The sequence below is a fragment of the Mus caroli genome, chromosome 19 (genome assembly GCF_900094665.2).
Source record: "Mus caroli chromosome 19, CAROLI_EIJ_v1.1, whole genome shotgun sequence".
NCBI lineage: Eukaryota > Metazoa > Chordata > Mammalia > Rodentia > Muridae > Mus > Mus caroli.
The window spans coordinates 57,180,256-57,251,752 of record NC_034588.1 but is presented as its reverse complement, the minus strand read 5'-3'; the positions used below and the strand labels follow the sequence as shown (position 1 = coordinate 57,251,752).

The 71,497-nt window shown below is 41.2% G+C and overlaps 3 protein-coding genes and 1 non-coding gene across 6 annotated transcripts in view; 2 read left to right on the top strand and 2 right to left on the bottom strand.

The window, feature by feature from the left end:
- Fam45a (family with sequence similarity 45 member A) overlaps positions 1-4,363 on the bottom strand; it is a 21,686-nt gene extending 17,323 nt beyond the window's left edge. For 2 of the 3 annotated variants that reach the window (XM_021151665.2, XM_029472598.1), the window contains exons 1-2: positions 4,248-4,363; positions 1,347-1,543 (exon numbers count right to left, since the gene is read on the bottom strand). In XM_021151665.2, the coding sequence (XP_021007324.1) occupies positions 1,347-1,543; positions 4,248-4,302 (252 nt within the window). In that variant the 5' untranslated portion in view covers positions 4,303-4,363. Of the gene's footprint in view, positions 1-1,346; positions 1,564-4,247 lie in introns of all 3 variants that reach the window. The other variant, XM_029472599.1, reaches the window with a different exon arrangement.
- A 20,219-nt stretch (positions 4,364-24,582) lies between these two features.
- Eif3a (eukaryotic translation initiation factor 3 subunit A) lies at positions 24,583-53,738 on the top strand. The gene is made up of 22 exons (XM_021151410.2): positions 24,583-24,802; positions 32,423-32,613; positions 32,754-32,890; positions 33,261-33,424; positions 35,220-35,419; positions 36,670-36,878; positions 38,123-38,294; positions 39,086-39,190; positions 39,544-39,642; positions 40,952-41,068; positions 41,275-41,460; positions 41,927-42,274; positions 42,750-42,854; positions 43,195-43,308; positions 43,819-43,941; positions 44,909-45,062; positions 46,037-46,221; positions 47,281-47,369; positions 47,959-48,650; positions 50,565-50,766; positions 51,570-51,769; positions 52,548-53,738. The coding sequence occupies exons 1-22, from the start codon at positions 24,754-24,756 to the stop codon at positions 52,769-52,771; spliced, it is 4,065 nt and encodes a 1,354-aa protein (XP_021007069.1). The 5' UTR covers positions 24,583-24,753; the 3' UTR covers positions 52,772-53,738.
- LOC115030052 lies at positions 40,508-40,639 on the top strand. The gene has a single exon (XR_003835643.1). It is a non-coding gene; the product is annotated as a small nucleolar RNA SNORA19 (small nucleolar RNA).
- Positions 53,739-54,925: 1,187 nt separating the features above from the next.
- Positions 54,926-58,850, bottom strand: Nanos1 (nanos C2HC-type zinc finger 1). The gene has a single exon (XM_021152541.1). The coding sequence runs from the start codon at positions 58,575-58,577 to the stop codon at positions 57,768-57,770; it is 810 nt and encodes a 269-aa protein (XP_021008200.1). The 5' UTR covers positions 58,578-58,850; the 3' UTR covers positions 54,926-57,767.
- Positions 58,851-71,497: the final 12,647 nt, after the last annotated feature.

The following is a 71,497-nucleotide window of genomic DNA, read 5'->3' as shown; positions in this document are numbered from 1 at the left end:
ATATAGACATACATTCATATAAAACACCTCTACATATAAAAATAAATTTTAAAAAATTAAAAAGTTTTTGACTAGCTCCTTCCTTTTGCAGTCATCGCTGTATCACAATCGCTAAAACAGGAACCACAAGCAGTATTTCAATGCACCTTCTCACATTCAGAGCAATGTCTTCACCTCTTTCTAAAGAACTAAGGCAGAAGTATATTGGGTCTGTGCCCATTCAAAAGGATAATGAAGTTTAGGTTGTTCAAGGACACACAAAGGGCAGCAGATGGCAAAGTGGTCCAAGTATACAGGAAGAAATACGTCATCTACATTGGAGGCTAACGGCACAACTGTGCATATGGGCATCCACCCCAGCAAGGTGGTTATCACCAGGCTGAAGCTGGACAAGGAGATCCTGGAGAGGAAAGCCAAGTCCTGACAGGTAGGAAAGGAGAAGGACAAATACAGGGAAGAAACGACCTAGGAGATGCAGTAGAGCATTTCATACATGACTTTCATTAAAGACAGTTTAACTTTTTTAAAAAAAGGTTTTGACAGGTCTGGAATGCATTATGTAGTTCAGGCTGGTCTTGAACTTTGCAATCCTACTGCATGAACCTCCTTAGAGTTGGGATTACAGGTATATGCTATCATTCCCAGCTTCTAAAATAGTTTTGTGTTTTTCAAACAGGTCTTACTATATAACTCAGGCTGTCCTGGAACTCCCTATGGAAACCAGGCTGGCCTCAAACTCACAGAGATCCACCTGCCTCCCAAGAGCTGGGATTACAGGTGCAATACACCATACCCAGACCTAAACTAGTTTTCAATTACAGAAAACAGTTCTCACTTTTATTCAGTATGTCTCTAAAACTGCCCTATATCTCTAGTTCATCAGACTGTAACTATGAAAGACTATTCAACCTGCAACTAACCACAGTGGATACCAGTCTTCATACAGCGAATGGAATATTAAAGGGAATAGTTTCAGTAAAAGTAAGATTTAATGTTTTCAAGTGTGTATCAGACAGAATCTAAAGCTTATATTCTTTTTTTTTTTTTAAGATTTATTTATTTATTATAGGTTAAGTACACTCTAGCTGTCTTCAGACAGCCCAGAAGAGGGCATCAGATCTCATTATGGATGGTTGTGTGCCACCATGTGGTTGCTGGGATTTGAACTCAGGACCTTCGGAAGAGCAGTCAGTGCTCTTACCCACTAAGCCATCTCTCCAGCCCTAAAGCTTATATTCTTAAGTCCCTTTAGATATTTTGATTTGTTCGTTTGGTTGGTTGGTTGGTTGGTTTGTTTTTTGTTTTGTTTTTTGTTTTTTTTAGTTTTTACCTTGAAGCAGTCATACCTTTTTCAAAACTGAAGAATCTGGAACTTCAACTGTCGTGACATAAAACCATGTTCTTCTGTACTGACCAAAGACGAAAGGGTGGAGAAGTTTGTTTTCATCAGTTAGGCAGCATTTTCGGAGCAGCAGATTCCTTAGTGAGGCTGTCGTGGAAGGATAACACCACACCCACAGAGCTTCTCCATTAGAGTCCTTTTCTACGGTGGAAAGATGGTCACTGTGAGAATGTCAAACAGCAGCAAGGAAGTGAATTGATTGGTTACTCAGAAACATTTTGTGGAATCAGTTTTAACACCCCACTTTACAAAGCAACCCAGATCACGAGAGCCAAAAATTCCTATCAACTCATGATTTCCATTTGCTTGGATGTTTTTGTTATCACCCAAGCCAGTCACATGATATGGTCAAAGGCGATCTTGAACTCCTGATTCTAACTCTTAACTCCTAAAACTTGAGATTCCAAGGTATCATGTAATCTCATGGTCATGTAAACACGGCATCACTATCATTTTGTTTTTAGGGTTACCTAAGCAAAGCAGATAAAAGTGCTTGCTACTAAGCCTGATGACCTGTGTTTCATCCCCAGGTTACACATGGTCAAAGGAGAGAACTGGCTCTTAAAAACTGTCCTCAGACCCACATGTTTACATACACAAATAAATAATTAAACCTGTAATGAAAAACTAGTCTTAGATAGTTGGTATGATTCTCTATCATCTCTCACAAAATGCTTATTGACTTATTTTTTTTACACAGCTGGAAGAGTTGTTAAGGGGAAAAATGGAGGGCTGGAGAGATGGCACAGTGCTTAAGCACACTGAGTTCTGGGAATTGAACTCAGAACCTCTAGAAGTCCTGAGTTCAAATCCCAGCAACCACATGGTGGCTTACAACCATCTGTAATGGAATCTGATGCCCTCTTCTGGTGTGTCTGAAGGGAGCAACTGTGTACTTAATACATAAAATAAATTTTTTTTAAAAGGGAGGGGGGGAATGAAGAGGCTTAGGTATATAGCCAGAGCTACTTGAAGCCCTGAGTTAGATCCTTAATCTCCCCCTTCCCCAGCAATGAAGGAGATAGTGAAACCTTAAATTTCACATTTTTCTCATTGCTGGGGACTAAACCCAATGTATCTTAAATGCTAAGCAAGAGCTCTATCACTATGCAAAACTTTTATAATAACAATAATAAAAGCCATCTAATCATATGCTTTTCTCACCAAAATAAATACCTCAATTAAAAAAAAAAGGAAATAAAGAACTTGAGGGGCTGGCTCAGTTCCCAAAGTAGTTGATAACTATAGATTTGTGTCACTATACCTCTGATAACCCCATTACTTAGAAACAAATAATTTTTATTTTTTTGAGACAGGATTTCCCTGTGTAGCCCTGGCTTTCCTGGCACTTTCCTGCATAGACCAGGCTGGCCTTAAAACTCAGAGATCCAGTTGTTACCTCCCAAGTACTGAAGCTAAATGCAGGCCACCACCACATACCTTAGAAATAAATATCCTTTAAAGTGCATGTAAGAATAAAATCTAAGGAAAAAAAGGAAAATAAAAACTAAAGAGCTGTAAATATATTGCAGTTTTTTGGTTTTTGTTTGTTTGTTTTGTTGGGAACGAGTTTTTCTGTGTAGCCCTGGCTGTCCTGGAACTCTGTAGCCCTGGCTTTGAACTCAGAGACCTGCCTGCCTCTGGCTCCTGAGTGCTAAAATTAAAGGTGTGCACCAACCCCTGGCCGTTTGTAAGTCATTTTTATCTTCATAGTTTAATTCAGTCTTAATTCTGAAGTGCTGACAGGTGCAAGATGCCTGAGGTACATAGGTTTTGTTTTCAAGCAATTTAAAAATCACATTAGACGCTGGGCGGTGGTGGTGCACGCCTTTAATCCCAGCACTTGGGAGGCAGAAGCAGGCGGATTTCTGAGTTCGAGGCCAGCCTGGTCTACAAAGTGAGTTCCAAGACAGCCAGGGCTATACAGAGAAACCCTGTCTCGAAAAAAAAAAGAAAAGAAAAGAAATGAATACAAGAGGGCTAGAGATAGCTCTGCAGTTAAGAGCACTAGCTGTTCTTTAAGAGGACTGGGTTCTATTTCCAGCACCTATATGAGCTCCAGGTCCAGAGGATCTGATGATCTCTTCTGACCTCCACTGGGAAACAAGGTGCACAAACATACAGTCAGGCAAACATTCACACCAAAAAATTTAAATTTTACACAAAAAGAAAAAGCGAATACAAGATAAAGACACTCCTTTGAGCTCCTGAAAAATAGTAACAGCAGATCTTTGGTAAACCTATGCAAGACGATTGCACTCTGCCAGGAACAGTAGTGTCCTACGTGTATTAATTAGAACCTCAGAAGAGAGACTATTCAAAGGAATTCATAAAGGTTCATTCATTCGTGCCACGCGTTGCTGTCACCTACCACCTGCTTGGGCTGCCAAGGGTCACGCACAGTTGGGACTATACAAAGATACCTATGAATTTCCTCCACATGAATTCCTATTAAGTAGCTAGGGTCCCACATGTGACCAGTTCTCTACCGTGGGAGTAGGGGCTCGGGGTGACCCTGCACGGGTTTCAACATCGGTTCTGCCAGTTCCTGGCATGTCCTGCCAGTGGCACCCGGGGATCCCTGGGTGTCACCCATACTCCCGGGGAGCCGCAAACAAACGCAGCCGGGCCCTAGCTTTCCAACCCATAGTCCCAAAGCAGGCGGTCAACGGGAGTATCGAGCCCCGCCCGCCTGCCCGCCCGCAGGCCCCACGTCAGCCCCGGCGCGAGGAGGCCGAAGTCCTCGGCCCAAGTCTAGCCTCTCCCTGGAAGAGCAGCCCGGGGGATCCCAGAACTCAGGCGGAGCTGCGGCATGGCCTGGCAGACAGAGAGCCTGCGTCCTCACCGATCAGCCCGACTCCGAGCATCAGCTGGGTGTCCATTGCCACAACCGCAGCCATCTTCCGCCGCTACCCGGGCGCCGCACTGCAGGTCCCACCCCTCTTCTTGGCCACGCCCATACACAAGTCCCGTCCCTTCCGGCAGGGTGCAGCAGGCACTACAGGTGCCGCCCCAGGCTTCCCTCTCCTGGCCCAACTTCCTTCTTGCAGCCCTTCTACGCTTAGGTCCTAATTCGTTTGTCTAGTACCTTAAAGATCTCCAGTGAAGTGTCCGTTCACTGATTACAAAGACAAATAATAATTGGAGACCTAATATGTGTTGCTGCTCTGGAGGGAAAGGGTCCCCTATAGAAGTGTTAGTTTTCCCAATCCAAGTGTAACAGCTCTGCTCTGGCAGGCGATGATGTCCCCAGCTTGATCTGCTCTGAGAGGTATCCTGGCAATCCTTTGGAGCCTCCAATCCTGGGAGCCAAAAAGCGCAAAGTCACATCACACAACAAACCTCATGCAAGGGATTTAATTAGGGGGAAGAGGTGAATCCAGGAGGGGCAGCAGCCTCTATACAGCAGAAAACTGAGCAAAAGACAGGGTTTATATAGGGTTTTTTGGGAGACTGGGCTTTCCAGGGTGGATATTGGTAGGATTTAAAATCTTGAGTTTAGGACTAGCTCGGGGATTGGTGGGAATCTATTTCTTGGCCCTGTTCTTAGGCTAGGGGTCAAATCAGGGTCAGAGTGTTCTTTCCCAGATTCAATTTCCTAAAGTTATGACCTTAAAAGTCAGGATTTCAATACATTAACTTAGAGGGTGTGGAGGCCAAGCATGTAACAGTTAAAATACAGAATTCATTTATAATAAGGATGCTCTAGGATGTTGCAGGACATTTGATCACACTGTGAGCTCCAAGACTGTATTATTTACTAGGAAAAAAAAAAAAAAAAAAACACCTGTTTCTATTTGTGGTGTATCCAGCCCTTAACACACACATTTAATCTCTCTGGCTGGGATTCAGAAATACCCTTAGTAAACACCTTTAATCCCAAACAAGGAAGGTTAGTTTGTAGGAGGAAGCTCCCATGTTTGAAAGTGATGTCTAATTGAGTGGTAGACAAAGTGAAATCAAAGATTTGACAGAACAGGATATTCCCAACTCTCACAAGAAGAGAGAGGAAAAGGAAGCTACTTTAGGGGCAGTGGAGAGAGAAAGGAAGGGGGAAATTTTACTGGGACAGAGAGAGAGAGAGAGAGAGAGAGAGAGAGAGAGAGAGAGAGAGAGAGAGAGAGAGAGAGAGAGAGAGAGAGAGAGAGAGAGAGAGAAATGAATATCTTGTAATATACAATGCTATGAAGTTGTGATGAAAAGCAAGGTAGATATTGCAAATGACCACTCTTTTGAGGGTGTCCTTAGTGGTCACTTCTGCTCTCACTCACTTTTGCTCTTCTGCAAGGCTGCTTGCTTGACTTTCCTAAATTTTCGCACAGATTAGATCTCATTCTCTTTTGCCAAACATTGTGGTTTGCATCCTTTAAAATTTTTATGTGTTGCAGAGAGAGAACAAGCTAGACACAGGTGAAAACAGAATGAGCCAAAGAATGAGAAGGAGCCAGAAGATTAGAACATACTGCCAAAGTTAGTATTAGGCCAAGCAAAGCAATTCAGGAGAAGCCAGATTGAATCTGTCAGCTTGTAGAGGAGTTTGAACTAGCTAGCCAGAGTTCAGAAAGAACTAGAAAAGGTAAGCTTATTCAGCAGTAAGTCTCAGAGGCTGAAAACATTCTAGGCAGAGATAAGATTGTACAGAGGCTAGAAGCTTCCAGGACTAGGCCCCTAGATTAACAGAGAGAGGCGGCAAACTACCAAGACGATAGTTACTACAAGCGAATAAAAGATACATTTACACTAGGATTTAATGTGAAAGATAACATCAGCATCAGTGCAATTGCATTCTGATTTTGTGGCAGTTCATAATGATTTTCTGGAAACTGAGTTTACTTGTTGTGTAAAGAAAATATTATAATGAATGAAGCCTTTTGGAAAGAAGATTGACAGTGTCTACAGAAATATAAAAGTGCAAATCATTAGTTTATATTTTTGTTGTTGCTAAGATAGCTCTGTCTAATTGGCCCTAGCTAGCCCTGAACTCAAAATCCTTCCATCTGAAACTCCTAAATAGCAGGGATTTCAGACCTGTGCCACAGCACTACGCTTCCAGCATGCTACTTTTAGGGAATATACCAAGCTGTCTTTGAGCAACAGGTCAGAGATGAATTTCAAGGTCCATCATTCCACACACAGGATTTTAGGGATTGAAGAAAGCACCAAATGAATTAAGTCCTGAGGGAATGTGTATTTTGAAGTGAGAAAGTTCTGGCAAAGACTCCAGGACCAGGTGGTACATGTGAACTTGGCAAAGTTGTTATCCATATGAGATAGGCTAAACAGGGAGGGAAAGCCTTTCCTTAGGAGTCCAGGTATGAATGTTTATGAACCATTAATCTCTAGCAACTGCATCTTCCTTCTCCCTGGTCTTTGTAGCATGAGACTGATGGCCTAGAGATATCTCCTACAGAGAATAGATATCCCCTTCATCAATGTTGTACCTAACAGATATACTGAAGTTCAAGGGTATGGAGATTAGAGACTGCCACCTGATTCTGGATTCACTGTATGTGTATCTCTGTATCTGTCCTTTCCTCATTCTCTCAGCACCCCTTGCTAGGATTCTGGGACCTAAGTTTCCATGACTGAGCCACAGATCCTTTGTAACCTCTGCTTGGATGTAGTAAAATCCCTGAAGAAATCTTTCCCCCTTAATATGCAGATACAAAGATATTTATTCAGTGCTACTGGTAATAGTGAAAATGTGTGAACACACTTTTAAAAATCTTTTTAAAAATGATGGAGGGGATGAAGAGATGGCTCAGCAGTTAAGAACACTTCTTGCAGAGGACCAAGGTTCAATTCCCAGCACCAACATGAAAGCTCATGACTCCCATTCCAGCATTCCAGTCTGACTTATATGTATACCAGGCATGCACATGGTGAACATCCATCCATCCAGCCCACACACCCAAACACCTGGGAGGGAGGGAGGGAGAGAGAGAGAGAGAGAGAGAGAGAGAGAGAGAGAGAGAGAGAGAGAGAGAGAGAGAGAGAGAGAGAGAGAGAGAGAGAGAGAGAGAGAAATGAATATCTTGTAATATACAATGCTATGAAGTTGTGATGAAAAGCAAGGTAGATATCGCAAATGACCACTCTTTTGAGGGTGTCCTTAGTGGTCACTTCTGCTCTCACTCACTTTTGCTCTTCTGCAAGGCTGTTTGCTTGACTTTCCTAAATTTTCGCACAGATTAGATCTCATTCTCTTTTGCCAAACATTATGGTTTGCATCCTTTAAATTTTTATGTGTTTAGGTGTTTTGTTTGAATGATATCTATCATGTGCATGCAGTGCCTGAGGAGGTCAGAAAAGGGCATTCAGATACTCCTATTACTGGTGTTAGTAATGGCTGTAAACTGTCATGTGGTACTGAGAATAAGACCCAGGTACTTCTAGAAGAGCAGCAATAACCACTGAACCATCTCTTCCAGCCCCTTAAAAGATTTTTAATTGTGTGTGTGTGTGTGTGTGTGTGTGTGTGTGTACTGTGTGTGAATGCAGAAGAACACAAAGCCAGAGCTGGAGTTACAGACTGTTGTAAGATACTGGGTGTGGGTACTAGGACCTGAACTTGAGTCCTCTGCATGAGTGGTACAAACTCTATCCCTGAACCATCCATCTCTCCAGCCCTCAAGATTCACATCTTAAATGTGCCCTTGTGGTGGTTTGAATAAAAATGTTCCCCATAGGTCCATAGGGAGTAGCACTACTAGGAGGTTTGGCCTTGTTGGAGTGGATGTGGCTTTGTTGGAGGAAGTGTGTCAGTAGGGATGAACTTTGAGGTCTCAGAAGCTCAAGCTAGGACTAGTGGTCCAGTTTTTCTTTTTGCTTGCTGCCTGTGATCCAGATGTAGAAATCTCAACTCCTTCTCCAGCACCATGTCTGCCTGCATGCTGCCGTGCGTTCTGCGGTGGAGATAATGAACTGAACCTCTTAACTGTAAATCAGTCCCAATAAGATGTTTTCCTTTATAAGAGTTGTCATAGTCATGGTGTCTCTTCACAGGAATAGAAAACTCTAAAACAGGCCCCAAAGCTCATGTGTTGAAAGCTTGTCCCCAGTTGATGGTGTCACTAAGACAGGTGGCAGAAACTGAGGTGGAACTAGTGGAGGGAAGACATCATTGGGGGTATGCTCTTTTTAATTTTTTTAACCACATTTATTTACTTATTAGTAATTGCTTTTTAAAGACAGTGTTTAACTATGTAGCCCTGGCTGGCCTGGAATTTGCTATATAGACCAGGTGGGCTTTAAATTTATAGAGATCTGCCTGCCTCTGTACTGCCTGAATACTGTAATTAACAGCCCACTATTTATATGTTTTTTGAGGCAAGTCCTCACTCTAGCTCAGGCTAACCTACAAGTCATTTTGTTGCCCAGGATTGCCTCAAACTCATGAAGCTCCTCTTACCTCAACCTCCTTAGTGCTAGGATCACATCACATCCAGCCTTTTTTCTCTTCTCAACCACATGCTCCCCATCACAATGTCCTGCCTCACCACAGGCCCAGAGCAAAGGAGCCCAGCTGACCAGAGACTGAAACTTCAGAAACCATGAGCTAGAATAAACCTTTACTCCTTTTATTTCATATATTTGGCCACAATGACAGAAAGGTAACATACAGCATTCTAAGTTCTAAAGACACACCTCACCTTAGATGTTTACTGATAAAATAATTTTTTTCCAGACAGTCTGGCCATGTAGCCCAGGATAGCCTTGAGCTTGAATTTTGTACCTCGACTAATACAAAGCATGCAATTTGCTGTGAGTGATTTGCAAAAAAAATAATGTCTGTCTAAAAAGAACTAAAGGAACCAGTCTCAAAAAGTTGAAGTCTGTTGTGATGTTCTGGCCAGAGGAGGAGAAAGGATGCATCCTGGACTATGAAGACCACCTCATCACCTTCCCAGCTCACTCCCCATTACCACCTTTATTAAAAAAGGCAGGTTCCCTAAGATGAAGCTCTGAACATGACAGACCTTCCAACTTCTTGATATTGTCCCTTATAAGAGGCACAGGAGGGGTCTTGTGTATGCATGTAAGCACCAAGGACATCAGGAATGTTAAAGACAAAGTGTTATCTCTTCAAGAGAAAAGACTGGGAGCAGAGGTGGTTAACAGCCTGCCAATGTTTGTGCTATCTGTAATACTGAGCCCATACCGTTTCCTCCCCAGACTTTTATTTTGTTGTTTGTTTGTTTGTTTGTTTATTTGAGACAGGGCTTCTCCGTATAGCCCTGGCTGTCCTGGAGCTCACTCTGTAGACCAGGCTGGCCTCAAACTCAGAAATCTGCCTGCCTCTGCCTCCTGAGTGCTGGGATTAAAGGCGTGTGTCACCACTGCCTGGCTCCCCAGACTCTTAAGATATCATATGTAGTCAATCTATAGAAGCTATCTTTATGGAAGATGTACTTTAAAAGAGTCCTAATGTAGTCATGTCTTAAGCTTTATGGTAATATGGAATTGTGATATTATCTCCAGGAACCTTTTCCCCAAATTGTATTGTGTTTAAATATGCTTAAAATAAACTACTCATGGTCAGACTCTAGATCCTTGACCCAACACCAGCTACTGAGTCATATTGATTGCAGAGACCCCCCCCCAACACACACACAGACCCTTGAATAAATATCATTCTTTCCACTTTCAGTTACCAGATATTTGTTTTTGAGCTTCTGTTAAAACCTTTTTGGTTTTTTTGTTTGTTTGTTTGGTTGGTTGGTTGGTTTTTATTTTGTTTTGTTTTTACCTTTTTGTAAAACCCCTTGCAGCAGGAACACACAGGTTTCAGCAGATTGGGAAAACTGGAGACATATTAAGTAAAATTCTTTTTTTTTTTCTCTTTTGATTCAGGATCTTCTGAATTTCAAATTGGTCTCCAACTTTCTATGTAGCTGGGGATGACTTTGAATTTCTAATTTTCCTGCCTATAGCTCCTAAGTGCTGGATTTAAGGAAGATGGTGGTGGGTACAGAGAGGGGAAAGATATTGAAGGCTGTGTCTAGTCTATGTTGTGGGACTCTAGGTTAGAGGTGAACATATGATTTATGGGAAGAAAGGTTTGGTGATTTGAAAAAAATGTCACTGATAGGCTCATACATAATCACCAGGGAGTGGTATTATTTGAAAGAATTAGGATTAGAGAAGTGTGATCTTGTTGGAAGAAGATTGTCATTGGGAGTGAGCTTTGAGGTTTCAAAAGTCAATGCTGGCTTCCCCTTCTCTGTTCTCAAATCACGATGCAGCTCTCAGCTACTTCTCCAGCACCATGCTTGCCTGCTTCCATGCTCTCTACCACGATGATAATGGACTAAGACTCTGAAGTTATTAAATTTCTCTTTTATAAGAATTGTTTTGGTCATGGTGTCTCCTCACAGCAATAGAACAGTGACTAAGAGAGTAGATGACTGGTAAATCTGCTTCCTTCCCTCCCTATTTCATTATTTAATGCAGTCAGACCTGCCAGACAAGTTCACCAGCCGACCTTTGACTGTAAGACTGATCTCTTCTAGCATAGATAAAGCTGGGTGTAGAAATAGACTTTCTACGTTCAAAGCACAGCTCTGCACTGCATCTTAGCTGTAGTACAGCCTGACTTACATCATTGTTCTCCTCTTGTTTCCTTGGAAATAGGGGGAAGTTAACAACACATAACCGTGTGCCTCTCCCAGTAAAGTTTGAATTACTTTAGGAAAGTGTAGCTTTGTATCAGGAGTTTCAAGACCACCCCTAAATCCAATGATTTGCTTGAAGGACTCATCAGTTGTCACTGACCTTCCTTAGAGCTGGGGATGATTTTTACAACTTTCAACTCTGTCATCTTGCCTCCCAACTACTGGGACTACAGGTGTGTGCTGCCACACCTAACTAATTATTTACTTATGTATTGCAGGTGCTAGGGATTTTGACTCAGGGTCTGATGTATGCTAGGCAAGTAGTCTTACCACTGCCTCCTCTCTCAAGCCCTTTATATCAACTCTTTTTTGCACACCTTGCTCACTTTCTAGTCCCAGAAAAGAGTCAAGAGCCATTGACATTAGTGTAGATTTAGAAAATGCCCCAAATCTCTAGGTGGTGGTGGTTGTGGTTCATGTGTTTAATCCCAGCACTCAGGAGGCAGAGGCTGGTGGATCTCTGAAATAGTTCGAGGCGAGCTAGGTCTATAGATTGAATTCCAGGACAGCCAGGACTACACAGAGAAACCCTGTCTCAAAACAAACAAAACAAAACAAGAAAATGGCCCAAACCTGACTGGTCATGTGTACAAAGAACTCCAATCTCTCACAAGTGGAATTTGGGAACCACTTGTTGTTGGTATTAATCAGACACTGGACCTTTCAGTCAACAGAGCCATCAGAGTAGCAACTCAGCTCCTCAAAGGATACTGAAAAGGGAGCTGAGTTCATAAGAGGGTACCCAGAAGGTGGATCAGTTAACAGCTTTGACACTTTGTCCTACTAGCTAGCTGAATTCCATCATATCTAAATATATTATTTACTTTTGCATGGATGTGATCAAAACATCTAAAATATTACAGGGAAGGGTCATTTATTTCATGTCATAGTTTCAGAGGTATCAGTGTACCATGGAGGCATGATCGAGCAGAACATCTCATATCATGGATACTAGAAAACAGGAAAGGAAGCCATGATGGCAAGCAGTTCCCAAGGACATGCCCCTAATGCGATGCTTCCTCCTCAATCCATGCATTGTTTCCTGCCTTTCACTACCTCACAGTAATGCCATTATATTCTTGATCCTTAAGTCGATAATCCAGGTATTGGTCAGAATTCACAGGAACTAATATTCCTGGAAATGCTATCATAACACCTATACCCCTAGAGATGTGCTTTATAATCTCCTAGGCATTTCTCAATCCAGCCAAGTTGACAGTTGAGATTAACTATCACAGTGACGTTTTCTATGAGGAAGACCTTGCTACAGTCTCCAGAAGTCCAGCTTTGGAGCTCTGTTGTGTTAAAAGAAAAGGTTCATTAAGACAAATGTAACTAAAGCCAGTTTGAATTTTGTTTTAGTTACTGTCCTATTCCAGAGGTAAAACACCACAACCAATAGTTTCAGAAGATTTAGAGTCCATAATGGTGAAGTAGGAGACAGAGAGATTGGAGAAGAGATGGAAGAGAGAGAAAGAGAGACAGACACAGAGAGAGACAAACAGGCACATCAAACAGAATGGCATCAGTTTGAGTCTTTTGAAAACTTAATATCCATCCAGTGACATGCCTCCTCCATCAAGACCACATCCCCTAATCTTTCCCAAATGATTCACACAAGCTGGAGAATCAAATGTTCAAATATTATATGTGCCTAATGAGGGTCATTTTCATTCAAATCATCCCAGATCCTTATTTACTTCTTTCAAAGAATGCTTAGAAAATTATCATTTACAGCAATATGTCTAAAATTTCCTTCCTGTTTTAAAGGAAAGCCACAAGGGTAGTACTGAGAGTTATCATATAACTTGCACTCAGTTTCCTCTGTCAATCTTGTATCAATTAAGACATTTGTTATAAGTAATGAACCAAGAGTACTGGAAAGCTACTGTTATTTAAATGCTCTTGGTGAGCCTCTTGTGGTGGTATACTCCCTGTAATCCCAAATACTCAGGAGGCTGCGGCAGGTGAGCTGCCAACCTGAGCTACAGAATGAGACTTATTCCACCCCCACCCGCAAAATCCACTTGGTTTTATGATGTGCAGATCATACTCAAATTAGTCATTCAAAAAACAAGTTCTAGACTGAAGGACTGGCTCAGTCGTTAAGAGCACTCATTACCCTCTCAGAGGACCTGGTTTTTCCCGCAACTACATGGTGGTTCACATCTGTAACTTCAGGTCTAGGAGATCTGACATCCTCTACAGCATCAGGTATGTATGAGGTGTGTGGGACAAAAAACATGCCGGAAGTTTGGTGAGGTAGAGCAAGCTGAGACCTGGTGACTCAGTGGGCACACACCTGAGGTTTAGACAACTTTTAGCTCCATGCCAGACTCCTGACATGGAACACATGCCATGCTTCTCATATAAAAGAAATGTGTCCTATGGTCAAATAGGCTCAAAACAGAGTTCTCCATGATTAACCAATAAGCTTCCCTTCTCAGACATTCCTTCCTGCAAAAGGTATTTAATCTCAGGCCCACCCTGAAAAGTGGGGTACGGTTTTATGCATCCATTTTTCACCATGACAATAAACTGTTTAGAACCATGAACTTTCTCTTTTCATCAAGATTTCCCCGTGGGGAGCCATGAAGAAAGCCTTCAGCTAAAGAGACATAGCCTAATCTCTTGTAGAAGGCTTCTCTGTGCTCTCAGCCACAACCACCACCAAGCCTGCCTCCACCAAGCCAAGGACAATCACCCCTGTGAGACAAGCAGAAGCTCCCCTTTTCTCAGGCAAAACACTCATATACATAAAATAAAATAATCTAAACAATTAAAAAAAAAACAGATGCAACCTGCATCCAAAAAGCTCTTTGGGATTCTTCTTCTGTGTACTTACATGGCCTTCACCTTCATCTTGTATAAGCGAAACATCTTGTTGGAAACGTCAGGGCCAGCTTCATTTCTGGCAGGTTTAGCTGCATCAGTTCCCAGTAAACCTGACTTGTTAGATGTGATAGATTAGTTCAAGTATTTATTAGTGCTACTTCCTATTGAGCATTCTGTTTGAGAATCCTTTTTTTTTTTTTTTTTTTAATTTTGTTTTTCAAGACAGGGTTTCTCTGTGTTGTGTTTCAAGACAGAGTTCTTGTATGTCCTGGAACTCACTCTGTAGTCCAGGCTGGCCTCAAACTCAGATCTGCTGCCTTTCTCTGACTCTTGAATGCTGGGATTAAAGGCCTGCGCCACTGCCACCTGGCATGAGAATCCTTAGTTAATAGTGTAACTGTGATATATATATATATATTAGTGTGACTTCTGACTTTGAGTCTTGGCATTGAACATCGCCTGACCATGGCACCAACAACTTTGTTTGTTTGTGTGTCTTTGAGACAGGGTTTCTCAATGTACCCCTGACTATCCTGGAACTCTGTAGACCAGGCTGGCGTGGAACTCAGAGATCCACTTGCTTCTGCCTCCCAAGTGCTGGGATTAAAGGCATGCTCCACCACTGCCTGGCTTGTGCCATCACTGCCCAGCTAGGCACTAACAACTTAATCTCAATGGTTCTCACCGTTAGAACCTCCTGTTAAAGGATTCCTTGCATCAGGTGCACACAAGGCTTTACAGGGTTTGGGGAGAATTGGTTGCACATTAACCAAAATCTATCTATCTCCTCCTCCTCCTTCTCTTCCTCCTCCTCCTCCTCCTCCTCCTCCTCCTCCTCCTCCTCCTTCTTCTTCTTCTTCTTCTTCTTCTTCTTCTTCTTCTTCTTCTTCTTCTCCTTCTCTCTTTCTCTCTCTCTCTCTCTCTCTCTCTCTCTCTCTCTCTCTCTCTCTCATAACTAAGAAAACAAAACTTTCAGCTAAAGGTGAGCATTCTGTAGAAAATCCAAACTAGGGGTGTAGAAAGAAAAAGGGAAAGGGGAGTACTATTATTTTAAAGCACATGATATGCTCTTATGCAAATGTCATAATGAAGTTGGGTGATGGATGTGCACACCTTTCCTAGCACTCAGGAGACTGAAACAGGTAGATCTCTGAGTTCAAGGCCAGCCCGGTCTACACAGAAAACAAACAAACAAACAAACAAACAAAACCTAACCAAACAAACAAGCAAACAAAAGAAAAAGAAAAAGAAAAAGGGAAATGTCATAATGAAACCCCTTACTTTGTACAACTGATATACACTATTAAAAAGTCTAAATTACAGCTATGCAGTGGTGGTGCATGCCTTTAACCCCAGCACTCAGGAGACAGAAGCGGGCAGATCCTTGTCTGTTTGAGGCCAGGTCTACAGAGTAAGGTCCAGGACATTGAGAACTACACAGAGAAACTCTTATTTCAAAAAATTGAGGGCCGGGTGTGGTGGCACAGGCCTTTAATCCCAGCACTCGGGAGGCAGAGGCAGGGGGATTTCTTAGTTTGAGGCCAGCCTGGTCTACAAAGTGAGTTCCAGGACAGCCAGGGCTATACAGAGAAACCCTGTCTCAAAAAACCAAAAAGAAGAAGAAGAAGAAGAAGAAGAAGAAGAAGAAGAAGAAGAAGAAGAAGAAGAAGAAGAAGAAGAAGCATAATTCAAACCTAAGTCCACAGAAAAGCATACCAAAAAAAAAAAAGTCTAAATAAAAGGAAAAACAGAATGATCTTCAGATTTAATACATTTAGGTATTAGAATAGGGCTGTCTGAACAGGTGCCTTTTAAATTGCTCTGTAGCACAATTTGAAATCTCCATAAAGATTATCTCTACCTCACCAGAATGAAAGCCCACACCCTGCGGCTCCGTGTTGCCTCGTAATCATGTCTGACATATTTAACAGAGATATTTGTTTTCAAGGCACACCCTAAACCACTCTTCAATGTCTTACTCATTTTGTTTTGACCCAATTCATTTGGGCAGCTTTGGGACTAACTTCCTAAAACACCAAGCAGAAGTCGAGTTCCATAGACACTTAACTGCTTGATAGAGGCACAATATATCCTTAGTGTATCCCTGTTTAAAAGTTCAACCTTAATTGGACTTGGTGAGGTTTTTTTTTTTTTTTTTCTTGTAGGTGGAATAATGAAAGTGCTCTGAAAATACAGAGAATCAATGTTTCCTGAGTTTTGACCATGTGCCTGGCACTAGCTGCATACAATGATGAGCTGTTCCAGTCACTGCCTTTCTTGAGACTACAAAGATCACATAGGAGATCAACAAGCAATTGGGCAGTCATAACTGAGGATTTCTCTCTGTCTCCCTGGATAGTCTGTTTCATTGACCAAGCTACATGCTACACTCCCAGCATAGCGTCCAGTGGATTCAACGACAGGTGTGTGCCACTCTGTCTGGCATTAAAGGCCTGTTTTAATCAACCAGGAAATCGACAAACTCTTATTGACAAGTGATTTCTAGGTGTCACATACACAGCAAATAAAATTGACCTGGCCCTTGTCAAGATGACTGTATTTTAGAGGGTCGGGCAATAATAAACAGATAAAATATTGAGAATTAGATGGTGATCAACGCTAGGGAGGAAATAAAAGAATGGTGCTAAGAAATATAGGAGGAGCCTGGAGAGATGGCTCAGCAGTTAAGAACACTGATTACTTTTCCAGAGGTCCTGAGTTCAATTCCCAGCTACCACATGGTGGCTCACAAACATCTGTAATGGGGATCCGATGCCCTTTTCTGGTGTGTCTGAAAACAGCAACAGTGTACTCACATACATGAAATAAATAAATAATTAAAAAAAAAAAAGAAATGTAGGCAAAAGGGAGTTGTTATTACTCTGTGAGGGAAGATTTCACAGTAAAGGTGACATTGGTGGTGGTGGGGACCTGATAAGGTAGAGAGCAGAGACTGTGCAAGGCCTTTCAAGACACTGTATAGACTGACTTTCATCAAGTGAGCTGAAATGACAAAACAAGTCTTCATCAGGGGACTGGCACCAACTTGCTTTTACTTCAAAAGAATTCCTTTCCTGATATGTGGGGAGTAAAGAGAAAGGACCGACACAGAAACAGAAACCCAATTTAGCAGGTTACTGCTTCCTTTACATGATGTCAGCGACATGGACCAGGCATCTGGAGGAGATGGTGATGACTGTAGGATTTGGACTTGGATGAATTGACTGATTAGATGCAGAGATGAGATAGAGAATTGGGGTCAAGAATGTCTTTACTGTTTTTTATTAGCATAGGTGGAAGAACAGAATTGCTGACATTAATTGGGAAAGATGGCAAGGAAGAGTGAAGGCAGAGGAGACCAAGGAGTCCAGTTTGTAACAGGCTAGATGTATATAATATGGTAAACATTTATTTGGTATATAAAACAGAGGTGTGACGTGGCGAGCCTAACTCCTAGGAAAGAAATCCAAGGATGTTAATGCAACTTTGTATACAGGATAGAAATGATGTCTAAAGCCATGAACTAAAAACAAGGAAAATGAGATCTAATCAGAGAAAGAGGTTCAAGGTCTAAGCCCTTGGATAGTTCAGTTGCAGAGATCAGAGAGAGGTGAGTGGCAGTCCCAAGGTGGGGTGCAAATCAGTCCTGGAAGTCAATAGGGAGAAAATGCTCTCAAGTCCTGGATGCTAATGGGGAGCAAATACTCCCAGGACAAGGAGTGGTCAAACCTGTGTATGGGAAGAGCAAGTGTTGGAATACAGAGTGGCTTTAGCCAGATAGCAAGGGATTGTGGAGATTGTGCAGCACAAAGGCAGCTGGGTTTGAGACAGAAAAGGCCAACATGCTGAAGTAGCAGAGAGAGGGATAGGGTGGGAAACACTCAGCTGGGAAAATGGGTAGTGGCTTAGAAAAGTGCAAAAGAGTAGGTGAGGGGTTGCAAGGGTTAGGGTTTGGGATTTGAGTTTTTGAGTTTACATCTGTTTCCAAGACTGCACATTTTTTTCTAGCCAACTTTGACTGCAGGAAGAGGTATGTGGTCAGATTTGACCTGCAGTTGGATTTTTCAGATGATAATAAAGTGAGAAGAGTCAGAAAAGATTTTACACACACACACACACACACACACACACACACACACATCTATATGTATATATAGATAAAATCACCAACAATGAGAGAAGCTAAGTCGGAAAAGGAGAAAATAGAGGTTGAAGGGCAGTAAAATAGAAGTATAGTTTTCTTTGGAGATAGAATCTGATTATATTACCCAGCTGGCCTTGAACTCATAATCCTGACTCAGCTTCTCAAGTAGCTGCAATTACAGATATACAACACATATTTCTCTAGTTTAGAGAAACAGATTTGAAGGAATGCAAATTCTAAATTATCATAAGCTACCATGTGGGTGCTGGCAACTGAACTTGGGTCCTCTGTAAGAGCAGCAAATACTGTTTTTCTAATATTTTTATTATCATTATGTGTGTGTGTATGATGAGCATACATGAGTGTGGGTGTGCATGTGGAGGTAAAGGACAGTATTCAGGAGTTAGTTCTCTCCTTCCACTGTTATTGGGTTCTACCTATTGAACTAGGGTTATTAGGCTTGTACACAGAGCTTTTTACCTGCTGATCCATCTTGTTAGCCCTATAGCAAGTTCAAACCCAGCCTTTAACCCTAGCTACCTAGGAAGCTGATGCAAGAAGATTACAAGTTCAAGGCTCCACTTAAGCAATTTAGGAAGACCTTACAAAACAAAAGGTAAAAAGAAGGGTTGGAATACTGGCCATAGTGGTGCACACCTTTAATCCCAGCACTCTGGAAGCAGAGGCAGGTGGATCTCTGTGAGTTTGAAAAACCAAAAGTAAATAAATAAATAAATAAATAAGATTAGGTTCAAACTCTAGTAAATGACTTCACATGTCCCCATACTGGGGATGAAAGGCATGGTCTGGGATTATATATATTTTGGGTTGTAACTTGGAGAATTAGTAGGTGACCTAGTAAGGGGTTTCTTAAACTTCTTCTACTTTTGTTTTTGTTTTTGTTTTTTTGAGACAGGGTTTCTCTGTGTAGCCCTGGCTGTACTGGAACTCACTCTGTAGACCAGGCTGGCCTCAAACTCAGAAATCTGCCTGCCTCTGCCTCCTAAGTGCTGGGATTAAAGGCATGTGCCACCACTGCCCAGCAAGCCTTCATGTTTTGTAATTATACTATTAGTTTTTGTTTTTGTTTTTTTTGAGACAGGGTTTCTCTGTATAGCCCTGGCTGTCCTGGAACTCACTTTGTAGACCATGCTGGCCTTGAACTCAGAAATCCACCTGCCTCTGCCTCCCAAGTGCTGGGATTAAAGGCATGTGCAACCATGCCTGAAAGTTTTTTTGTTTTGTTTTGTTTTTTAAGATTTATTTATTTATTANATGTAAGTACACTGTAGCTGTCTTTAGACACCCCAGAAGAAACTGTCAGATCTTGTTACGGATGGTTGAGCCACCATGTGGTTGCTGGGATTTATATTTAGGACCTTCGGAAGAGCAGTCGATGCTCTTAACAGCTGAGCCACCTCTCCAGTCCAAACTATTAGTTTTTTGTTTGTTTGTTTGTTTTTTTGTTTTTGGTTTTTCGAGACTGGGTTTTTCTGTATAGCTCTGGTTGTCCTGGAACTCACTTTGTAGACCAGGCTGGCCTCGAACTCAGAAATCCACCTGCCTCTGCCTCCTGAGTGCTGGAATTAAAGGCGTGCACCACATTTTAAGAGCAGAAAGCTTCCTATATAAATAAATAGAAATTCCTATATAAATACTAATTTCAGTTTTCTTAAAAATTATTTTTTTTCATTTAAAAATTTCATGTGTTTGAATGTTTTACCTGAATGTCTGTTTTATACCACTCATGTGGCTGGCACTATCAAGAGGCCAAAGCTAGTGTCAGATTCCCTGGTACCTGAGGTATAGATGGTTGTGAACTTCCATGTGGGTGCCGGGGGTCAAACTGAGATCTGATGGAAAAGCAGCCAGTGCTTTTAACTGATAAGCCCACTCTCTGCCCTAATTCTAGCTAATTTTAGCTTTTATCAGGCTTTCTGCTTGGTTGGATATAAAAGCATGTGCAAAGTGCACATGTTCAGAACCAAGGCTGCATGATGCAACATGGGCTGGCTGTGCCAGTAACCCCAGGTTTACTATTCACTGGATTTTGAATTAATTTTTGGCTGTGTGTTCAGGAACCTTTCACTGTTGCCTAACATTCTGCAACTACCACATTCAGTTACATAATCCCTATAAGAAGCTTTGGTCTAAACTGCCAGTAGTGAGCTTCAAAGTTCAGAGTTCAGGGAGGAGGGAAATAGAATGCTCTGAGAGTAATTACGGAGAAGCAGTGGCTGGAGTCTGATCTCCGTTCTGGGGGCCAGTAGACTGAAGGAGGAGCTCAGCCAGCCCTTTCCCAGGGCTGCAGGATGGGCAGGGTGACCAGAGAGATGGGTACTTTGATGGAATTTTTTTTAATTATTTATTTTATTTTATTTTATTTTATTTTATTTTATTTTATTTTATATTTTTGGTTTTTCGAGTCAGGGTTTCTCTGTATAGCCCTGGCTGTCCTGGAACTCACTTTGTAGACCAGGCTGGCCTCCAACTCAGAAATCTGCCTGCCTCTGCCTCCCGAGTGCTGGGATTAAAGGCTTGTGCCACCAAGCCCGGCTCTTTGATGGAATTTAATATTACTATGGGCCAAGAGCACAGGGAGTGGGGCAGGTAAGATGCCTTATGGTCAAGAATGGATAGTGGAAGGCTTTGAGTTGGAGCCTGAAGTATTGTGTTGAAGGGTTGGTGATCTAGTATAGAAAAGCACACTATGTGTGGACACTCAGAAAAATCACAATTGAACTTCAGTGTAGTGACAGGCTTAAAAACAGTGTACTCAGGAGCTTTGTGTAGAGAACAGTGTATTTTCATTTATATTTGTGTTCTTGTGTTTAAACATATGGGAAACTGGAAGTAGAAGGGCAGATGTGCTAAGAACTAAAGATGAAACACATTGGGCTTCTAACCTTGTTCTTCCCTACAGATAGAACTGGAAAGTCTTATTTAAATATTGTTGTGGATTTTCATTTGTTAATCTTCCATGATTAGTTTTTAAGCAGCCTATCTGACTGTTGCTCTGCCAAGCATTCAGATACACTTGTGAACACTACAAATTTTTATCCTTATCCATTCTTACCTATAATAAAGGATAAGGCATGATGTTATTAATGTTCAACATATATATTGAGACATGGTCTCTCTTTGTACTCTTGGCTATCCTGAAACTCACAGATGCCTAAGTCTGCCTCCTGAGTGCTGGGTCTAAAGGCATATGCCACCACACCCAGCTAATGTTTAAATTTTTGGCATCTAGCCTTATTTGGTGCCAAGGAAGATTTCTGGAGGAAGTAATACTTAGGCAAAACCTGAATGAGAAGGTTGGTTTTAAAAGCAAGGGTAGGGTTAGGTGGGTAGGGGTCATTAATCTCAGAATTTAGGAGGCAAGGGCAGGTGGATCTCTTGCTTCTGGCCAGCCAGACTACGTAGTGAGACTGTTTCAAAAATAAAATAAAATAAAATAAAATAAAATAAAATAAAATAAAATGGAATGACTGGTTCCTAATGAAATGATGGCAGGAGATGGGCAGGGCCTTTTAGGTACAGAAAGACACAGTATGTGGGTCTGGAGCAATAGAAGAATCTGTACTGCAGTGGTGTCTGTTTTCATGGAGATTATGGGCTTCTTCCTAGGATTCTACTAAAGTGGGAAGTTAGACTATTTTATTTACTGTTGTAACCCTTACACCTATCAGAAATGTATATTTGTTATGCTTGGCACATGGTACACACTTGATAAAGATTTTCTGAATGAGCGCATTACTATGAATCATAGTTTATATGTATATTCCCATATTTTTGAAAATAAAATGATAAATGTTGGTGCATGCCTGTAGCTTGAGCACACTTCAGACTAAGGGGGAACTGAAAATTCTAGGCCACTTGTAATATTTTCATTGCACAGTGAGATCTTATCTCAAAAGCAAAACAAAAGAGAAAAACCGAACCCCTCTCAAAAACACTCCCTATATTGTATTAGAGAAATTATCTCAGGAAGTACAAAAGTAACTTGACAAGGAAAAAATATTTATCAACTTTTGACATGCCTGAATGGTTGTTTTCTGCAAAGTGAGCATTAATCAACTGGCAATTATGCTTTCCTCTTGGTCCAATTAGATTCTATTTCAATTTTCATTGTATAAGCATCTATTTTTACCAGGGACTCATGAATTCTTTGAAATGAAGCATTGAAACTTTTAATATCTCTAACACTCAACATTATGGCTGCTAGCTGGTACCAAAAGCCTGTTGGAGGAATGTATTTACCCCCGGATAATCAGCATTATTATTTTCATTAACAAAGATTACCAGACTCTAAGTAAATTGTTGGAGGTAGTGTCTTATTTGCTGCTCAGCTGTTCTTGAACTCTGAGGTTCAAGCAATCTTTTTGTCTTAGGCTTTGAGTGGTTTGGATTAGATACCAGCCACTGTATATAACTAATTTGACTCATTTTTTTAATGCACACGTGATCATTGTCTATTATGTCACCGATGATTAGTATGCTTTAAATAACACGAAGGGGAAATCATCAATATGAGGGATATTTCATTTCACTTTTTAATTTTCTGGTGGTCAACTGACTGTGGGCCTACCAAATAGGTGATGCTAAACCCATTTTACCTTCATGACTATTTTGCCTTTATGAATGTTTATGCACAATGTGTGTGCCTGGTGCTTGTAGAGGTCAAAGGTGTAAGATATCCTAGAACTAGAGTTATGGATGGATGGTTATAAACCATCTTATGGATGCTTAGAATCAAACCTGGATTCAGGAGCAAAAAGTGTTCTTAACTGCTAAGCCATTTCTTCAGCTCCTATTTTACTATTCTTTGTTATGATAATGGAGTCGAGAATGTGAGAAAGCCTTTTCTGATATTTAGGCCAAGTTTCTTTTTATTTTACTGCTTGAATCTTTCTTTAGCCTATGAAGTAATTTTTATGTAATTAAAAACTGCATGAAAGAACTATTTGCTCTTTATGTTTGGCTTTTAAAATTTGACTTAACTATAATATACACAAAGAAACCCTTTGATCATGCCCATAAAACAGTTGGTAAAGCTTGTAAATACTGGATGCTCTTTTACATCAATCCTGTCCCGTACTTGTTTTGGAAGGTGAAAGTTCATGCATTTAGCATGGTCTAAGCATTCTGGAGGAAGAACTCTTGAAATCAACTTTAACATTTATTTTTTATTGTTTTTAGTGTGCCCTGTGTCTTTGAGTGGGTATGTTCATGTGAATGCAAGTGTTGGGTAAGCCAGAGATGATAGATACTCCAAAACTAGAGTTATAGGTGGTTATGAGCAGCCTGATGTGGCTGAACTAAAGTGCTCTGCAAGATTAGTATCTCTTGAGACCTTTAAATAGCTTTAAAATATTTCTAATTAATTTGTTTTTCGAGAAAGGTTTTCCTCTGTGTAGCTTTGGTCTATAGAACTCCCTGTATAGACCAGGCTGGCCTGGAACTAACAGGGATCTGCCTGACTCTGCCTCCTGAGTGTTGGGATCAAAGGCCAAAGGCGTAGATTCTCACCACGCTCAGGTTTTATTTTTTTAAGGTTTCCTCATTCATTGACACAATATCCCATTAATTCACATATCCCATACTATTGTAAAATATGTAATAAACTTGCAATTATTTATTCTTTTCTTTCTGAATTTTCTCTGAACCTTTGTGTGGTGCCAGGGATTATGGAGGCCCCTGTGTGTACTAGAGGAGCGCTCAGCCACTGTACAGCCACAGCCCTGAACTCAAGTTAATTTCCTACCAAGAGTCTAAGAATTCGACGCGGTTTAAATGGCTTTCAAGCTTTAAGCATAGTAATTAATCTGTGAACACTACATTTGTTAGGTAGCAATAAAAGACATGGCTTGCAATAAGCCATTTCTTCACCAACATACATTTCTTATATTTGTTTGTGACGTGAGCTGTATGTAAAAATCGATGACACTCGCGTATTTTCAAACAAACAAGCCAGGTTCCTGGGTCTTCTACTCATAGGAGGTGGCTCTGCTTCTACTCCCCTTCTTGGGGGAATCCTTGGGACACTAACCCTACTAGGATACCAAATAACTCTGTTTATTATTCGTTTGTTTCCTCCCCTTCCTTGTCAATCAAGTGACTGGTGACCTATTTCTTAGCGATGAGCACCACTGGCCAGCGATTCGGGGTCAGCACTTCCGTTCAGTATTTTCAACCTTTCCCGGAGAGGTCCCGGCAGAGGCGACCTTAACGCGGCCTGCTTCCGCGCACGTCATTTTGGCTATGACTGTGTAGACACTGCCTTTTCTCGTCGCATATCAGACCGCAAATTTCCCTTTCCCACTCTGTGTCCGCGGGGGGCAGAGGTGGTCGGAGAAAACGGTCCCGAAGGTTCCCTCCCGCAACCAAAGAACACCACAACTTGCGCTGGTCGGCACCCAGCGCCACGTCAGCCCGCGCTCGAGCCGCCAGCGCGCCTGCGCGCGGAGAAAGGCGGAACATGCGCAAAGGCCCGCCTCCTACATCCGGGGCTCGGGCGGCGGCGCTGCCGCCGCGAGGGAATCACGTGGCTCCTTCCTTTCCGTCTCTGGCCGGCTGGGCGCGGGCGACTGCTGGCGAGGCGCGTGGAAGCTCGCGCTAGTTCCCCTCCGCCTTCTCTCCCGGTCCAGGCCACTAGGGAGTTCGCTGACGCCGGGTGAACTGAGCGTACCGCCAAGATGCCGGCCTATTTCCAGAGGCCGGAAAATGCCCTCAAGCGCGCCAACGGTGAGTAAGGCAGCGGGTCGCGCCGCGCAGGGCCGGCCCGAGGCCTGGGAGTTTCGAGGGCCACCGCCTGCTGTCCCGCAGCCCGGGCTGTGGAGGCCAGTGGTCACGGCCGCCGCCACCGGGCCGCGTCTGCGCACGGCCTCCCTACTCAAGCGGGCCGCGGCGGAAGGCGCGGATCAGGAACCGTCGCTCCGGTGTGTGTTGAGTGGCTGCCGCCCGAGGCTTGCGTCGCAGGGCCACGGCCCAGCGGGTCAGGACTCTCGGGTCTTGCGATCCTTCGCTACGATCGCCTCCTGCTGGCTTTTCAAACCCGCAGGCTGCTTGGGAAGCCCGGCGCTCCCTGCCGCCATCTGGGAGTGCCGGGAGGAGGAAACATGGCTCCCTCCCGGGGACAATGCACGCGAGAACCTCGGCTCCACCTCCCGCCGGGGTCGGGAGCCGGCTAGTCTACCTTCACTCCACCTCTCGGGCACGTCTGGTTCCTGATCCCACGCGGAGGCCTTCAGGGTCAGGGTCTACTTCCCTCACTACTAGTTTGCACTTCAGGCTTCTGCTCCATTAACTTGTTTCCTGTGGTGTTCCCCCCCCCCCCCCCGAAATGATGAGGGTCATTTCGAAAGTATTTTGAATCCAGTAAAGTTAGTATTCTTTAGGGATTTAAAAATCATCTCCCCAGACAAGCCCTAGAAAGAGTGATTTCCCCAAGGTCACTTGGGAGTGTCAGAAAACTTAAGACCAAGGCCTCTTGATATCCAGATCAGCTTTTTGTTTTTTTTTGTTTTTCCTCCACCGCAGAGCCACTGAGTGCTATTTCTATTTCCATACGTGTGCTTAATTAAGCCTGGTGCTTGCAGGAAAGACTTGCCCCGATCCCTGACATTGTGTCGTGGAAAACTCGTGTGCACATATCTGATATGACCTTTAAAAATTGCTTTTTATTTTTTAAAATAAAACTTGATAATTCAGTATCTGTGCCCTTTTCAACCCTTCCAGTCCAAACAGATAAACCATGTATGTTGCAGGTTTTTGTTTGGCAAGCTTGTTAGAAGTGGAAGTTTGATTTTGTGAAAAGGCCATTTGACTCAAAACTTATAAAAGAATACTGCTGATAATTTTCAGGAATGACGATGTGTTGGTTACATACTTTAATATTTTTTGTGGTTAGGAAGCAGTCTGGAATAGAATAATAATGCACTGTGGGTCACCCAATACCTCTAGTACTAATCTATTATACAAAATAAAACTGTAGCTAATTTAGGACTTTTGATGTTTTGAAACTTAGAATTACATTGTGCTGTAGAAAATGGAATTGGATAGACTTACTAGGTATAGCTATTAATATATGTTTAAGTTGTAACATTTAGCAGTTACTTTTCCCCACAGTAGTCTAGCTAAAGCACAACAAGTCTTTGGCCTACATACATACATAGTAACATGCTGACCTTATCTTTCTCCTGTTTGGAATCTTCATGTGAACTTGGTTAATATCCCAATAACGTTTTAAAGTAGAAAGGTTACATAATGTGTTCTAAATTTCTTTTCACAGTTTCTAAGTTGACTTGATTAATGATGAGTAAGCTGGGGAGAGTATCAGCAAAGTAGGCTAGGACTTTGTGGTACTGTGTGGCTGGCTAACTTGGGTCTTGTTGGTGCTTTTTCCCTAAGGCCGTATTGACTTCTTGCTGCAGCCCCATTTCCCAAGTAGCAAGTAGAGATGCCTTAGCTTCCGAGGGACTTGACAGGAGCAGATTGTCTATCTCACACGTGCGGCACTGTTTGTAGAACAAGTAGATGATAAAATGGGTTTTCACTTTTAAGAAAGGTTTACCTAAATGTTTTATCTGTAGCATTTTGTAGCCCCAGGGATATTTAGAGCTAATCTATTGCATTATCTTAATAAATAAAATAGACCTTCAAGCCATTCTAATTGGTAATTTGGGGATGGAAAAGTGTCAAAGCCTTTTAAACTCACACTCTACAACTCCTGCCTTAAAAGGAAAAATGTTATGAAACCCCACAACTGAGTAGTAACAATATAGCTTAGATACTTAATCTGTTGAAGGAATTAGTGAAAACTGAAGGATTGATATAAACCTTTATTGGTAGATACATGGTTTCAGTCATATACTCAGGAGAAACACAGAGTGCTGTTTTTCTAATAATACATATAATTCTGGATTTCAGTTTATAGATCTTAATCTCGAAATCATCTAAGGGTTGAAATAATTCTTTCTAGCTGCAGAAGCCTTCTCACACAATTAATTAGGTAATTTCAAGTCTCAGTTGTAAGTTAAGAGTAAGGACTCACAGTCATGAAGAGTTTGTTCCAATTTCAGTCTATTGTCTATATTTTCCCTCATATTTTTCTTCGGGGGGTGGGGTGGGGTGGGGTTAAGGTGTGTGTTGTCCCTGCCCCAGCTGTGCCCTAAACTCACAGTGATCTGTGTGCCTTCCAAATGCTGAAGTTAAAGGCACGCTCCATCACACCAAGCAAATGTTTGATATTCAAGTGAGCTTCTTTTAGCTTATTGGAAACTTTCAAAGCTAGATTTTTGGGCTTGGACTTTGGCCCATTGTTAAGAAAACAACTCTTAAATCTGTCATTAAAGGTTTATTTACTTTTGTGCTTTTTTTTTTTTTTTTTTGAGGCAGAGCCTTATTAGGTAGCCCAGGTTCTCAAATTTGATCTTACTGCTTCAGTCATTCAACCACATCAAGCTTCTAAGCAAGAATTTAAAAGTGACAGTAAGAAATCACACTTTGTGGGCAAAAACTTGATTGCCAGCACACACAGTGGCTTAAAACCAACTTAACTCCAGTTAAAAGGGGATCCATTCTCTTCTGACATCCAAAGGCATGCATGTGTGGTACATGTAAGCAAAAAACTCATACACATAAAGTAAAAAAAAAAATAGTACTTTTTTAAAATAAAGAAATCTCATGCCCATTTAAAAATTACAGCACTGGAGGACAAACCATTGTTGATAAATATGATGAGTTAGGATATTTTGTAAAGATGTTTAGTATGGTATGTTTGGTGCGCTATGGTTTTTGGTTAGTTTGGTATGTGATTTGTTCAGGTATAAACTTAGTATATGGGAGAATTGAAGCAATATTGTTTCACTGGAAGAACTGGGAAGCACCATTCCTGAAACCAGAGTCATTAAACCTGTAGATCTAGTAAGCTTTTAAATAATAAACTTTTATAGGCCTTTTATGTGTATGAGTGTTTTGCTTGTGTGTGTGTGTTTATGCACCATGTATGTCTGATGTCTACAGAGATCAGAAAGAGAGAGGGTATCAGAGTCCTGGGATGGTGGTGAGCCACAATGTGGGTACTGGAGGCAGAGCTTGGGTCCTCTGAAAGAGGAATAAAGTGCTCTTGGACCACCTCTCCAGCCTCAATTCTGTTAATTTAAAAAAAAGAAATGGTGCTGGAATTCAACCCAACGTTTTTAACATGCTTGTTTTAAACTAGAGCTTCTCCACTCAATTCAGGTTTATCTAGGGGGAAAAAAAGAGAATTGTTCAAAATTATTGTTAAGGGGATGGTGGAGACAGGGTTTTATTGTGTAGACCAGGCTGGCTGACCTCACACTTAGGTTTGCCTGCCTGAGCCTCCCTGCTGAATTAAAGGGGTAGGCCACTACCTCTGGCTCCAATATTCTTTTTTTTTTTAAGATTGATTTTATGCATATGAGTACACTTTAGCTATCTCAAGACTTACAGAAGAGGTGGTTGTGAGCACTACATCATTGCTGGGAATTGCTAAGATTACAGGCATAAACTACCACTCTTGACTTAATTACTAAATTTAAAAGTGAATCTAACCAGTTGACTAGATTAAATATTTTCTACTATTTGTACAAAGGGGCAAAAGGACAAAAATATAAGATAAACATCTTTAATCTAGAGTCTCTTCTTTTGACTGATTTGAAAGGTGCTACATATGGCAGCTAGATTTGGAAATCTGGTTATTACACACAATGTTTTCTTTTTTTCCCTTTTTTTTTAAAAGAATTTTTATTTTATTTGTATGTGTACACTGTAGCTGTCTTCAGACACACCAGAAGAGGGCATCAGATACCATTGAATTGAACTCAGGACCTCTGGAAGAGCAGTCAGTGCTCTTAACTGCTGGCCATCTCCCCGACCCACACAACAATGATTTCATTCAAGCTCATAAAGTCGAAAGTTACTTTGTTCTGTAGTCTTTATTTTTTATTTTTTTTTTTTTTTGGTTTTTCGAGACAGGGTTTCTCTGTATAGCTCTGGCTGTCCTGGAACTCACTTTGTAGACCAGGCTGGCCTCGAACTCAGAAATCCGCCTGCCTCTGCCTCCCAAGTGCTGGGATTAAAGGCGTGTGCCACCACGCCCGGCTTTTATTTTTTTAAAAACCTTAATTTATATTTTATAGGACAATTTTCAGTTTCACAGAATCATTCAAGGATATACTGTTTTCACCATATCCAGTTGTTTCTATAAATGAATGTATAAACTCTGTTATGTCTTTTACAAGTAAGGAGTCATCAACTGAACAATTATTTATTCATTTATTTTTTATTTTTTTGTAGAGGTAGGATCTTAACTTTGTAGCTCTGGAACTCACTAAGTAGATCTGGTCAGCCTCCAACTCACAGACTTGCCTATTTACTGTGTATCAGTTTCCCTGCTTTCCCTGTTATGCTTTAGGATCCTATCCATATACCACATCACCTTTAGTTCATTGTCTTCATTGAGAAGTACTCTCAATTTTGTAGAGTCCTTTATTTTAATCTACTTGTGTTATTGTAGCAAGATATCACATCCTGAGTACTTTACCAAAACCAAGAATATATTTCTCTTATTTCTGATGGCTTCAAAAAAATCCATGATAAGGTAGCAGGTTCAGTATCTAGTGAGAGCTGGCTGGTTTGTTACTGTCTCGTCCGGAGGAGATTAATAATGTTCCCTTGCCTGATAAGAGAGAACAAACAGGAAGCTATCAGATATCTAGTACAGAAGCTACTTGTTGTATTTAGAGGTAGAACCCTTTGATCCAGTCACCTTTTTAAAGGCCAACTCCTAGTGGTATTTAGTTAGGAAGTATGTGTCAATCCACAGTTTTGGAGGACACTTAAAACATTTAGACCACTGAATCTTTTGGTTTTTTGAGACAGGGTTTCTCTGTGTAGCCCTGGCTGTCCTGGCACTCACTTTGTAGACCAGGCTGGCCTCAACTCAGAAATCCACCTACCTCTGCCTCCCGAGTGCTGGGACTAAAGGCGTGCGCCACCACGCCTGGCTCTAGACCACTGAATCTTAATCAGTATTTCTCTTGATAATTGTTTGAAAAGTACTAGCTTTCTTTTTCCATCAAGTCACTGTTTGTGTAGCCCTGGTTATTCTGAAACTTTTTTTTGAAGGGTTTTGTTTGTTTAATACATCTGAAAAGAATTCATACACAAAGAGTTGAGACACAAGAAAGCATCGTTTCAGCACTAACAAATTCACAAGATCAGGACTGGGGAAGCAGATTACCTAAACATTTTTAAAAACTGGAACCTACAAACAAAATAATCTGATAAAGTCTCTATTAACACTTAGAAAGAATCATGAGGCTCTTGATATTTTTCTTGAGAGAGCTTCAGCCAGTTGTTCAAAGGTTCCTCATAGGTGTGGAAGAAGAAAGGGGACAGCCCTGACTGGTCCCCATGTTGCTTAAAAGTGTGCTCCCCACCACACGCTCATAGCTTCTTAATAAAGCAGGCCTGTGACCTCATCACCTGAAAGGAGATTGCAATCATCCGTAATGATGTTTCCTAACACCATCCCATAAGGAACCGTATGTACCAGGTCTTCAGCTGAATCTAGGAACACTACACAGTGAGTTGTGAATCTGTGCTAAGCATATAAGAAAATGACTGACAGGCAAAAAAACTTTTTTTAATTAGGAACTCAATCCATTTGGCGTATTTCAAAGATACAGTATTTTTCATTTATCAATGAAAGAGGTTAGAAATTATCCCCTTCCCCAAATCAGCAAATGGCAAACCCTTGAAAGTCACAGTCACATATAGAGTGCATCCTAGAAAGAGGGGTGAGACAGCTTCCACCCACCTTCATGAATGAGTGAAAGTCATTTTTTAGACCAGGCTGGTTTTGAACTAAGAGATACATTTGCCTATGCCTCCCAAGTGCTAGGACTGAAGGCATGTGCCACTCACCAACCAGCAAAGTTAATTTAAAAAATATATTTCTGGGGCTAGGTACATGGTTCAGTAGTTAAAAATACTTGCTACTCTTTAGGACTATAGTTCTGTAACTCTTAGTTCCAAGGGTCCAACACTCATGGAGCACAAAATACATGCACATAAGATAAAATTAGTAAGTCTTTAAAAAGACAGGTTTTAAAAAAACTTTTTACCATACTTCACCATGAACTTTTTCCTTTCTTTATGTGTTGCTCTAGTTCTCCCAAGTCTCTGTAGATGGGGTTGGTTCCAAACTTAGAGATATACCTGCTTCTGCTTCTGGAGTGCTAGGATTAAAGGTGTATGTGATGCTAAGTTCAGAAGCTCCCTTTTAAAAGTTTATTTTTGTGTTGTGCTACATGAAGAGACCCTGGTTTGACCCCTCCACTCAAAAGAAAAGGGGTGTGCATGCATGCATGCATGCTGTGTGAAATGTTGAAAGAGACCAGGAAAAGGCATTGTATCCCCCTGGAGCCGAAAGTTAGCAGGCAGTTAAGCTGCTTGATTGTGGGCGCAAAGGACTTGGATAATTGAGCCATCTTCTCAAGCCTCAGGAACACCCCCCGCCTTTTTTTTAGTTTGTCTTTTTTTTGGTATGTCTATATGTGACTATTTACATGCTAGGGGTGGATGGACTCTCACAGCTTCAAACTCACAGCTATATTCAAACAAAATCTTAGCAAGCTATTTTGTAGATGGTTGTAAATTTTTTATGGAAACATAGGTAAGAAAATACCTATGTTAGACATACCAACTGACAAAGTTGGAGCACTTACTATACAGTTGTAACACTTGTAACACTTCACTAAATTCCTTGAAAATGGATGAAATGCAAGTTTCTGAAATAAATACATTTAAATGTAGTCAACTAGTCTTAAAGTAGATAGTGAAGACAATCTACTTTTATCATAAAATAATATATCAGAAATTTTAATCAGCTACAGAGTGCTGCAGTCATACTTCAACTTTTATTTACTATGGGAGATTCTCCCATCCATGATTTCAGTTTCTGGAATTTTAAAATCACTGAGTCCCTCTACATAAACACAATATTTTCAGGTCATCATTATACATTGAAAAAAGTTAGGAACTAGTCAGAAAATTAAAGCCAACAGTAAAGACGCAGAGATTTTTAAAAGTTCTTTTACATTAACTTATTTGTGGAAGTGACGGGGCGTGCACAATCTTCTGTGTGCATATGGAAGCCAGGGGACAATTTTTAAGAGTGGGTTCTCCTGCTAATGTGGGTTTCAGAGATAAAACTCAGGATCAGGCGTGGCAGCAAGGACCTTTACCTATTGATTGAGCCATTTTCCTTGGTCGGTCATTTAGATTTTTATATAGACTGTACAGCTGATTTTAATTCGTTTTTCTTTTTTTCCCCAGAATTTCTCGAGGTTGGCAAAAAGCAGCCTGCCCTGGATGTTCTTTATGATGTAATGAAAAGTAAGAAGCACAGAACATGGCAGAAGATACACGAGCCAATTATGCTGAAATACTTGGAACTGTGTGTGGATCTTCGTAAGAGCCACTTGGCTAAGGAAGGGTTATATCAATATAAGAACATATGCCAGCAGGTACAGAGTTTGTTTTTCAAGTGCTTTTAGTACTTTCAGAGGAATTTACCTTTTAAATTATGTATCAAGATTTGCTTCTTACCTTTTTCTTTTCTTTTTTTGTTTATTGGAGAAAAATAAATTCATTATCCTTCTTGTAGGTAAACATTAAATCTTTAGAAGATGTTGTTAGGGCATATTTGAAATTAGCAGAGGAAAAAACAGAAGCTGCTAAAGAAGAGTCCCAACAAATGGTGTTAGATATAGAAGATCTGGATAATATTCAGACTCCTGAGAGGTATGTGAGTTTAAACCCTTAGTAAATACTTTTATAGTTAGCACAATGTTTCTGTTCATAGTGCACTTGTCCCTTGCCCCCTTTGAAGGTAGATGATTCTGGGGGGAAAAACTGCTTATCTTTAAAGTCTATCTAAAGTTTATGTACTTCAGGAACCATGTAAGCAATATTTAAAATTTATTCCTTGGGGTGGAACATGCATTAAAATTTAGACAATTATTATGTAGATTAAGAATTTTGGTACAGATGATAAGGGACAGCTTGATAGTGTATATGAGATTCTGTATGTGGTCATTGTTGGTTTGGAATTTCTGATCACAGCAAAGTAGGAAATGATCTAAAATAGTTTTCAATGCATTTTTCTTTGTAGTGTTCTCTTAAGTGCAGTAAGTGGGGAAGATACTCAGGATCGTACTGACAGATTGCTACTGACTCCCTGGGTCAAGTTCCTGTGGGAATCATACAGGCAGTGTTTGGACCTTCTTCGAAACAATTCTAGAGTAGAGCGCCTTTACCATGATATCGCCCAACAAGGTAAAATGACAGTGTAAAATATAAATAAACTGATTTGAAAAGTTGACTTTAGAATTTTGTAGAGTAACTTTCAGTTCTCTATACTATTTAAAAATAGAACTAGTTTTATCCTTAGTAAAATGAGATTGACATTTATTAGATAAGTAGCTGAAGAAGATATTTGTCTTTACAGTTAATATTTTCCATATGAAATTCTTCTGACTTTTGAAACCCTTTTCTGCTTTTAAAGTTAGCACAGAGTAGTAGGGTCCATTATGATATTTAATTCATTCCTGATCATCACCCCCCACCCTTTATTGTCAACTCCTTGCTTTCTCTATGTTGGCCCTGTCTCCCCACCAAAATACCAGATATTCCTTCTTCTTGGTTCCATGTCACATGTATTGCATGCTCCCCTCATCCCCAATCTCTTACCTCTCCATTTTTTGGATAGCCTTACATACTTGGATTTATTTTAGGGGAAGACATGCTTCTCTGTAAGTCCTCGCTATCCTGGCATTCACTTTAGACCAGGGTGGCCTTGATCTCAAAAATCTGTCTCTTTCTGCTTTTTGGGTGTTGGGATTAAAGGCAAGCACCAATATGCCCACTGTATTTGTTTTTTTCCTTTTTGTTCTTACATAGTAGTACTTCTATCACTTCCTACTCTGTTGCCTCTCAGCATACACTTATCTCTAAAGGACTAGATTGACAGCATTTTTTTTTTTTTTTAAAGATTTACTTATTTGAGGTATATGACTACATTGTAGCTGTCCTCCGACACACCAGAAGAGGGCATCAGGTCTCATTTTCAGATGGTTGTGAGCCCCCATGTGGTTGCTGGGAATTGAATTCAGGACCCTGTAAGAATAGTTAGTATTCCTGATAGCATTCTTTGCTCCAGTGAAAATAGATTTGTAACTGAGTGACTTGACTTTTTTTTCCTCCCTGTTTTTTATACTTACAGCTTGCATTGCCAGTCTTAAGAGATGATTACTCTCTTAATTTATTTCTTTTGTCTTTCTGTCTTGTTTTCCTGTGTAGTTTAGGCTTGGTTGGTCTTAATCTTTAACCCTGTCTCTCGGGTACTGAGGATTACAGGCACACATCACACCTGGCTCATAATTTCTTTATGTGTTGGTACTTTCAACTAAGACTGTTTTAGTAGGAATATTGGAACCTCTATGTGTATGCCATATGTGAATATTCATGTCCTCAAGCAAACTTGGGCCTTTTCTGAGTTGATAAAAATACTGAGTTGAGGTTAAATCAAATTGCTTGTTTTAGATTTTTTGAGTTAGAAATACTATTTGTACATTATGTAGGTTCTTTGTATTCCAGCCTACAAGTTTTTGTTCTTTAGGTCTTTAAAGGTGAGTTCTAAGTTTGTTTTGAATTAATTTAATTTTTTGTGTGAGGGTGTTTTGACTGTGAGTATGTCTGTGTACCATGTGCATGCCTGGTGCCTGCAGAGGCCAGAGATGACACTGGGGAGCCTGGAACTAGAATTACAGTGGGTGCTGAGAATCTAACCTGGGTCCTCTGGAGTAGGCAGATCTCTCCAGTCTTTTCTACATTTAGATTCCATTCATCTCCTATTTGTAAATTACTAGAATTTATTTTGGGCTAGAACTGATGACCATGTCTTGGTTTGCTTTGTATTCAGAGTTGTGTCATAGGTAGTACATGGAGGGAGTTAATGGTGAGTTTAGTTAATTTTGTTAAAGTTTATCTTAATATGTGACAGATAAAACTTACTCAGATATTTAAGTTGACAAAAAAATATCTAATTCTTGTTTGACAATTATGCTTACAGCTTTCAAATTCTGCCTCCAGTATACTCGGAAGGCTGAGTTCCGCAAGCTATGTGACAACTTGCGAATGCACTTATCCCAGATTCAGCGCCACCATAACCAAAGCACAGCAATTAATCTTAATAATCCAGAGAGCCAGTCCATGCATTTGGAAACCAGACTTGTTCAGTTGGACAGTGCTATCAGCATGGAATTATGGCAGGCAAGTTTAACTATTAGCTTAGTATCACATCACTGCTTTTCTCCTCTTAAGTACTAGTATTACTGGTTAATTTCAGGAAGTAACCTGAGAATTTAAGATTGTTTGATAGAGCAAGAAGATCTCTAAACAGGAAGTTCATATTTCAGTTCTTAATTGCTTGCAAGATGGGGACCAAATCATGTAATGATCTTATGAAAAAAAAAAACCTCCATTATGACTGATACAATGTTCTATGACTAGTACCTTTCTATGTACTGCTGGTGAGTTTGATGATAGACATATGGGGGAACATTGCAAAGACGGAGGTGCTTTTGCCCTCCCACCCCATTTTGTTTGGTTTTGGTATGGGAGGTTTGGTTTGTGCGTATGCATGCCTTTCTGTGCTGGGTACCAAACCCAGGGCATGTGCAACGCCGCTGATTACATCTAAAGACAACTAGCAGTTTCCTTACAGTTTTGTGTTTAATCTGATGAAACATTTGTTGGTGATCAAAAATTTAAACCGCACACATGTCCTTTTCTATGTTTAAACCACACACGTCCTTTTCTCTGTGTTTAAACCACACATGTCCTTTTCTGTGTCTGGAGAAGTGCTGCTTGAGCATCGTACATACATCATGTAAGCTGCATTTTAGAGATAGCAGTGATACTGAAAAGCTCCTTCCTCCTTAGGATAGTCCCTCAACATTTTGTTGTTTTATAACTTAAAGGCTTTTATATTTAATATAAAGTCAATTAATGGGCCAAGTGAAAATTGGTTTAATTTTTCTGTTCTTATCCATAGTCTTGTTTTTCTTTTTTATAGGGACACCCATCTTAAATTACTTGTAGAGGACAAGCAAACATTATTAGGAAAAATGGATAAGCTTAAAGAAATGTTCATCCATTGGGCCATCACTCACAGATCTGGATTCTTTTTTTTTATTATTTATTCTTTCATTTATTTCATGACCACAATTTCCCCTTACTCCTTTATATCACCTGTATTCTATTGTGTCTAATTGTCCCAAGTAGTATGCTAATAAGCAAATAGTTTCTTACTGTGCTATAGTTACACTATTATCTAAATTGTTTATAAATATTTCAATATAGCATTTTTATAATTATTACGATCTCTCATCCGACATTTTAGAAATAAAAGCCATGTTGGGCATTTTTGATTTGTGTTATTATTTATAATCTTTACGTTTCGAAAGAGATTTGCATTTGGTTTTTAAATAAAGTGATTTGTTTAATTTCTAAAATTTTAGGAAGCCTTCAAAGCTGTGGAAGATATTCATGGACTATTTTCCTTGTCTAAAAAACCACCTAAGCCTCAGTTGATGGCAAATTATTATAACAAAGTTTCAACAGTGTTTTGGAAATCTGGAAATGCTTTGTTCCATGCATCTACACTTCATCGTCTTTATCATCTGTCTAGAGAAATGAGGAAGAATCTTACACAAGAAGAGATGCAAAGGTAAGAATGTTACAGTTGGATGGTAGTGAGGTTAAACTAAATGGTAGTATGGTCTAAGACATTTTAAATTGACCAAATCCTGCTATGGCTTAGTAGGATGTTTATCACTATTCCTAGACTCTACTCTTTAGGGGCCAGGAAGACTCTAGTTGTCTCTACCAAGTGTCTCCATTGGAGAATTGGGCCATCTTCTATCCTTCCTGCCCCCTGAAAAAATGCTACCAGAAACCCAAATGAGAAGATTATGTACTCATAGAGGTAGCTTAACATGGGATTCTATTCTTAGAGAAAGTTGGATATTTGGGTAATTAGTTCCATTAAGTTTTTTTCCTTCCTAGTTATAAAACATTAATGTGGTAGGGTTATATCCTGGTAAACCCACTGTTAGTTGAAAAAATGTTATGTAATGTGTTACACTTAGCTTCTATTAACAGTGTAGTATACTGGGTGGGTGGGAGAGGTTCTGTTTACTCAATATTACATGGCTAAGAACTGTGGCTCATTCATTCATTGATGATGGTGCATAATTTTTTAAAGAAAACTACAATTTATATCACTAGCCTGGGAAACGGTAAAAATAAATTTTTTGGTACCTTGGTAAAATAGTTCATATTTTGTGTTTTTATTTGTTTTATTTTGGTTTTTGCTTTTTGAGATGGTTCTCTGTAGCCTTGGCTATCCTAGAACCTGATCTATAGATCAGGAGGTTGGTCTTAAAACTCACAGAGATCTGCCTGCCTCTGCCTCCTGAGTGCTGGGACGAAAGGTGTGCACCACCACTACCTGCCCTCCCATCCCCCAATTTTTTTTATAATATGAATCATAAAATGGGGACTATTTGGGAGCTAGGCATGAAACAACTTTCCACAAATGCTTTAATACTGTTGAGACATTTACTCCTGGGCACTGAAACTTGTGCTGCTTAGCATTCTATAGTACTGACTTTTTGTGTTTCAGGGAAATGAAAATTTAGCTTTTTCTCTCCCTTTCTATTCTCTGTCATAATTGTGTTTACTTAAAGTCTATTTTCTTAGTTTCTAAAGATACCTTTAGTTAGTTATTTTGGTAAGGAAGTGTTTCTTTACTGCTGTTGGGCCACATTCAGTGTTGATGAGATTGAGTCTGTAAGGCTTCATTTCCTCCAAGTTCAGTTTTCATGATATGCTATATATAATCTGGTATACATAAGTAATTAAAGAGAAGCACATTTATGGTCTCAACAAACAAAATTTTGTTCACCACAGAATGTCTACTAGAGTCCTTTTGGCGACTCTTTCCATTCCTATTACTCCTGAGCGAACTGATATTGCACGACTTTTGGATATGGATGGTATTATAGTTGAGAAGCAGCGACGCCTTGCCACATTGCTAGGTCTTCAAGCCCCACCCACACGAATCGGCCTAATTAATGATATGGTTAGTATAAGTTCTAAGTATCTCTTTGTAGAGTAAACTTTTTGTGGAAAGTTTTAATTCATGATTAAGTATTGGGAATTCAGATTCATTGTCAGGCTTCTGCTGTGTGAACAGGAAACCACTGATGAAATGGGTACATTGCTCATTTGAGACAATTGGTTAAAGCAGTGGTTCATTGGGTATATGGTGAATCAAGTACTTACTGATTACTGATTCAGATCCCAGTGAACATCAATGTGCTAGTAGTCTGGAATAGGGTAGTGGTTGTATTTGCATGTGATCTACATAAAATCATATAAAATTGAAATTATCTCCAGATCACTTAGAATACTCATATAAATCATTTGCCATGATTAGGTGACAGTGATAAGAAAAAGGCATTTAAGACAGCTGCAGTTATTTTCTTGAATATTATTTAAATATGATTGATTGACTGAATGTATGTAGAGCCTGATGATGAGACCAGAGCTGTTAGATGAACATGTTCCTGTCCTGTTAATTGACATTGAGCTTTTTAAACTTTTCTCTAAAAAGAATAGTGCTGTCCTGGTGATTTTGTGATACTTGTATAGCATTTTACTTTTTGGTTTATTCTATTTTCAAGTTTTTTGGTGTTTTTTTGGGGGGGGGGCACTGTTAATTATAAATAGAAACAATATGGGTATTGTATTTGGGTATTTGTTGAGTTTTCCAGGGAATTACTAGATAATCTAGTTTTAATTTATAGTCAGTTCAGATTCCCAGTTGGGAAATTTCCTTTAGCAGTTAAACTTTTTGCTTTCTTACTACAGGTCAGGTTCAGTGTGCTACAGTATGTTGTCCCTGAAGTGAAAGACCTTTACAACTGGTTGGAGGTGGAATTCAACCCACTAAAACTCTGTGAAAGAGTTACAAAGGTAGGCTTTGGGATAGGCATTTTGCTCTTTACTATATGGCTGTCATAATTGCAGTTGAGCATTGTACTTGTGTAAAGAACATTGTCATTGTTCCCCTATGTGTTGAGGATGGCATATTTTATTTTCTTCATATCAAGAGAAAAGATATTTCTGATGCTAAACAGTTGGGGAGGTAAATTAGCATGACTACTTTAGCCACTTCTGTCAGTTACTTTCAGACAAGAATTGATAGTGTTGTTGGATGAATTTTATGTTTATATATGCTGTTTTGTATAAAGAAGTTAAAAGAATGTGAACTGTCCTTGTGTCTGCTGCATATGAACTTTTTTTGTCCAACTTAATTGATTTTATAGGTATTAAATTGGGTTAGGGAACAACCTGAAAAGGAACCAGAATTGCAACAATATGTACCACAACTCCAGAACAATACCATACTCCGCCTTCTGCAACAGGTAAAATAAAAGCAAATGATTTATGGAGAAACTGAGATTTGTGCCCTTGACTTTGTATATATCATGTATTATATATACATACTCGTTTTGTATATGTGCACACAAGTATATGGAGACTAGATGTGGATATTGGCTGTCTTTGCTATTTTCTATCTTGAGGTCTCTGTCACTGAATCTGCTGCTCACAAATTAGCTAAACTGGTTGGCTCTGGGAATCCTCTGTCATCCATAGCCACATGACTATTTTGATGACATGACTGAAAAAAATTTAGATTTAACAAGTGAAAGCTACCCCAAGTTCCACTCCTGCCCAATTCTTTGTAATTTTAAAGCAGAGTCAATGACTTAACCACTTCTTCCCTCCTAATTTTCTTCCCTTGCCAGATACTTTGAGTTTTATTAGAAATGGGTTACTGCTCCCCTGAGTCCTGAGATTAAAGGTGTGCATCATTATGCCTAGATCTGAGTTTTCTTTGTTAATATAGGGTGACCTACAGGATTTTTTTATAGTCTGAAAGATCCATAGTGTACTTGCTCAGATAATAGTAATGAAAACACCTCTTTCCAGTGCCACTGGAGCTCCTTTTCGGGGTTTCTCATTAGAAATTGTTACAGCATCAAATATATAACAGGCTCATGCCTTTGCATATTGAGTGAGACTTCTGTAATAAATATGTGGAATTAGTGACATAGTTTATATAATAGACTTTAGCAGTATATTACAAGAGCATCTTACAGTTTGCTCACACTAGCTATTAGTGTTTTCATCATTTTAGGCCAGTGTCATGACTGTGGTTAAGTGATGCGGTTTATTAGTGAAATAAGTGCTTTGTACTTTATTTCGTGAGGAGTTATTAGGATATGTTTGCACATTTCATTGACCTGCTTTCTTTTGAAAATGTGAGCAGTGTTATTTCTTATGTGCTATACAAATAGTTGAAGGTTAATTAGCAGAGTAACTGAATATAGTAATTCTGCCAGTCTCCTTCAGACAAAAAGAATTAGAAATATTTGTATTGGGGTAAGTAGCAGGACTTTATCTATGAATGTGACCATTAGGTTTTTTCATTTATGAAATTGGGAATTCAGAACATAGATATGTATAATGTGGTCATAGCATATGATTTGGAACCTGGGCTTGAAACCCAAGTTCCAGTAGTCTATTGCTGGGCTGAATTGTATGAACTTTAGTTTTTCCCTTTTTGAACAATGTGCATAATTTCTGCTTCCTGTAGCTATCATGAAATTTTACAGAAAACATGTGATTAAGTAGTAGCTGTTGTTATTAACCCTGTGTTTTTTTGTGCAGGTGGCACAGATTTATCAGAGCATTGAGTTTTCTCGTTTGACTTCTCTGGTTCCTTTTGTTGATGCTTTCCAACTGGAACGGGCCATAGTAGATGCAGCCAGGCACTGTGACCTGCAGGTATGTGTTATAAGGAGCATTGGCAGGTTGGTAGGTCTTTGAGAACTAGAAAGACACAAATCTTTCGTTTCTCTGTTTTTGGTATAATGGTACCTTTTAAAAACTCCATTGAGCAGACTTTCATTACTTTTCTATTAACTTTGGCTTGATAATTTTCTCATTCAGTTGTAATATATGCTTGGTTATTTATAATTTAATTTTTAAAGGTACGTATTGATCATACTTCCCGGACTCTGAGTTTTGGATCAGATTTGAATTATGCAACTCGAGAAGATGCCCCAATTGGTCCTCATCTGCAGAGCATGCCTTCAGAACAAATAAGAAATCAGCTCACAGCCATGTCCTCAGTGCTTGCAAAAGCACTTGAAGTCATCAAACCTGCTCACATTCTGGTATGTATCTTGAGGAGATATGAGCTATAAAAGTTTTGAAGGACTTACATTTCACAATATGGTTAGAGATGAAATCTGCAGAAGGGATTTTATGATTTCCTGTTCACTGGTGTTGAGATGCTTTTGTCAAACAAGCCATGGAACTGCCTTTAAATATGTCTCATGGTTCTATAGTAATAATCGGCTGTGGCCCAGTTGTTGAGGTGATTGGGTTCTTGCTTAGTTATTATTGATGAGCTCTGTTTATATTTTTTTGATTTGACAGAATACATTTGGTGCCAAGAACAATAAATGGTGTCTTAGGTTGTGTCATTGTTAGAGACTGGAAAGTAACACAGTAGTTTGTACTAGAACATTATCTAAATACATAATTCATTGAAAGCCAGTGTTTCACAATTATTTTTACTATTGCTATCCAATACCAGGATATAGTTATGATCATTGTAAATGCATTTTTTTTTTGAAGCAAGAGAAAGAAGAACAGCATCAGTTGGCAGTTAATGCATATCTTAAAAATTCAAGAAAAGAGCACCAGAGGATCCTGGCTCGGAGACAGACAATTGAGGAAAGAAAAGAGCGTCTTGAGAGTCTGAATATTCAACGTGAGAAGGAAGAACTCGAGCAGAGAGAAGCTGAACTCCAGAAAGTACGGAAGGCTGAAGAAGAAAGGCTGCGCCAAGAGGCAAAGGAGCGAGAGAAGGAACGAATCCTTCAAGAACACGAGCAAATCAAGAAGAAAACTGTTCGGGAGCGGTTAGAGCAGATCAAGAAGACAGAGCTGGGCGCCAAAGCATTTAAAGATATTGACATTGAAGTATGTAGTTTCTTTACTCTTGAGCTCCCATTTGGTTAATTTTGGCATTTTTCCTGACTGAGTACCCATTTAAGTAGAAAATTCTAGAAAGCAGCTGATTATTAATTATATTTGTATTTAATTTGTGACTTGGAGAAGATGGCTTAATGGGTAAGAACATGTACTGCTTTTTCTAGAAGAGCCAACCAAGTTTAGTTTCTGACATTCAGGCATCTGTACTCAAGTGCACATACACTCTTCCCCATAATTAAAATCTTCTAAAAGTATTTAAATCTTCAGATCTTCTAAAAAGTATTTAGAGCCAGGAATTGTGGCACACATCTTTAATCCTAGCACTCAGGGAGGCAGAGGCAGGTGAATTTCTGAGTTCAAGGCCAGCTTGCTCTACATAGTGGATTTGGGATAGCCAGGGCTCTGTAGAGAGAAGCTCTGACACAAATAAGTAAGTACAATTCTGCCTTTGTGTTGCCATCAGGACCTTGAAGAACTGGATCCAGATTTTATTATGGCCAAACAGGTTGAACAACTGGAGAAAGAAAAGAAGGAACTTCAGGAACGCCTGAAGAATCAAGAAAAGAAGGTAATGAGAGGGTAGATTGATGGATTTTAAACAAGGTCTCCAAACTGCCCTTAAACTGCTATGCAGCTGAGATTGCCCTTGAATTCTTGATCCTCCTGCCTAGTGGCATTGCTAATCTTTTCATATAACTTAAAAAGAATCTATTTTGGCCAGGTGGTGTTTGTGCATTCCTTTAATCCTCCACTTGGGAATCAGTGGCCGGTTGATCTCTGAGTTTGAGTTCATTTTGGTCTTTAGAGGAAGTTCCAGGGCAGACAGTATATAGTCCTGTGTCAAAAAACAAAACAAAACAAAAAAGGGGGTTATTTTGTAACACTGCATTTGTTTCCATCCCATTCAGATTGACTATTTTGAGAGAGCTAAGCGTTTGGAAGAAATTCCTTTAATAAAGAGTGCTTATGAGGAACAAAGGGTTAAAGACATGGACCTGTGGGAACAGCAAGAAGAAGAAAGAGTAAGCTTTTCATTTCATTGTGGTGTCATAGACCATAAGCTAAGTTATAAGTCAGCCAGAAAAAGTTTTTAAATTCTTTTGCTAGATGTAATGCTTTAACGACTGTTTACTGGAAAAAGAAAGGTTCAAAGTAAAGGTTTAATAAGAAACTATTAATTACAGCCTTATGTGCACACAAATGAGAGAGAGGTCATATTTGTGGGGCCCTGGGCATCTGAAGTCTCAGGGTCTACCATCTGGAGACTTACAGGATTATGTTGTTAATTCTTACTGTTTTTTAAAGCATAAGTTAGGATTTTGTGATAATTCTCCTTAGGCATACGTATTTAAGCAGAAATAGAAAATACTTGGGACAGTATGGAGGCTTTTATAGGACTTCCATTAGGGATCTGTTGGGATGTTCTGTTTTCACTGCAAAATACAGGGGAAGGGGAAGCTTCTCAGTGTAAGGAACGTGAGCATCTTCCTGGGGTGATGCTTTGGAGATTACCTAGTGTTGTGTACTTTCAGATCACTACAATGCAGCTAGAACGAGAAAAAGCTCTGGAGCATAAGAATAGGATGTCACGAATGTTGGAAGACAGAGATCTATTTGTGATGCGGCTCAAAGCTGCCCGGCAGTCTGTCTATGAGGTAAGCTCACTATGGGGTCTTTTTTTGTTTGTTTTGTTTAGGGAAAAGTTTAATTTTGAACTTTGAGTTTTCTTTTGAGGATTTTCCCTTAACACAGGTAATTAACAGGTAATTACTCAGTATTTGTATAGATGAGTTGGGAGATATTTTAATCTTTTCAAGCGTTTCAAAGATGAAAGTTGATTCTTTTGATCTTTTTGAAGTGTGGGATTTTTGGGGCAGTTGCAGGATGGAATTTCAGGCCTACCAGATAGCTACCTCTAGATTCTTTTTTTTCTTTTTTAAAGATTTATTATTATATGTAAGTGCATTGTAACTGTCTTCAGACACACCAGAAGAGGTCGTTAGAGCTCATTACAGATGGTTGTGAGCCACCATGTGGTTGCTGGGATTTGTATTCAGGACCTTCAGAAGAGCAGTCAATGCTCTTAACTGCTGAGCAATCTCTCCAGCCCTTTTCCTAAGTTTTATTTTTACTATTTGATTCAGAAGTGAATTAGATCACGGCCAGGCATCTAGGTACATTATCTTAATAATAGCACTTGGGAGTCATAGGCAGGCAGATCTGAGTTGTGGGTCAGCCTGGTCTATGTAGTGAGTTCTAAAAAAGAAATGAGCTATATCAAAGATAGTTTGTTGTTAAAAGCTCTGAGTCAGTTTCTTTATTATAAGTAAAATGTGACTTTTGAGGTAGGGGGTGAAACTGGGAGTTGAAACTACCCACCTCAGATGTGCCAGGCAAGCACTCAGCTCTCAGTGATACTAGTCCAGTGTGTAGATAATACTAATAATTCAAAATTTAACAAATATGACACAATATTTCTTAACCCATTAAGAGATTCTGCTTTTGGATTTATTTGGTGGCCACTTTCTATGGTTTTCAGATTGTCTGAACTTCCAAGTGTAAAACTGTTATTCATGTTTATCATTAAAAAAATGGCCTGTGGGGTAACTGTTGAATTTGCAGGAAAAACTGAAACAGTTTGAAGAGCGCTTAGCAGAAGAAAGGCATAGTCGCCTAGAAGATCGGAAAAGGCAGCGGAAAGAAGAACGCAAAATAACTTATTACAGAGAAAAGGAAGAAGAAGAGCAGAGGAGGGCAGAGGAGCAGATGCTCAAAGGTAACCATAGTAACCGTTAAACTGCATAGGTGTGTGGGTGCCACGTTTCACAATCTTATTTAGAAAACCAAGGGATCAGATAACGCAGTGCTTTGAATATGTTGGTGCTGCTTCCTATATCAGTCTATAGCTACATACTTTTATACTTTCCCTGTTGGTGGTTTAGTATCCTGTGCCATTAATGATAATTACATAGGTGGTTCTATACCTGGAACTCCATATATTCGGTTGAAGTTCTAGTGTGGTTTCTGTTGCTGCAATAAAACACTGACCAAAAGCACTTTGGGGGATAAAGAGAAGGTTTATTTGGATTCCATATCATGGTCCATCATTGAGGGAAGCCAGAGTTTCTGCCAGGGGGCTCAAGGTACTGAAACAAAGACCACAGAAGAAAGCTGCTTCCTTGATAAGTCCCTCTGACTTGCTCAGCTACCTTTCTTACACAGCCTAGGCACACCTGCCCAAGGATGGTTTTGCCCACAGCAATCATCAGTCAAGACATGCCCATAGGCCAGTCTGATAGAGATAGTTCCTAGGTTGATACTCTTCCCTCCCAATTTTGCCTAGATTTGTGTGACTGAACAAAAGCATGATTAGTGTGTAGGGCCATCCTAATCATGGTGGACTACTTGTGGGTTTTTTTTTCTTAAGGGCACGGGGGGCTCTTGTTTGTTTTTTTGAATCTTAATCACTATTTGTTGGTTCCCATCTACTTTAAATTTAAGTTTTTCTAAATTATTGGGAATGTATGATGTGTAGAAGAGGCTAACTTTGAAGAATCAGGTGTTTTTTTCATTTTTATATAGGTTCTGAGGATTAAATACATAGATTATGTGTAAATGCTGGTCACATTGCTGGTCATGTTATTATCACCTTCTAAAACGAGTGCATCTCTGCTTTATACTAGAAGAGCAACCCTGATGGTAGGAGTATGGGTGGGAAGCACATTTGAGTAACCTGACAAATTTTCATAGAGCGAGAAGAAAGAGAGCGTGCTGAGAGAGCAAAACGGGAGGAAGAACTTAGAGAGTATCAGGAGCGAGTCAAGAAACTAGAAGAAGTAGAAAGGAAAAAGCGGCAAAGAGAGCTGGAAATTGAAGAAAGGGAAAGGCGCAGAGAGGAAGAAAGGAGACTTGGTGATGATCCACTTTCTAGGAAGGTGAGTATAGACGTTATTCTCTTTGTTTTTTCTTTGTTGCTGGAGTGTGAATCTAGACTTTATCTGGCAAATCCCCTATTACTGAGCTGTCTTCCCAGACCTTGTGCATTTATTTAATTGCACGTAAATATACCAGTGAATTTTCTTGTACTATCGTGGCCTGATTTCTCTGACTACTACTGATACCAAGATCTGTTTGTATTCAGTGTCTCCATCAATTGGGAGAGATAATTGGGTACATTCCAACTTCATTCAAAATGTATAGTACAACGATATAATTGGACTTCTTGATATTACTTGTATGCAAAAATGACTTGTTTCTCTCATCTCTTGAATTCTTCTAATTGTTTTGTTGCCCATAATTCAGTTTAAATTAGCCCATGTGTCATTTTTGATTCCTAAACTGTTTCCCCAGTCATAATCTCTTTCTATACTTCAGATCTGTCTGCTACAGTTTTCATAATGGTAACATGTGTGTCCCTTAAATCTGCTCTTCTGTCTCTGCTTCATTTGGGCTGTACTCATTTCCTAGAGAAAAGCAAACAAAATGAGCCCTTTTCACCAGTTTTAGCTGTCAGCTTGTGCTTCAGCAGCTCAGAGTTATTGCTTTGCTCTTTAAACAAAAGTGCTTGTTTATTGATTTTTTTTTTTTCCCAGAAAATAATATTTCTGTAGATTATTTTTAGTTATGCACATGGGGGAGTGCTGAGTACTGGATTCACTGGGGCAGGAGTTTACAGATAGTTGTGAGCATCTTATGTTGGTGCTGGGAACTGAACTGTTATCCTCCAGAAGAGCAGTACATACACTTAACTCTTTCCAGTCCCTAGGTTTTTATTTCTGTGGGAGTATGAGATCTCACACAGCCAAGGTTAGCTTTAAGCTCCTGATCCTGTTGTCTGTCTTCAAGCAATGAAGTTACAGCTGCAGTGCCTCATTTTGACCAAGAGTCTTATTTTAGGATCTTGAGGTTTGTTTAATTAAATAATGAAGTGCTTGACTGGTAGTAACTCCAGTAGTTGTAATTATAAACTATGTGCCTTTTTGCTTTGTCCGCAGGACTCTCGGTGGGGAGATAGAGATTCAGAAGGCACCTGGAGGAAAGGACCAGAAGCTGACTCTGAGTGGAGAAGAGGCCCACCAGAAAAGTAAGACTGTGGGATCAGTGCTCTTTGTCTTAGATCCTAGTGTCTGGGATTTAAAATCAAATCAGATGTGTAGAAAAAAAGGTGATGAGGTTTCTGTAAGAATTGTATGCATCTGTTATTTGAGCCAGTGTCGAGGGTTTTTGTAGCTTTAGGATGACTTTGATCTTGTCTCTACCTCCCAAGGATTGGATTTACATGCTTGTTTAATCTTTGTAGTAATGAGTATAGAACTCAAGGTTGATAACAGCATAGCAAGCACTCTACTACTAAGCTACTTGCTCAGTTCTTGACTATTTTTTATGGTAACTGCTAGTGATAGACGGGAACAGTGGCTTTAAAATTATGCAGAAATTAAAGTTTAGAGGAAGCTCATTGTAAAATATATAGGTAATTTTTTCGAGACTATTATCTGATTGTTAGTCTATGTTGATTAAAGATACTGAATTTTGCATAGTTTTTATTTAGAAACATTTTTAAAGGACCAGAGTTAATGAATTTAGACTTGGTGATTTGTAAGAAATAGTGAAATCAAGGGTCCATATTCTTTTTGAAAATTTTGTTTTTAAAGCTGTTTCTTGTTTCTCCTTAGGGAGTGGAGACGAGAAACTCGGGATGATGAGAGGCCTCACAGGAGAGATGAGGATCGGCTGAGGCGCTTGGGGGGGGACGATGAAGAGAGAGAGTCTTCTCTTAGACCGGATGATGATCGCATCCCCAGGCGTGGCCTGGATGATGACCGAGGGCCTAGACGTGGTCCCGATGAAGATAGATTTTCTCGTAGAGGAACAGATGATGACCGTCCTTCCTGGCGTAATGCAGATGATGACAGGCCTCCCAGGCGAATTGGTGATGATGACAGGGGAAGCTGGCGTCACACAGATGACGACAGACCACCCAGACGGGGACTAGATGATGACAGACCACCCAGACGGGGACTGGATGATGAGAGAGGAAGCTGGCGTACAGCAGATGAGGAAAGAGGACCTAGACGTGGGATGGATGATGACCGGGGGCCAAGACGAGGAGGTGCTGATGATGAACGGTCATCCTGGCGGAATGCTGATGATGACAGGGGTCCCAGGAGAGGCATGGATGATGATAGGGGTCCCAGGCGAGGGATGGATGATGACCGAGGACCTTGGAGGAATGCTGCTGAAGATAGGATTTCCAGGAGAGGTGCAGATGATGACCGAGGGCCTTGGAGAAATATGGATGATGATAGGATTCCTAGACGGGGTGATGATGCAAGACCTGGTCCTTGGAGACCATTTGTCAAGCCAGGTAAGATTCTAGTTTTAAAATTAAGATGTTTTGTGACATGTTTGATAGATTTGTTTACATGTAAAAAATGAAATTATTGGGCTAAATGATAGTTGTACTATATTCTTTTTAGATAGATAAGAGATAGGTCTTTTTCCTTATGCCCATGCAGTGGCTTTTACATAAAAATTACTCTTTTTAAATGTCCACACAACTGTCTGTCCATGGGGTCATACTTAGGAGCTCATTTTTGTTCTTCTGGGAGTGCTCACTGACACTCTTCCAAATACACACCTGCTCTTATGAACTACTGTCTTAAATGTGTAAATTAGGAGTTCTCTGCTTTCTGTTTTAGCCTTTGTGTTAAGTTTGCCATTTATCTCAGCTCCTTTTTAAAAGATTCATTATTTTTAAATTACATGTGAATGCACACCTATATATGGGTATGCACATGTGAATGCAGATGTCCTTGGAGGCTAGAGCATCAAATTTCCTGGGAATGGAATGAAGGCAGTTAGTTATGAGATATCTGACATGGTACAAGAACAATATATGCTGTCAACTACTGAGCCATTCTCCAGCCCTCATCTGCCTTTTGATGATCCTTAAATCTACCTACTTCTGTTCCTTTGAGCCTTGCCCTACTAACTGGTTTTTGCCATTTTCCCCTACTGACAGTTCTTTTTGTAGTACCCAGAATAAAACTTTCTTGTAATTACCACCTTTTTGCTTTTACTAGTTGTGATATCTGTGACAGACCTTTTTGTCTTTTCTTGCTTTGGTCATATTTCACTGTCAGCTATGTGACCTTAGGACTAGTGGCTTCCATGCCTTTTGTAAAATGACAGTCTGATAGATTCTCAGTTAACTTTAGTTGTGTCCTATAGGAAGTTGCCAAGTACTGAGGAATCCTAGGGAAAATACAAGGTTAGGTGTCTTCATAGTCTGCCACCCATCAATATATAATTTGTCTCTTGATGTGTTTCTGTTTAAACCACTTTAGTGGAAACAGTACTTGATTTATCATCAATATATGGTCAGCAGTTCTGAACCCTTGTCTAGTACCCTTTTGCCTTTAAAATTGGAGATTGTACTTTAACCTATGCTTGAGGGTCATTTGGACAGTGAAGTAACCAGGAAAAAAAATCACAGTACTAAATAAGTAGACCGTTAAAAAGGATATTTATTTATTTGTTTGTTTGTTTGTTTGTTTGTTTGTTTATTGTAAAAGGGCTGATCCTGGGAGGCACAGTGCTACCAACCTGAGCTGGCATTATCTGTGTCAGGAGACAACTTTTCCCCCCTGAACTTCGTGATTGTGAAATTGCCACAAGTTTTAATTATGTGATTATAAATATTTTGAATGTAGGCTGTGCATAATGGCACACACCTTTGATCTCACACACTTGAAGGCTAGCCTAGTCCCAGGACAGCCAGGCCTACATAGAGAAACCCTGTCCCGGTTGGAGAAATGGCTCAGCGGTTAAGAGCACTGACTGCTCTTCCAGAGGTCCTGAGTTCAAATCCCAGTAACCACATGGTGGCTCACAGCCATCTCTAATGAAATCTGACACCCTCTTCTGATGTGTCTGAAAACAGCAACAGTGTACTTACATATAATAAATAAATCTTTTAAAAATGGAGGTGGGGCTGGTCAGATGCCTCAGAGGTTAAGAGCACTGACTGCTCATCCGGAGGTCGTGAGTTCGAGTCCCAGCAACCACATGGTGGCTCACAAACATCCATAATGATAAATAAATAAATAAATAAATTGCTAAATAAAGGAATAATAAGAAATCCTGTCTTTAAAAAAAGGAAATCAAGAATCTGGCAGTGGTAATTGACTTAAGGATTAAACAAGTTAAATCCCCAGCACCACATAAATCTATAGTTGTTAATTTGTTAAAAATAAAATTGCTTCTTTTTATAAACTAGGTGGATGGAGAGAGAAAGAAAAGGCTAGAGAAGAGAGTTGGGGTCCACCTCGAGAATCAAGACCATCAGAAGAACGTGAATGGGATAGAGACAAAGAGAAGGACAGAGATAATCAAGATCGAGAGGAGAATGACAAGGACCTTGAACGAGATAGGGACAGAGAGAGAGATGGAGACCGGGAGGATCGTTTCAGAAGACCCAGGTTAGTAATGACCTACTGTGGTAACAGGTTTGTTTCTTTTAAACTCTGCTGTGCATTCCAAATCACTTTTGAGAAATAATGCTTCAGTTTAATTTACCACTTAGAGTGCACGTAAAGTGTGAGTAACACTCCCCTCGCCCCATCTAGAAAATGAGAATATGGATGTTTAACCTGTTGGCTGTTTGCAGGTTACATAACTGATAAAGGAACCAACCACTCCAGATGTCTACCACTCCTACTTAGAGCAATGGATCAGCTTAGTTGGTCTTAATCCTTTTTTGTTTGTTTTTGAGAAGGTGGCATCTTTCTGTGTTGTAGCTCACTCAGGTTGACCTGAAATTCACACTCAGTTTTTATTAGTGGTAAAAGTCCTGGCTTGTTCCCTCTGTTTTAATGGCTTTGCCACTAGCAAATCTAGTAGAAAATGGCAGCCAGCAACTTTTTTGTGACCCTTGGAATATGGGTTGTGTAGTATCTTTAGGTAAATAACTACAGTGAGGTCTGTTTGCTTTCTCAGATACGAGATTCAGATGTTAGTTAAAACTCTGATAAGGTTAGACTAATAAACTGGATTTAATGTGTTGCTTTGGGGGGGGCGGTTGAGACAGGGCTTCTTTATGTAGCCCTATCTATTCTGGAACACATCTGTAGACCAGCCTAGCCTAGAACTCAGAAATCTGCCTGCCTCTACCTCCCAAGTTCTGGGATTAAGGATGTGCACTAACACCACCCAGATGGTGTGTTGCTTATAATTATCCATATATTCTGTAAAGAACTGAGCTTGTCACTTTAAATGGCCACAGGGATGAAGGTGGCTGGAGAAGAGGACCAGCAGAAGAATCTTCAAGCTGGAGAGATTCAAGTCGCCGTGATGATAGGGACAGGGAAGACCGTCGACGGGATAGAGATGATCGTCGAGATCTGAGAGACCTGAGAGACAGAAGGGATTTAAGAGATGATAGAGATCGGAGAGGACCTCCCCTCAGATCAGAGCGAGAAGAAGGTAGAGATATTTTGGCTGTTAGAATATTGGAAAACTGCTTATGGCATGATGGGGGCTTTTTAATTCTTTTAAATTAGTATGAACCCTGATAGGAGTAAATTTAGTGTACTTGTCAGGTTGTGACGTAAGCTCTTCTCAAGGTGAGTGTAGCAATACACTAAATGATAGGCAGCAGAAATTGATATTAATGAAAATGGAGACAGCATTAACTATGTAAGGTCCTCATAGATGAACACAAGAATTTAAACCTGGAGATGTTAGGGCTGGCGATTGGCTCAGTGAGGAGGGACTTTGTGTTTTCTCTCTCCTAACAACATGGTAACAAAAGAATTCACTCCCTGAAAGTGACCTCTACAAATTCATATCCATAAGTACTTCTAGTGACATTAAAATGTCCATTGTGCTTACTTTCCTCACATGCCTTTTAACAGTTTGCTCAGCAGAATCAGAAGAGTATTAAAACTAATAAACTAAAATCTCACGTTTTTATAACTCATTTGATAAAATTCAAGAGTGAAAAATTCTTTGACTTAACATATTCTGATTTTTGTTATACTCTCAGGTTTATGACCATTAGAATATTTCCAGTTTTCAGTTATGTCTGCAAGTTCATAGTTTAAAGATTTTGGTCAGAAATGACACAATAATTAAAATGTGGGGGCTTTTACTGTGATTCTGCATTGTTGGGTTTTCCAAGTAGTTTCAGGCAGACGTCTGTTTATTTTAAACCAATAAAAATAGTACAAGCCTACACTTAAAGATGTTTAAACTTTTCTAGCAAGCTCTTGGAGACGCACTGATGACAGGAAAGATGACCGGACTGAAGAGAGGGATCCACCTCGTCGTGTTCCTCCCCCAGCTCTTTCAAGAGATCGAGAAAGAGAGAGAGAACGAGAAGGTGAGAAAGAGAAAGCATCCTGGAGAGCGGAGAAAGATAGGGAGTCCCTTCGTCGTACTAAGAATGAAACTGATGAAGATGGATGGACCACAGTACGACGTTAAGTCCCAAGATGATGGAGTCAAACTTGTGGCTTACATAGGTTTGATCACATTCAAGGATTATTATACTTGTGCTTCAACCAGTCTAAATTGAATTCTTTAATGTTGTCTCACCATAACACAAAAAGCATGAACTTGTATTAATCATATATAATAGATGATCATGCACTGTATTCACAGGAGGTTGGAAAACCATGCCATTTTCTGGAACTTAAGGTGTTGCATTATTTCATCAATCATTTGTTAAAAAAAAAACTAAAAAATAAAAATGTGAACCCTTCAGGTGTAAACACCTTATCTTGGTATACAATTGATCTTTTTGTTTTGTTTTGATTTTGAAGTATCAGATATTAATTTGGAATAAGGTAAGGTTCTCTTGAAACATTTGAAAACCCTTTAAGCCAACTGATCTGACAGCTTTTCCATCAGTAGAAATGGGGACATACCTTCTTAGGTATTTACTATTAACTACATTTAGGCAGTTTATAGCTTATGATCAGTGTAGTAGACATTACAAACACTGGTTGTAATGGGGTTTTCTGTAGACTTTACTTGAGAGGTGAGTATAAAGCATTTTTTAGTCATCATCATGACGATGCTGCTCAAGTGCAGATCCAGAACAGTACAGCATTGGGTTCCTAGAGCATTTGGTAAACTGTTGTGGGTTTCTTTTTTCTGTTGCCAAAACTGCTTTTCCACTAATTCATGCCTTTCAAGCATTTTAAATATGACAATATTTATAAATGTGTGGTTTGGAGGAATTGTTTAAATTCTTTTTCCTAATTTTCTTTTTTCAGGATAGATTATTTCAACAAGTAATTTGTAGTGATGACTGTGTTGACTTCAATTTTGGAGTGTAGTAGCTGTGTTAAAAAAAGAGTAATAACCATTTGGTCTTATTGAAGCCAACACGGAATTTGCTGCTGTGTTTTTTTCTTTGGTGATAAATAAAATACTTACATAATTGGTGTTAGTGTTGATTTGTCAATGGTGCTATATTCCATATATTAAGTTTCTGTGAATTTTTATCACTGCTCTTAAAATATGTCATTGTTAGTATCAAAAGAATAACTTTACACAAAAAGCAAATAGTAGCAGCTAGCAAGTTTGTGAAGTGCCCTTGTTCATGGAAACATTACCTTGAGTCATTCTCTGAGGTGGTGTGCATGAGGTACCACTTTGGGTTTCATCAGGAATTAGGAAAAAATCCAATAACATAGTTGTAGAGGATTTTTGCCACAAACTTACAGTCTGTGTAAGCCTATAAATTTTACTAAGTAGTGGTTTAAAATACTACATTGTTAAAACTGTCAGCCCAGAAGAGAGAATGATTTTTTTCCTTTGTTACTGAGGACTGAAATTTCAACTATGGAAGTTTCTTGTGGCTAGAGGGCTTACTCAGTCAAAACAAGTAAAAGTACTTACTTATAGACTACTTACGTGTTTTGTTGTTGGTTTTTTGTTTTAAAGACCACTGGCTTTATTTGGGGCAGTAACTTGCCTATGTATGTTTTTACTAGTGAGCCTGATGCTAATGTGATGCCATAGATAATCCCCAGCAAGTGATTCTTATGATCAGCTACATTTAGATGAATGTACAGGGTAGGGAGGGGAGCAGGTTTTCCTGCAGACGTAGCCGTGCAGCTCAGTTGGGGTTTCCAGATAGTTTCTGCTTTCTGTTGTGGGAGAGAACCTAGAGAACAGGGTGGGAGCAGAAGTATCTGATGCTTTGTGGTCTAGCTCATGGGTTCCTACCATCACAGTTCTCCTTCTACTGTGACCTCACCAGCATTAAAGAGGTTAAAGGAAAGCTGATTAATCTTCGGGATGTGCCAGGTGAGCCCCGTGGCTTCTGGGGCTGTAAGCAAATGGAGCCTTAATGCTTATAGCTATGCTTGAAGGTGGAGAGAATCCTTAGAAGAGCTAACTACATTAGGGGGATCAAACATATGTATGGGATATTAGTCAAGAGCCACCAATGCTACATGGCTTGTAATTCCAGAATTTTCCAGGTCAGTTTTGGCTGGTGAAACTTTTTTTTTCCCCAAAGACACTTTGTCAAAGTTAAATTTATAATAGAACTATGAGACATTAGAGGGAATGTTTTTCAGCAAACTCAAGACAACAAAATTAGCCTGAAATAAAACACATTTCTGATAGTTTTGAAATACATGGTTTTGGTTTAATATATCTAACAAAAGTTATAATCAAAGCCATTTAACTTCTGAAAAGGACTTTATAGGAAAAATAAAGTACAAAAAAGTAAAAAGCTGATAAAACTAACAAGTTTGGATAGACAAATGCAGGCTAAGCACAGCACAACCTGTGCCTTTCTGCCCATGGTGAAGCTGTTACAATGCTGTGCCTTTTTGTGGTCTAGCCAGATGCACAGTGCATTCTTAGGCAGAAGCCAACTTTATCAAAGTGTTATATGAAACTTTGGGTTTTAAGTTTCATTTTTGTCCCTTTAATGGCATCCTAGGGTTTTGTGCATTCTAGGCAAGTGCTCTATCATTGAGCTATACCCATGGCCCTAAACTTGGATGTCTACTGTAAACATTTTTGCAAAACCTTTATAACATTGCATTCCAAGGATTGCTTAGCCTTCCTCTGCCTCCTGAGTGTCAGGATTAAAGGATTGGCTATTTTTAGGGCTAAGTTTATTTTCTCTAGAACACTGGAAAAACAAGTATTTTTTCCTTTTTTTTGGCTGTACACTTTCAGTATCTGTTAGCTGGGAAACAGACTTGGCATGGGTTGGAGAACACCATGTGGGATACAATTTTGTGTGGACACTACTGTGCAAGTACATGGAGGTCAGAGGTCAAGGGTTGCCCTACTCAATCATATTCTCCTTTTCTTCAAACAAGATGTTTCTTTTGAATCTGGATTTTTCCATACCTGGAGCTAGACTGCCTTGCTAGTGTCCCCAGTGATGCAACCACAGCTACCTTTGGCTTAAATTACCCCAAATCTGCAGATGAATGTGGAGGTCCAACTAAAGACAACCATCTAGCTTATGAGATCATGTTTTTCACTCAGGCCTGGAGCTCATCCACATAGTAAGGCTGGTCTCTGCCTCATGAGCACTGGGGTTATAGGCATACCACTATTCCCTTATGTAGATGCTGGGGATAGAACTTGGGTCCTTGTGTTTAGAAGCGCTTTTCTGACAGCTCCCTGTATTATAACAGCTACCTAGTTTGATATTTTCCAGAACCCTCTCAATACCATGGAACGAGAATGCCAAGTTTCAGCAGCCTTTAGTTCTGGTAAGATGCCGAAAATTAAAAGTTGGCATTAGGTATATGTGGTTATGGTTCAGCTCATGTGCTTAAATACTGGCAACCATACATACGTGCCTTGGGAAATATCTGATGGGATTACAGCAATCTGACTTGATCTTGCTTTTGACATTGAGAATACCTTTTTGAAAAGGCAGATCAGCTAGAGGATGCAAATTTATGTTGACTTGAAAAACTTCACCTCAAAACAAGTAGTATATTTTCTAGCAAAATAACAAGGAACGTTTTAATACATTCAGGACTAAGCCCAGTGAATGTGGTGGGGCTATAACTAACAGGGATAGTTTTCTTCCTTGTGAAGAAGTCCTCCCTTTTACCAATAGGGCTAACAGCTGTCAGTGTTTTCACACCGCCTCTTTTTATACAGAAAGTAAGTTTGCTGTAAAGTTGCTACTTAATACGAAAGGCAGTCTAGCCTAACTCCCAGTATTCCTAGCTAAATCTGACTATTGCAAACTTTATATACTTAATCTCTTGGCTGGTATTAGCAGATGGTGGTGTTGATGCACGGCTGAATTTAACTTAATCCACCTTTACCTTTGCCTCTTCTGTCTAGATGGTAGGTAGTTTTGTGCCATATTCCAGCACTCACTATGATAGATTTACAGGAGTACTGGAAAGAGGAACTTTTGCATGAAGATCTTTTGGGGTTCTGGAGACAGGGGTCTCAGTAATAGTGGAACCACCAAGAGGGAGTTTATGAGGCAGACTTGAAGTGGTGTTTATTCTGGCACACCCTCTGTAAATTGAAAGGCAAACAGCCCAGAGTAGAACCTTTTGGAACTCGAGTTATTGCATTATAGTCCCCCATTTTCTATTTAGGAACCCTGAACTTGAGCAATCAAGGTGGGTTAACACTGCTCTAAATAGGTTCCTCCTTTCTGAGGAGGAAATGTCTCTTAGCATCAGACACAAAGAATTGGACCATCGGGGTGGTGCATAGAGAAAATGCTAAGCAGGAGTTACTGGGGAGATTAATGGAGTCATAATACTGTCACTGTATAAATACACGTCTCAAACAGCACCGTTTCCAAATATGTACACGATATGATTAAGCCTTGGCACAGTTAATTTTAAGGATTGGAAGGACTACTTGCTAATTCAGAATATCTGATGCATAAAAGGATAAGGAACTGTATTCTACCTGCTACAGATTGTGCCTTTAAGCCTCCCATCTAGGACAGAAACAAGCCACGAGGAGGAACACCCTCTCAATACTGGGAAGTGCACTAAGTTGCTTTACCTGCAATTAGAATGACAAACTAAAATAAATTAATTGCATCAAACAATAAAATAGTCATTTTGCCGACATTCCATACAATTGTTAGTTTTACACTCAGTTCAGAGGCTATTAAAAATACTTTAAACGTTATAAAGTGCCTCCATTCATAAAACGAAACATCCAAGATCAGAGACAATTTCATACGGTTGCGCACCTAAACTAGGCCGACGTATACAGTAAACAGCGCCTCATTCACCGCAATTCAACCGGTGGTATACCCGCTCAGCCCTCACCGTTCTGGATGCGTTTTAGAAACTAGGGACAAAATTCAAGATTTCAACGTCAGAGACCGACCACTCCACAAGAAAGTGCTGCGCTCCTGCGGCTTCGGTAAAATCAAGACGACTTCCCAAGTTGAGGCAAGGGAGAGGAGCGCAGGTTTCAGGTGTACACAGCTTGATGCAGCCCGCTCCTAGCGCAGCTTCTTGCTAGGCAGGCTGTCCCTGTTGCTGCGCGGCGGCGGGCGGACGGTGGGCGGTGGCACTTTGGAGAGCGGGCAATACTTGATGGTATGTGCGTTGTCGCCGCTGGCGCCGCACAGGGGGCACGTGTAGCGGCGCAAGACCGGGCACAGCACCCGGCCGTCCGGGCCCTTGAGGATGTGTGTGGTGTAGAGCGCCACCGCCTCCTTGTTGTTCCGGCAGAACACACACACCTGAAGCTCTGGTTTCAGCAGACGCGCGGCAGTCGCCCCGGAAGCCGCGTGCAGACGAGGCTCGGCAGCCCACGCAGGGCTTGGCTCTTCGCGCGGCGTCACTTCGGCCGTGGATGCGGCGGCGGCGGTGGCGGTGGCGGAGGCGGTGGGTGCGCAGCCCAGCAGCACCGCGGCGGCGCGCCCTGCAAACGGGTTCAGCTCAGCGAAGCGCTCCTCCAGCAACCCGGCCTCAGCGGGGCCGGCACACAGCTCTAGTGCGCGCAGTTCCAACGCACCGCCCAGGTAGCGGCCCCCGGCCTCCGGCTCTTCGCCGTCATCGTCTTCATCGTCCTCGGGCGGCCCCAGCGTGGGCCCCGCCGCCGTGGGCCCGGGCCCCTCATGCGGGGAGCGGCGGTCGCTAGCCCTGGTGATGAGCGTGGCAAGCCCCAGGTAGTCGTTCCAGGAGCTGAAGGGCTGCGGGTGCACCGGGCCCGAGGCGCTCACGTAGCGGGCGCTGGGCACGAGCGCCATAGGCGCGGGGGCGCGGGCGCGGCGGGGCGAGCGTGGCGCCCAAGGGAAAGCCTCCATGGGCCGGCAGCGGGCCGCGCGCCTCCCCGCCGCCGCCGCCGGCAAGGGCCAGACGGAAGGGACGCAGGAGCTTGCCCGCCGGCCTGCCGTGGGGTAGGGCAGTCTTGCTTCCTTTTATCGCTCCCGCTTTCTCCTGTGCCCCTCCTCGCTGTCTCGGCCCTGCCCCCTGCGATCCTCCGCCCGGGCCACTGCGCCCGCGCCCCCGGACGGAGGCGGAGCGGAGGCGGGCGCGCGCTCTTCTCCAGCCCCGCGCGCTTCCTGCGCCCCGTGCGCTGCGCCCACCTCACCAGCTGCGGGGCGCCTGGCATCCTGCGAGGGGGCGGGTGAGGCGCCGCCTCGGGCCCTGGCGCTCAATGGCTGCGGACCTGACTCCGCGGGCGCCGGTCGGGACGCTGATTGGTGGCTACCGGGGAAGGGGCGGGCGGCGCTTGCTGGGAGGGAATGGCTGTGCAGAAAGCGACTGGATGAGGCGGTGGCTGGGGCTTGCTTTTGCACGAGCGTGGAGACCTCAACCGGTTACCCAGCTTGGGTTTTTGTTTTTGTTTTTTTCACTGCGGGGTATTGAGGATGCCAATGGCACAGATCGCAATGAAGCAACGGATGCACTTGCATCCACTTGCAGGTTTGGCTGGACCGGGTTTATGGTTTGAAGCTACCACTTTCCTTTTTATCATCATCAGCAAGAAAAGCTGGGGGAGGCAAGGCTAAGCGCTAGCTCCCATCAGAGCCCAGCTAAAGACCCAGTGACTTCAGTTGGCACAGCGCTCTGGAGCACTTTCCACAGGGTGAAGTCCTCCCATAAACTTTGAGGCTCAGGGAGGAAGCTCACGATTTATGTTTATATGGTAGCGAGTAGTGGAGGATCACAACAGGTCCAACAGGTGTTCAGAAATTGGGGCCATAGGCTGTTCACTTACTCAGGTGGAGGCTACAACTGGTCTAGAAATTCTTACTACGGACCAGTTTGTGTGAAGCTCCTCTTCAGGGTGCTTATATGGAAATCTAGGGTCTGTGGAACTTGAAAAACAGCATATTCAATGCTTTGAAACAGATAACATTTTCTCTTTTTGGTAAAACCCTGGAAAATAAAGGACTTACTAGGAGGGAAAGAGGTAGTCTTGCTCTTCCCTGGAAAAGAAGCAACTTTGAAACTAGGAAAAGGCACCGAGGACTCTTCTGGAATGTGACCTAGGGTGAGGGTCAGAAAATGCTCTGCAGGGGAGAGGGCTGATCTAGCTTTCCCACTCTGTACCGTACAGTGTCAATGGAAGCAAGGTGGTAAGACCTCTGATGCTGTGAGTTTTCTTTGGGTGGTAGGTCACATTCACATGTTTTGGCTTAGGTTTTTTTTTTTTTTTTTTTTACAAACCTACTTTAAGTTCTTCAACACATCAGGTTACCTTATAGCCTACCAAAGGTAGGGGAGGAAGAACGGTTAATAGGACAAGGGGGTCATGGACCTGTTTAGAAGTAGTTATTCCGACCTTTGTTGTCAGGATATCAGCAGTCCAGTTCAATAGTGTCACCAAATATGAATCAGTAGCTGCAGATCAATCCAGAAGAAAACGTGAGGCTCCAACAATGGGCATGGGTCGTCCATGGAAGTGGCGGGAAGCCGCCAAAATATGAGGTTTTTTTTTTCTTTTTCTTTTTGCAAGTTACTCTCTATGAAGTCACGAAAAGTGAAGATCAGCAAAGAAATCACGCCAATGCCAGAGCGTAGTCAGTGAAGACCGGCATCCGCCAGCAAAGTCCAATGAAGACCAGTAAGGCAAACCAATGCCACAGTGTGTCTGTTGGGCTATACAAAGGATGCTCAGAACTTGGTTCTGGTTTGGGTTAGGGTTAGAATGAGTGTGCGGGTGAAACAGATCACTTGTAAGAGGAATCTTTGGGATCATCTAATTTAGTCTTTACAGGTGAAGAAAATGAGGACACCCCTCCCCCCACAAGAAGAGATGGAGTTCTTGAAGGTCAAACAGTGACTATGTCACAGTTAGAATCAGGACTCAGAGCAGGTGACCACTCCGAACACCACAGCACAGAAGGTTTTTTTAGGCTAAGTTTGTATTTACATCGGTGGGTAGCTGGAAAGAAGTAAGTTGGAATGGTGTGGCTTTGCTTGAGCCTGTAGCCTTGTGATTTTTCTACCCAGCCTCTTTGTTCCCTGAAATATAATGTGACTTCTTATATAAGAGTAAATACCTACACCAATAACTTTGACTTGTTTCTCGACTAGCTCATAACCTGTTCATTGTAGTCTAACTCCTCAGTCTCATGCAACTGTCTCCTTCAGTGTTCTGGGGCGGATCTCCTCATTTATTTTATTCTGTGAATGTCACATGGCTGCTTATTTCTCAGTTTCATGCATCTGTCTCCTCCAAGTTTGAGGCAAATCTCCCGTGCCTAACTCTTTCCCAGAACTCAACTCTTCTCTTCTCTTCTCTTCTCTTCTCTTCTCTTCTCTTCTCTTCTCTTCTCTTCTCTTCTCTTCTCTTTTCTCCCTCTCCCCCTCTCTCTCCCTCTCTCTCTCCCTCTCTCTCTCTCCCTCCTTCCCCCTCCCCCAATCTCCTACTTCCTGACTCAGCTGATTGGCCATAGGCTTTTTTAAACTGACAATGATGCTTCCATACATTGCACAAGAGATTCTACATGAGCTGCCTGCCTGCAGGGAGCTGTACAGAGCCCACTGGTGACAGGGACAGAACTTGAAGCCAGAAAGGGGCTTCTCTTCTGATCAACTGTCAAGTTAGGGCTTGAAGATGCATTTCATGTTCTTTCTCATGTCCTAGTTTCCACTGTTCGGTAGAGACCCGAAGCCAGGCAGGGATACTCTGCACTTGGCAGTGTAGTTCCTTTTTTAAAGTTTGTGTTGAACTCAAGTTCAAAATCACCCTTTATGCCCACCCCCACCACCCCGCCACCGGCACCAAAAATAAACAAGTCTCCCACAGAACTGCCTGGCAGTTTTGCTGACACTGAACTTGAGTTCTTACCACAAGCATGGTGGCCCCCAGAGTGATATGAAGATTATTATTCTATAAATGGAAAATTCCACTCTGTACATCTGTCTATGCAGCCTGCATACCTTCAGTGAATGCAAAGTTTTCAAGCTCTGAAGGAGAGTTCTATTCTGAGAAAAACTTCAACAAGCAAAGTTTAAACCTTCTGGTTACTATGTCTGCTTCCTCTAAGACAGGCTGGAGGAAGCAAGAAACAGGACTTTTGTGCTTCTCCATATGCTTCTTAGTCCCTGGGTTGAGTGAGAATAAAGCTTAAAAAAACCCTATTATTGTGTTTTTGTGTGCTCCCCCCCCCCCGTGTGTGAGAGAGAGAGACAGAGAGACACAGAGAGAGAGGCATTGCAGCACAAGTGTGGAGGTCGGAGGACAATTTTCAGGACTAGCATCATCTACCTTTGAGTGGGTTCCAAGGATTAATCTTAGACTGTGTGAGGCTTGCATGGAAAGTGCTTTTCTTTGCCGAGCATCTTGACAGCCCAAGTCTAAAATGTTTATGTGAGTAAGATCAAATGCCTTGTCTAGTTCCTACAGCCTCAGGGCATGGGTGATGGTACAGAGAGGTCCTGGGTGGATGTAGGAGTGTGAGTATCCTGGGACACAACTGCTTCCCACTGCCACCCTTACTCATTCTCAAGTGTTACATAGGCGTTTGGCCCAGAAAGAAAAAGATCATGAAGGCCTTTTATCTATCTATCTACCTACCTACCTACCTACCTACCTTTTTTTTCTTTTTTTCTTGGATATTTTCTTTTATTTACATTTCAAATCCCCTTTCCCGCCCCCCTTCTGGGAAATATCCTGCTTCTATGAGAGTGTTCCTCCACCCACCCACCCACCCACTCCCACCTCCCCACCCTCGATTTCCCTACTCTGGGGCATCTATCAAGCCTCACAAAGGCCTTTTTTTGGGGGGGGGTTGTTTGTTTGTTTTGTCGAGACAAAACCCTGTGTAGCCCTGGCTGTCCTGGAACCCACTCTGTAGACCAGGCTGGTCTCGAACTCAGAAATTCGCCTGCCTCTGCCTCCCAAGTGCTGGGATTAAAGGCGTGTGCCATTATGCCCGGCCCCACAAATGCCTTTTAAATGTCCTTAGGTGCACACATGGCTTCTATACAAAGGGAGATTTTGCCGTTAGTGACTTTGAAAATCCCAGAGTGGGTGACTGCTCCACATCTGGGCTAAATTAACATTTACTTTTTGTCTCTGAACAAAGGCCTCAGCCTGACCATGAATTCTCCGGCTCTCTCTGGGGCAGAGCAGATAACAGATATCTTCCTGGGTGATGGGGCAGTTTGTCCAGGCTTTAAGAAGTTAGAGATACTGTTTGTTGGGCAGTGCATTCTCACTAGCCTTTCTGCTAGACTTTGAGGCCTCAAAGGGGTTTTTCCTATCCACTTCCCTGCTGTAGGCTTAGTAGGTAGGCCCAAGTCAGAGGCACTGGAGGAATCTGAAGGGCCTTGACCTTGTCCATGCCATAACTGGCCAAGTTTTGGGCCTTGCCCTCTGTGACTCTGTGGAATCTTAGAGCTGGATATAGTGGAGACATTCCTGGGTGAAGTGGCTTTACTGGTCCCTGGTGGGGACTTTGAAGAGACCTGTAGCTTTGGATGAGAGACCTAAGGTTTCTGGGCCCCAATCCCTTCCTGTGAACCTTGAAGGAGCTCCTCGGGGAAAATGGCAGACACCCTGCCTTGCTTTGCTAGATCTATGTTCCACCTTCACCTTGTAACTTGTGATAGGTTTAAGGCAAGCAGACAGCTCAGTTTATAGTTCCCACTGAGAGGGGAGAAGGCTAGTGATCCAGTCCTCCTTGAACTTGAGATGTAAGTAGGTATCTGTTAGGAGTTTTCTCCTTCTGTATATGACAGGAAGTTGCATTCATGAAATCTCAATAGTATGGCTGCCTAAATAAGACCTGAAAAATGACAACATGCCTGTACGAACGGGGAAAATTTCACAAGGTTCCAGCCCTAGATGAAGAACTACAGGTAATTAATGGTTGTTGAGAGAGGAAGTTTTCTACAGGCATGAGCCCAATAGGGTATCTAATCCTAGGTCTCAGCTCTAACACACATAGGAGCAACACTAAAAAGAGTCTGCAGGTTATGTTTATAAATTTATATGGATATATGTAACAATAATAACTAATGAATAAGCTGGGAGGGTGGCACATGCCTTTGATCCTAGCACTTTGGAGGCAGAGACAGGTGGATCTCTGTGAGTTTGAGGCCAGCCTGATATACATAATGAGACCCTATCTAAAGAAGAAGGAAGAGGAGGAAGAAGAAGAGGAGGAGGAGAAGTAAAGGAAGGAAGGATGGATTAGTAGTGGAAGAACACAGAAATTGGAGGAAGGAAAAGAAGAAAGGAAATGATGAAACAGCATTCACATATGAAATTCTCAAAAAAAAAAAAAAAGTTCGTATAATAAAAAGCTAAACAACTCAGAGGCCCCTTCCTCGGCTCAGGTAATGGAGCTGGAGTAGACCTGAGGTAACAAGGCTTCATGATAAGCTGGTACAGTGGTGGGTTATGGGTAATGCTTATTTTTAAGAAGCTGTGTTGACATTTTTGTTGGCGACTTGTTACAAGACACATAAGTGTCTTTGTGATTAGGGCACTTGGAGTCAGGTCCTCTTACTTGCAACTGGCTTTATTTCTCTTTTGGAACTTTGAAAATGTATTTGTCACTTGTCAAAAAGCTTTGCATTGTTCTGGCCAGGCAGAGGTGATACCCGTGTCAGGTTATTTTTACCTTTTCCCCTACCTCCTTCCTCTTTCCCTGTTTGAGCTAAGGTCTAACTATGCAACTCAGGTTGTCCTGGGACTTAATGTGTATGTAGCCCAGGCTGGTCTCTAATTCAGGATCCCCCTGCCTCCACCACCTAAGTGCTGGAATCAAGAGTGGGTCACCTTTCCTTGTACTGTATCACAATTCTGTATATGTGGACGAGGACTGGAAAGGGAATCAGGAGACTCAAGTCAGGGCATCTCTTCTCTCTTGCCTTGGGTACAGTCTCCCAGCTGAGGGTACTGATTTCAACACCACGGCACCTGGCAATTCAGCCCATGAGCCCAGGTACTTTGATTTCTCTTGTTCTTTAGACCTACCTGCTGCTATACATGCTTCACAGAAGTGAATGAGGGGTTCAGGTAGGTAGGCTGAAAACATGTGCAGCGTCTTACAGCTGGATGGTAGTGGGGTTTCTCTAAACCCTCAGATCTCTGACCATTGCTAGCTGTGGATGAACTGTGGGTGATTTGTTTAGAATTCCCTACATCTGGCCTTAGCACTCTACTCATGCACCCCCTAAGGGACCATCTTCTTCTTCTCACTCATCTTCAGTCCTGCTCTGACAGAAGTGGTGAATGCTAAATGGCCCAGTCACCTTGGAAAACAAGTTTATTTTGTTCACTTTGGTATGAACACTGTGCAGGGTTAGTATCTGAAGAACTGTCTGCCAGGTACATAGTTTTTTTAAAAAAAGTTAAAACACGGGATGTGGGTATAGTTCAGTGGTAGGGCACTTTATGAGCATAGGCAAGGTTCTGGGTTCCATCTCCAGCACTTCAAAAAAAAAATGAGAAAAAAGTCAAACATATAGCCAGACCTGATGGTACACATCTGCTTTCACTGGGGAGGCTGAGTCAGAACAATTACAAATTTGAGGCCAGTCTGGGAACAGTGTGTTTCAAATTAAGAAAAAAAATCAAACATAAAATTACTCTGTGACCCACTAATTATACTGGAGAAATGAAAGTACAGCTCTCCACAAAGCCTTGCATGCAAATATTCTCAGAGCATCTCTCATCCAGAACCTGAAATTCAACCAAGGTTTTAGTTACTGGGTAATAATAAGCAAAGGCACCGAGTGGAACAGTCTTCAGCACTGAAAATGATCAAACATGGAGTAAGGCGGATGAACCTCAAAACATTATGCACCGAGAAAGGAGTCAGAAGCAATAGACTGCTGTTGTCTGCAACTTACTTATATGAAATTTCTAGAAAAGACTGTGCCAGAGAGCAGATCAGTGGTGGTCTATAGCAGGTGGTATTGGCTGCAAACAGGCATGAAAGACCTTCTGGTCATGATGGAAGTGTTACTAAACTTATGGTGGTGAGGTTTGCACAACCATATGAGTTAATAATCTCTTTGTGATGGGTAAATTTTATGGTGAGATACATCACACCCCAATAAAATTGTTACAACTGTTCACAGCAGCATTGTTTTTTGTTGTTGTTTTTTTGTTTGTTTTTTGTTTTTTTTGTTTTTGTTTTTGGTTTTGGTTTTTTCGAGACAGGGTTTCTCTGTGTAGCCCTGGCTGTCCTGGAACTCACTTTGTAGACCAGGCTGGCCTAGAACTCAGAAATCCACCTGCCTCTGCCTCCCAAGTGCTGGGATTAAAGGTGTGTGCCACCACACCCGGCAGCAGCATTGTTTTTAATCGCCCCAAACAGTAAATAGCTCAAAAGTTCATAAGCAGTAGAATGGATAAAAGCTGATATGTTGGGCTGGTGAGATGGCCCAGCAGGTAAGACCTGGACCTTCGGAAGGTCCTGAGTTCAAATCCCAGCAACCACATGGTGGCTCACAACCTCCTGTAATGAGATCTGATGCCCTCTTCTGGTGTACTTATTTATAATAATAAATAAATCTTTTTTAAAAAGCTGATATGTTTATTCTGTGGATTCTGTTGAGCAGTATTAATGAGTCAATTATAGCAACATGAGAAAACGTGGCACCAGGAACATAAGGTGAGTGACAGAAATACAATTGGAAAAGAGTAAACTGTATGCCATTTCTTTTGCCAAGATATTTTGTAAATGGCCTTCAATATGCCCTGATATTTGCTTTGGACTCAGCATACCAAACCAATAAAGAAGTTTAATGATAGTAATAGAGTTTTGGGTGATTGCAGGAGCTCTAGTAACCAATTAACTAAGTTGTAAACAACTAGTTAATCTGTAACAAACTGACATACTGATTGAGGAGGTCATAGCCAATTTGTTTTCTACGTCTCCGTTCTATTCTTTTCTAAGAGTTGTCTAATGTTGGTTGATAGCCTCAGAATCACTTTTGATTTTGCTTAAACACAAACTATTCAATATAGTTGGTCTAAGAAAATTTCCCTTCCTGCCTCCCTTTCTCTCTCTTTTCTCTCCTCTCCTCTCCTCCCCTCCCCTCCCCTCCCCTCCCCTCCTCTCCCCTCTCCTTTTTTATTTCCTTTTCTTTTATTTTGATAGGGTCTTACTATGTAGCCTTAGTGGGCCTGGAACTCACTATGTATACCAGGCTAGCCTTGAACTCACAGGAATATGCTTGTCTCTGTCTCCCAAGTACTGGGATTAAGGACATGTGCCATCATGCCCAGGGAAAAATTTCCTTTTAACACTAAAAAACAAAACAAAGTATTACTTAAGGATGACAAACACTGCCTGGAGATATGTCTCAGTGGTCAAGAGTGCTAACTACTCTTTCAGAGGTCCTGAGTTCAATTCCAGCAACCACATGGTGGCTCACAACCATCTGTAATGGGACCCGATGCATTCTTCTGGTGTGTCTGAAGACAGCTACGGTGTACTCATATAAATAAAATAAATAAATTTTTAAAAAAGGATGACAAACACATATGGTATAACTCTAGAGAAGAATAAAGGGGTGGTTTGAAGAAATAATTCAGTCAGTAGAACAGTAGAGTGTTTGCCTTGAGAATACAAGGACCTGGGTTTCATCCTCAGAACCCACATTAAAGCACACACACACACACACACACACACACACACCACAATAAAAACAAAACCGAACCCCTGGGTGTCTTAGTTAGAGTTTTATTGCTGTGAAGAGACACCATGACCATAGCAACTCTTATTAAGGTAAGCATTTAATTGGGGCTAGTGTATAGTTCAGAGGTTTAGTCCATTATTGCCATGGTGGGAAGCGTGGTGGCATGCAGGCAGACATGATGCTGGAAAGGTAGCTGAGAATTCTACGTTTGGATTGGCAGGCATCAAGGAGAGAGAGAGAGAGAGAGAGACAGACAGACAGACAGACAGACAGACAGACAGACACATGACCTGGCTTGGGTATCTGAAACTTCAAAGCATACAGTGACACACTTCCTCCAACAAGGCCACAACAAGGGAATAGTGCCACTCCCTATGAGCCTAGAGGGAACATTTTTATTCAGTCATCACAGGTACAGTCCTAACATATTACCAGTGATTGTCCCTGAGCTTCCAAGGTCCTGTGTTCAAATCCCAGCAACCACACGGTGGCTTACAACCATCTGTAATAAGATTGGATGTCTCCTCTTCTGGTGTTTCTGAAAACAGCTACAGTGTACTTATATATAATAAATAAATAAATCTTAAAAATAATTAAATTTGGTCTTTTTGTATTGATACATAAAACATAAAGGTCATGCATGTTTATGGGGGTATAAGCTTTTGTCATATGTACACAGTATATAAATTAGGGGTATATAAAACCTGCCCATTCTCCCAAGCATCTATCATTTCTGTACACATTCAAGCTCCTTCTAGCTCTTAGCACATAGTATTTAAAACTATTGAAAACAACAACAACAAAAAATGGTTTGGTAGGAGAGTCAATACCTCAAAGGCAAAGATACTGTTTTTCCTTTTTAAAGATTTGTTTTTAAGTGTGTTTGCATGCTCATATGTATGAAGATGCCCATGGAGACCAGAACCATCCGATACACAGGAACCGGATCTGAGTTGTAAACCACCTGGTGTGGGAACTGAGAACCAGAGTTGGGTCCTTTGTTAGAACAATATGTGCATATGTGCTCTTAATTGTTGAATCATCTCACCAACCCCAAAGCTACTTTTTAATGAAAACTCTAAAAAAAAAAAAAAAAAAAAAAAACCAAAAAAAAAAAAAACCCTCTTTAAACTATTCAAATACTAGGTTCCCTTCATGTTATTAAAAAATTAAAAATACAGATGACATTATTATTTTTCTTCTGATTCTGCCCATCTTGTGCCATTCCTTCCCCAGTGGTGACCCATGAGATCCAAGAGATCCAAGTACCACAAGGGTAAGTATTTTATCTATTTATTTAAGACAGCATCTCACAATGTAGAGCAGGCTGGCTTGGAATTCGTAGAAAAAAACCAAACAAACATTTGCTCCAAGACATCAAGGATATAAAGCTTTTTATAAAATATACAGAAAAGAGGGCCAGCAAGATTGCTTGGAGGGTAAAAGCTCAATTAAGTGGTTATATGGAGAAGCCCTATGCCACTTGTCATTGAACTGCATTTTTGAAAGCTTTTTATTGATTTCTTGTGAGCTTCACATTCTGCACCCAGTCCCACTCTTCTCCCTGTCCCCTCACATCTGCCTCTCACTCTGGCAATCCCCCTCCCAAAATAAAACACACACACACACACACACACACACACACACACACACCAACAAAAAGCATAGAAAACATCTCATTATGGAATCTGTAGTATGTCACAGTGTCTCCCACAGTATATCCCTATGTCCATACATTCTCACTTGCAAATGTTCACTGTAATGAGCCACTGTCTGGTTCGAGATCTCTGGCTTTTGACACCATCAATATTGGATCTTCATCTGGACTCCTCCCTGTTATCCTGTTATTGCCCCGTCCCTTGGAGATCCTGCAACTTTGTAATAGCAGGACTGGCTTTTACATACCAAGCAGATAATATACATTTTGGGGTGGGCCACCTCAGAGCAAAGCTGGTCAACCCCTCTCCAGCACTGCTCTGGATAGGCCACCCAATGCTGTCACCAGTAGGAAGGAAGCAGAGTCAGTTCTCCTGGTCTCACACCCTCAGGGCCAGCTCACCTGCACCCACATTTCCAGATTCAGCTTTATTGTGCTTCCCAGTCAAGGTACAGACCTCATTCTCCCAAATGCCTATGAGGGGCTGGGTCAGCTTTCTGGCTCTCACATCTTTGAGGCTGGCTCACTCTGCTCGAGTGTTGTATCTAGTAAGGGACAGGGCCAAATCATCTACTCTCATGACCCCAGGACCAGCTCTCCCAACTGCTGCAGGTGGTGGTCATCACCCCCACACCCATGCTACCTCATGAGTGGTGGGGCTAGTTCTCTCTCACTCTCGTCTTTAGGGCTGGTTCACCCATGTCCCTTCGACTACTGTGCTGCCCAGGAGAGGTGCAGGGCCTGCTTTCCCAAGTGCTGCTAACTGAATATTTTTCGACTGTACATGATTATTTATAAAAATGGATCACTTACTAGCCCAATGCCACAGTTTGGATGTAGCAAGCCAGTAAACATCTTCTGTAGGCTCGTATTTTGAATGTGTTGTCCCCAGATGGTGACTATTCTTAGGGCTGTGACAAAGCAAAGCTCGGCTGGTGGAAGTAGATCAGTGGGGCTGAGCCTTTGGAAATTATGGTCCAGATCTGGTTCTTGTTGTTGTCTGTTTCCTGGTCCACCATACTTTGAGGGGCCTCAGCCACATGGTCCTGCTGCTGTGGAGTGAGCTGCTTCATCGTGTTATCTCCATTGTGATGAGTGGAAATGGTGAGTCCTAATAAGTCTTTCCTGTCTTAAATTGATTATATCAAATAGTTTGGTCACAGCAACACAAAAGTAGCTACTATACGTATTTAGTAATAAAGAACTGACATGTACAGACTAGATAGATTTATAAGCATCAGTACAGTAAAATTACAAACTAATATTTTGTGAAAATTTAGCTCCAAACTGAAGGAGATTGTTCCCAAGGTCACTCAACAACATTCAGCACCCTAAACACGGGTCCTAGATCCCACAATTATGGCTACTGTGATGGCTAATTTTACCTCAACTTTACACAGGCTAGTGTCATCTCAGGGGAGTAAACCCCACTTAAGGAAGTGCCTTCATAATATTGGGCTATAGAGCATTTTCTTAATTTAATTATCAATGTGGGGAGGGCCCAGACCATTGTGGGTGGTTCCACCTCTGGACTGGTAGTCCCAAGTTCTATAAGAGAGTAGGATAAGCAAGCCATGGTAGCAAGCTGCCAGTAAGCAGGACCCCTCCATAGCCTCTGCATCAGCTCCTGTCTCTAGGTTCTCTCACTCTGTTTGAGTTTCTGTCCTGCCTTCCTTCAGTGGTGGACTATGGATGTGGGAGTGTAAGCCAAATAAACTGTTTCCTTTCCAAGTTGCTTTTGGCCATGGTGTTTCATCACAGCAATAGTAGCCCTGCCATTCCTGAGGTAAATCACCCCTTCCAGGCTGGGGTGAGGATCCTAGGGTATCAGGTGCACTGTGAGCATGGACTATGGTAACCCACTCAGAGGCACTTAAATTGAGTATTACAACTTGAGGCTGATTCCAACAGCAGCAGCCATAGGGTAGAGAGAATGGACAAGGTGGAGATGACACCTCGAGCTGCTTACCTTTAGCTTTCCCTTTAGTTTCCCCATTGACTCTGAATATCATTCAGGATAGAAAGCTCCCTTTGAGTTGAAGCGGTCTATGCATTGACTGTTTTGGAAGGGCTCCCTTTGTGCCTCTGTGGCCCAGATCCTGCCATTGGGGGTCGTTGCTGAGTGAGCATCTCATTCTCTAGTGGTTTGAGTCTGTTCTAGCGCTGAATTCCAGGCAGGGGAGAAAAGTCCAGTAACCTAAGTTTCATCCCCTTCTGAAGCTGCTTTATAACCCCAAGCAAAGCAGCCTCTGTCCTCATGCCCAAAGTGTATTCATTATGGCAAGGAAGAATAAATCTGAGGGAATCTGGGAGGCTTATCCAGGACTCATGGCTAGATGACAGAAAGCCACTTGAGGCTACAAAGAAATTGATTGATGAAACCAGAATGTGTGGCACTGGCTGCAGGCATGGGTGATTCCAGAGACTCCAAGACCATTAGGACCTTGCCTCTCT

Coding starts and splice junctions, on each gene's coding strand:
- Nanos1 (XM_021152541.1), bottom strand. CDS start 58,577: ATGGAGGCTTTCCCTTGGGCGCCACGCTCGCCCCGCCGCGCCCGCGCC.
- Eif3a (XM_021151410.2), top strand. CDS start 24,754: ATGCCGGCCTATTTCCAGAGGCCGGAAAATGCCCTCAAGCGCGCCAAC. Junction 39,191..39,543: donor TCTGTGAAAGAGTTACAAAG/GTAGGCTTTGGG, acceptor TTGATTTTATAG/GTATTAAATTGGGTTAGGGA. Junction 42,855..43,194: donor TGAAGAATCAAGAAAAGAAG/GTAATGAGAGGG, acceptor CATCCCATTCAG/ATTGACTATTTTGAGAGAGC.